The sequence below is a fragment of the Schistocerca gregaria genome, unplaced genomic scaffold, assembly GCF_023897955.1.
Source record: "Schistocerca gregaria isolate iqSchGreg1 unplaced genomic scaffold, iqSchGreg1.2 ptg000327l, whole genome shotgun sequence".
Lineage (NCBI taxonomy): Eukaryota > Metazoa > Arthropoda > Insecta > Orthoptera > Acrididae > Schistocerca > Schistocerca gregaria.
Window position 1 is genome coordinate 4,037,898 of NW_026061797.1, and position 72,089 is coordinate 4,109,986.

Consider the following 72,089-nt stretch of genomic DNA (forward strand, 5'->3'; position numbering starts at 1 on the left):
AATCGATACCAAAAACTGGTATTGTACTAATTCTTACTGGTTATTACATCATCTTAGAAGCTTCATCTGTGTCCTACTATGGTGCTTTTAGTGTCTCCGCATACCGCAGCACGCGACATAGCTTTCAGACGATAAGTACAACCGTTTCAGAGAGAAGAGCGGTCAATGTGACGATCTATCTTTAAGTCGATTCGATAACAAATGACGAAAACGGACGGATTTCTCAGGATTTTATTACATATGAACACTTTTCACATTCTCCCGTGAACTCGGCTGCTAGTCCTCCTTTCATGCAGAATCTTATGGTCCTAGCTATGTCCAAGGCACCAAAGCTAGCTAAAAAGTCAATAATCAATACCTAGAACTTGAGTTGTACTACTTCTTACTGGCTATTACATCAACTTACAAGCATCATCTGTGTTCTACTATGGTGCTTTTAGAGTCTCCACATACCGCAACACGCGACATAGCTTTGCAGACGATATGTACAACCGTTTCAGAGAGAAGAGCGGCCAATGTGAAGATCTGGCTTTAAGTCGATTCGATAACAAAGACGAAAACGGACGGATTTCTCAGGTTTTTACTACATATGAACACTTTTCACATCCTCCCGTGCAACTCGGCTGCTAGTGCTCCTTTCATGCAGAATCTTAAGGTCCTAGCTCATGTCCAAGGCACCAAAGCCAGCTAAAAAGTCAATAACTGATACGTAAAACTGGTATTGTACTAATTCTTACTGGCTATTACATCATCGTAAAAGCTTCATCTGTGTTCTACTATGGTGATTTTAGTGTCTCCGCATACTGCAGCACGCGACATAGCTTTCAGACGATAAGTACAACCGTTTCAGAGAGAAGAGCGGCCAATGCGACGATCTGGCTTTAAGTCGATTCGATAACAAATGACGAAAACGGACGGATTTCTCAGGTTTTTAATACATATGAACACGTTTCACATTCTCCCATGCAACTCGGCTGCTAGTCCTCCTTTCATGCAGAATCTTAAGGTCCTAGCTCACGTCCAATGCACCAAGGCCAGCTAAAAAGTCAATAATCGATACCTAAAACTTGAATTGTACTACTTCTTACTGGCTATTACATCAACTTAGAAGCTTCATCTGTGTTCTACTATGGTGCTTTTAGTGTCTCCACAAACCGCAGCACGCGACATAGCTTTGCAGACGATAATTACAACCGTTTCAGAGAGAACAGCGCCCAATGTGACGATCTGGCTTTAAGTCGATTCCATACCAAATGACGAATACAGACGGATTTCTCAGGTTTTTTCTACATATGAACACTTTTCACAATCTCGCGTGCAATTCGGCTGCTAGTCCTCCTTTCATGCAGAATCTTAAGGTCCTAGCTCATGTCCAAGGCACCAAAGCCTGCTAAAAAGTCAATAATCGATACCTAAAACTGGTATTGTACTAATTCTTACTGGCTATTTCATCATCTTAGAAGCTTCATCTGTGTCCTACTATGGTGCTTTTAGTGTCTCCGCATACCGCAGCACGCGACATAGCTTTCAGACGATAAGTACAACCGTTTCAGAGAGGAGAGCGGCCAATGTGACGATCTGGCTTTAAGTCGATTCGATAACAAATGACAAAAACGGACGGATTTCTCAGGATTTTACTACATATGAACACTTTTCACATTCTCCCGTGCAACTCGGCTGCTAGTCCTCCTTTCATGCAGAATCTTATGGTCCTACCTCATGTCCAAGGCACCAAAGCCAGCTAAAAAGTCAATAATCGATACCTAGAACTTGAGATGTACTACTTTTTACTGGCTATTACATCAACTTAGATGCTTCATCTGTGTTCTACTATGGTGCTTTTAGTGTCTCCGCATACTGCATCACACGACATAGCTTTCAGACGATTAGTACAACCGTTTCAGAGAGAAGAGTGGCCAATGTGACGATCTGGCTTTAAGTCGATTCGATAACAAATGGCGAAAACGGACGGATTTCTCAGGTTTTTACTACATATGAACACTTTTCACATTCTCCCATGCTACTCGGCTGCTAGTCCTCATTTCATGCAGAATCTTATGGTCCTAGCTCATGTCCAAGGCACCAAAGCAAGCTAAAAAGTCAATAATCGATACCTAGAACTTGAGTTGTACTACTTCTTACTGGCTATTACATCATCTTAGAAGCTTCATCTGTGTTCTACTATGGTGCTTTTAGTGTCTCTGCATACCGCAGCACGCGACATAGCTTTCAGACGATAAGTACAACCGTTTCAGAGAGAAGAGTGGCCAATGTGACGATCTGGCTTTAAGTCGATTCGATAACAAATGACGAATACGGACGGATTTCTCAGGTTTTTACTACATATGAAGACTTTTCACATCCTCCCGTTCAACTCGGCTGCTAGTCCTCCTTTCATGCAGAATCTTATGGTCCTAGCTATGTCCAAGGCACCAAAGCTAGCTAAAAAGTCAATAATCGATACCTAGAACTTGAGTTGTACTACTTCTTACTGGCTATTACATCAACTTACAAGCATCATCTGTGTTCTACTATGGTGCTTTTAGAGTCTCCACATACCGCAACACGCGACATAGCTTTGCAGACGATATGTACAACCGTTTCAGAGAGAAGAGCGGCCAATGTGAAGATCTGGCTTTAAGTCGATTGCATACCAAATGACGAATACAGACGGATTTCTCAGGTTTTTACTACATATGAACACTTCTCACAATCTGGCGTGCAATTCGGCTGCTAGTCCTCCTTTCATGCAGAACCTTAAGGTCCTAGCTCATGTCCAAGGCACCAAATCCAGCTAAAAAGTCAATAATCGATACCTAAATCTGGTATTTTACTAATTCTTACTAGCTATTACATCAACTTAGAAGCTTCATCAATGTTCTACTATGGTGATTTTAGTGTCCCCGCATATCGCAGCACGCGACATAGCTTAGCCGACGATATGTACAACCGTTTCAGAGAGAAGAGCGGACAATGTGACGACCTGGCTTTAAATCGATTCCGTAACAAATGAAGAAAACGGACGGATTTCTCAGGTTTTTACTACATATGAACACTTTTCACATTCTCCCGTGCAATTTGGCTGCTAGTCCTCCTTTCATGCAGAATCTTAAGGTCCTAGCTCATGTCCAAGGCACCAAAGCCAGCTAAAAAGTCAATAACCGATACGTAAAACTGGTATTGTACTAATTCTTACTGGCTATTACATCATCGTAAAAGCTTCATCTGTGTTCTACTATGGTGCTTTTAGTGTCTCCGCATACCGCAGCACGCGACATAGCTTTCAGACGATAAGTACAACCGTTTCAGAGAGAAGAGCGGCCAATGCGACGATCTGGCTTTAAGTCGATTCGATAACAAATGACGAAAACGGGCGGATTTCTCAGGTTTTTAATACATATGAACACGTTTCACATTCTCCCATGCAACTCGGCTGCTAGTCCTCCTTTCATGCAGAATCTTAAGGTCCTAGCTCACGTCCAATGCACCAAGGCCAGCTAAAAAGTCAATAATCGATACCTAAAACTTGAATTGTACTACTTCTTACTGGCTATTACATCAGCTTAGAAGCTTCATCTGTGTTCTACTATGGTGCTTTTAGTGTCTCCACAAACCGCAGCACGCGACATAGCTTTGCAGACGATAATTACAACCGTTTCAGAGAGAAGAGCGCCCAATGTGACGATCTGGCTTTAAGTCGATTCCATACCAAATGACGAATACAGACGGATTTCTCAGGTTTTTTCTACATATGAACACTTTTCACAATCTCGCGTGCAATTCGGCTGCTAGTCCTCCTTTCATGCAGAATCTTAAGGTCCTAGCTCATGTCCAAGGCACCAAAGCCTGCTAAAAAGTCAATAATCGATACCTAAAACTGGTATTGTAATAATTCTTACTGGCTATTTCATCATCTTAGAAGCTTCATCTGTGTCCTACTATGGTGCTTTTAGTGTCTCCGCATAACGCAGCACGCGACATAGCTTTCAGACGATAAGTACAACCGTTTCAGAGAGGAGAGCGGCCAATGTGACGATCTGGCTTTAAGTCGATTCGATAACAAATGACGAATACGGACGGATTTCTCAGGTTTTTACTACATATGAAGACTTTTCACATCCTCCCGTTTAACTCGGCTGCTAGTACTCCTTTCATGCAGAAACTTATGGTCCTAGCTCATGTCCAAGGCACCAAAGCCAGCTAAAAAGTCAATAATCGATACCTAGAACTTGAGATGTACTACTTCTTACTGGCTATTACATCAACTTAGAAGCTTCATCTGTGTTCTACTATGGTGCTTTTAGAGTCTCCACATACCGCAACACGCGACATAGCTTTGCAGACGATATGTACAACCGTTTCAGACAGAAGATCGGCCAATGTGACGACCTTTCTTTAAGTCGATTCGATAACAAATGACGAAACCGGACGGATTTCTCAGGTTTTTACTACATATGAACACTTTTCACATCCTCCCATGCAACTCGGCTGCTAGTCCTCCTTTCATGCAGAGTCTTAAGGTCCTAGCTCATGTCCAAGGCACCAAAGCCAGCTAAAAAGTCAATAATCGATACTTAAAACTTGAATTCTACTACTTCTTACTGGCTATTACATCATCTTTGAAGCTTCATCTGTGTTCTACTATGGTGCTTTTAGTGTCTCCACAAACAGCAGCACGCGACATAGCTTTGCAGACGATAAGTACAACCGTTTCAGAGAGAAGAGCGGCCAATGTGACGATCTGGCTTTAAGTCGATTCCATAACAAATGACGTATACGGACGGATTTCTCAGGTTTTTACTACATATGAACACTTTTAACAATCTCGCGTGCAATTCGGCTGCTAGTCCTCCTTTCATGCAGAATCTTAAGGTCCCAGCTCATGTCCAAGGCACCAAATCCAGCTAAAAAGTCAATAATCGATACCTAAATCTGGTATTGTACTAATCTACTAATCTATGTCCTACTATGGTGCTTTGAGTGTCTCCGCATATCGCAGCACGCGACATAGCTCTGCAGACGATATGTACAACCGTTTCAGAGAGAAGAGCGGACAATGTGACGACCTGGCCTTAAATCGATTCCATAACAAATGAAGAAAACGGACGGATTTCTCAGGTTTTTACTACATATGAACACTTTTCACATTCTCCCTTGCTACTCGGCTGCTAGTCCTCCTTTCATGCAGAATCTTAAGGTCCTAGCTCACGTCCAATGCACCAAGGCCAGCTAAAAAGTCAATAATCGATACCTAAAACTTGAATTGTACTACTTCTTACTGGCTATTACATCAACTTAGAAGCTTCATCTGTGTTCTACTATGGTGCTTTTAGTGTCTCCACAAACCGCAGCACGCGACATAGCTTTGCAGACGATAAGTACAACCGTTTCAGAGAGAAGAGCGGCCAATGTGACAATCTGGCTTTAAGTCGATTCCATACCAAATGACGAATACAGACCGATTTCTCAGGTTTTTACTACATATGAACACTTTTCACAATCTCGCGTGCAATTCGGTTGCTAGTCCTCCTTTCATGCAGAATCTTAAGGTCCTAGCTCATGTCCAAGGCACCAAATCAAGCTGAAAATTCAATAATCGATACCTAAATCTGGTATTGTACTAATTCTTACTGGCTATTACATCATCTTAGAAGCTTCATCTGTATTCTACAATGGTGCTTTTAGTGTCTCCGCATACCGCAGCACGCGACATAGCTTTCAGACGATAAGTACAACCGTTTCAGAGAGAAGAGCGGCCAATGCGACGATCTGGCTTTATGTCGATTCGATAACAAATGACGAAAACGGACGAATTTCTCAGGTTTTTACTACATATGAACACGTTTCGTATTCTCGCATGCTGCTCGGCTGCTAGTCCTCCTTTCATGCAGAATCTAATGGTCCTAGCTCATGTCCAAGGCACCAAAGCCAGCTGAAAAGTCAATAATCGATACCTAAAACTTGAGTTGTACTACTTCTTACTGGCTATTACATACACTTAGAAGCTTCATCTGTGTTCGACAATGGTGCTTTTAGTGTCTCCACATACCGCAACACGCGACATAGCTTTGCAGACGATAAGTAAAACCGTTTCAAGGAGAAGAGCGGCCAATGTGACGATCTGGCTTTAAGTCGATTCGATAACAAATGACGAAAACGGACGGATTTCTCAGCTTTTTACTACATATGAACACTTTTCACATTCTCCCGTGACCTCGGCTGCCAGTCCTCCTTTCATGCAGAATCTTATGGTCCTAGCTCATGTCCAAGGCACCAAAGCCAGCTAAAAAGTCAATAACCGATACGTAAAACTGGTATTGTACTAATTCTTACTGGCTATTACATCATCGTAGAAGCTTCATCTGTGTTCTACTATGGTGCTTTTAGTGTCTCCGCATACCGCAGCACGCGACATGGCTTTCAGACGATAAGTACAACCGTTTCAGAGAGAAGAGCGGCCAATGCGACGATCTGGCTTTAAGTCGATTTGATAACAAGTGACGAAAACGGACGGATTTCTCAGGTTTTTAATACATATGAACACGTTTCACATTCTCCCATGCAACTCGGCTGCTAGTCCTCCTTTCATGCAGAATCTTAAGGTCCTAGCTCACGTCCAATGCACCAAGGCCAGCTAAAAAGTCAATAATCGATACCTAAAACTTGAATTGTACTACATCTTACTGGCTACTTCATCATCTTAGAAGCTTCATCTGTGTCCTACTATGGTGCTTTTAGTGTCTCCGCATACCGCAGCACGCGACATAGCTTTCAGACGATAAGTACAACTGTTTCAGAGAGAAGAGCGGCCAATGTGACGATCTGGCTTTAAGTCGATTCGATAACAAATGACGAAAACGGACGGATTTCTCAGGTTTTTACTACATATGAACACTTTTCACATTCTCCCGTGCAACTCGGCTGCTAGTCCTCCTTTCATGCAGAATCTTATGGTGCTAGCTCATGTCCAAGGCACCAAAGCCAGCTAAAAAGTCAATAATCTATACCTAGAACTTGAGTTGTACTACTTCTTACTGGCTATTACATCAACTTACAAGCATCATCTGTGTTCTACTATGGTGCTTTTAGAGTCTCCACATACCGCAACACGTGACATAGCTTTGCAGACGATATGTACAACCGTTTCAGAGAGATGAGCGGCCAATGTGACGACCTGGCTTTAAGTCGATTCGATAACAAATGACGAAAACGGACGGATTTCTCAGGTTTTTACTACATATGAACACTTTTCACATAGTCCCGTGCAACTCGGCTGCTAGTCCTCCTTTCATGCAGAATCTTAAGTTCCTAGCTCATGTCCAAGGCACCAAAGCCTGCTAAAAAGTCAATAATCGATACCTAAAACTGGTATTGTACTAATTCTTACTGGCTATTTCATCATCTTAGAAGCTTCATCTGTGTCCTACTATGGTGCTTTGAGTGTCTCCGCATACCGCAGCACGCGACATAGCTTTCAGACGATAAGTGCAACCGTTTCAGAGAGAAGAGCGGTCAATGTGACGATCTGGCTTTAAGTCGATTCGATAACAAATGACGAAAACGGACGGATTTCTCAGGATTTTACTACATATGAACACTTTTCACATTCTCCCGTGACCTCGGCTGCCAGTCCTCCTTTCATGCAGAATCTTATGGTCCTAGCTATGTCCAAGGCACCAAAGCCAGCTAAAAAGTCAATAATCGATACCTAGAACTTGAGTTGTACTACTTCTTACTGGCTATTACATCAACTTACAAGCATCATCTGTGTTCTAGTATGGGGCTTTTAGAGTCTCCACATACCGCAACACGCGACATAGCTTTGCAGACGATATGTACAACCGTTTCAGAGAGAAGAGCGGCCAATGTGAAGATCTGGCTTTAAGTCGATTGCATACCAAATGACGAATACAGACGCATTTCTCAGGTTTTTACTACATATGAACACTTTTCACAATCTGGCGTGCAATTCGGCTGCTAGTCCTCCTTTCATGCAGAACCTTAAGGTCCTAGCTCATGTCCAAGGCACCAAATCCAGCTAAAAAGTCAATAATCGATACCTAAATCTGGTATTGTACTAATTCTTACTAGCTATTACATCAACTTAGAAGCTTCATCAATGTTCTACTATGGTGATTTTAGTGTCCCCGCATATCGCAGCACGCGACATAGCTTTGCAGACGATATGTAAAACCGTTTCAGAGAGAAGAGCGGACAATGTGACGACCTGGCTTTAAATCGATTCCGTAACAAATGAAGAACACGGACGGATTTCTCAGGTTTTTACTTCATATGAACACTTTTCACATTCTCCCGTGCAATTCGGCTGCTAGTCCTCCTTTCATGCAGAATCTTAAGGTCCTAGCTCATGTCCAAGGCACCAAAGCCAGCTAAAAAGTCAATAACCGATACGTAAAACTGGTATTGTACTAATTCTTACTGGCTATTACATCATCGTAGAAGCTTCATCTGTGTTCTACTATGGTGCTTTTGGTGTCTCCGCATACCGCAGCACGCGACATAGCTTTCAGACGATAAGTACAACCGTTTCAGAGAGAAGAGCGGCCAATGCGACGATCTGGCTTTAAGTCGATTTGATAACAAGTGACGAAAACGGACGGATTTCTCAGGTTTTTAATACATATGAACACGTTTCACATTCTCCCATGCAACTCGGCTGCTAGTCCTCCTTTCATGCAGAATCTTAAGGTCCTAGCTCACGTCCAATGCACCAAGGCCAGCTAAAAAGTCAATAATCGATACCTAAAACTTGAATTGTACTACTTCTTACTGGCTATTACATCAACTTAGAAGCTTCATCTGTGTTCTACTATGGTGCTTTTAGTGTCTCCACAAACCGCAGCACGCGACATAGCTTTGCAGACGATAAGTACAACCGTTTCAGAGAGAAGAGCGGCCAATGTGACGATCTGGCTTTAAGTCGATTCCATACCAAATGACGAATACAGACGAATTTCTCAGGTTTTTACTACATATGAACACTTTTCACAATCTCCCGTGCAACTCGGCTGCTAGTCCTCCTTTCATGCAGAATCTTATGGTCCTAGCTATGTCCAAGGCACCAAAGCCAGCTAAAAAGTCAATAATCGATACCTAAAACTTGAGTTGTACTACTTCTTACTGGCTATTACATCAACTTTGAAGCATCATATGTGTTCTACTATGGTGCTTTTAGTGTCTCCACATACCGCAGCACGCGACATAGCTTTGCAGACGATAAGAACAACCGTTTCAGAGAGAAGAGCGGCCAATGTGACGATCCGGTTTTAAGTCGATTCGATAACAAATGACGAAAATGGGCGGATTTCTCAGGTTTTTACTACATATGAACACTTTTCACATCCTCCCGTGCAACTCGGCTGCTAGTCCTCCTTTCATGCAGAATCTTAAGGTCCTAGCTCATGTCCAAGGCACCAAAGCCAACTAAAAAGTCAATAATCGATACTTAAAACTAGAATTGTACTACATCTTACTGACTACTTCATCATCTTAGAAGCTTCATCTGTGTCCTACTATGGTGCTTTTAGTGTCTCCGCATACCGCAGCACGCGACATAGCTTTCAGACGATAAGTACAACTGTTTCAGAGAGAAGAGCGGCCAATGTGACGATCTGGCTTTAAGTCGATTCGATAACAAATGACGAAAACGGACGGATTTCTCAGGTTTTTACTACATATGAACACTTTTCACATTCTCCCGTGCAACTCGGCTGCTAGTCCTCCTTTCATGCAGAATCTTATGGTCCTAGCTATGTCTAAGGCACCAAAGCCAATTAAAAAGTCAATAATCGATACCTAAAACTTGAGTTGTACTACTTCTTACTGGCTATTACGTCAACTTAGAAGCTTCATCTGTGTTCTACTATGGTGCTTTTAGTGTCTCCACATACCGCAGCACGCGACATAGCTTTGCAGACGATAAGAACAACCGCTTCAGAGAGAAGAGCGGCCAATGTGACGATCCGGTTTTAAGTCGATTCGATAACAAATGACGAAAATGGGCGAATATCTCAGGTTTTTACTACATATGAACACTTTTCACATTCTCCCGTGCAACTCGGCTGCTAGTCCTAATTTCATGCAGAATCTTATGGTCCTAGCTATGTCCAAGGCACCAAAGCCAATTAAAAAGTCAATAATCGATACCTAGAACTTGAGTTGTACTACTTCTTACTGGCTATTACATCAACTTACAAGCATCATCTGTGTTCTACTATGGTGCTTCTAGAGTCTCCACATACCGCAACACACGACATAGCTTTGCAGACGATATGTACAACTGTTTCAGAGAGAAGAGCGGCCAATGTGACGATCTGGCTTTAAGTCGATTCGATAACAAATGACGAAAACGGACGGATTTCTCAGGTTTTTACTACATATGAACACTTTTCACATTCTCCCGTGCAACTCGGCTGCTAGTCCTCCTTTCATGCAGAATCTTATGGTCCTAGCTATGTCCAAGGCACCAAAGCCAGCTAAAAAGTCAATAATCGATACCTAAAACTGGTATTGTAGTAATTCTTACTGGCTATTACATCATCTTAGAAGCTTCATCTGTGTTCTACTATGGTGCTTTTAGTGTCTCCGCATACCGCAGCACGCGACATAGCTTTCAGACGATAAGTATAACCGTTTCTGAGAGAAGAGCGGCCAATGTGACGAACTGGCTTTAAGTCGATTCGATAACAATTGACGAAAACGGACGGATTTCTCAGGTTTTTACTACATATGAACACTTTTCACATTCTCACGTGCAACTCGGCTGCTAGTCCTCATTTCATGCAGAACCTTAAGGTCCTAGCTCAAGTCCAAAGCACCAAATCCAGCTAAAAGTCAATAATCGATACCTAAAACTTGAATTGTACTACATCTTACTGGCTATCAACTCATCTTAGAATCTTCATCTGTGTTCTACTACGGTGCTTTCAGTGACTCCGCATACCGCAGCACGCGACATAGCTTTGCAGGCGATAAGTACAACCGTTTCAGAGAGAAGAGCGGCTAATGTGACGAAGTGGCTTTAAGTCGATTCCGTAACAAATGACGACAACGGACGGATTTCTCAGGTTTTTACTACATATGAACACTTTTCACATTCTCCCTTGCTACTCTACTGCTAGTCCTCCTTTCATGCAGAATCTTAAGGTCCTAGCTCACGTCCAATGCACCAAAGCCAGCTAAAAAGTCAATAATCGATACATAAAACTTGAATTGTACTACTTCTTACTGGCTATTACATCAACTTAAAAGCTTCATCTCTGTTCTACTATGGTGCTATTAGTGTCTCCGCAAACCGCAGCACGCGACATAGCTTAGCAGACGATAAGTACAACCGTTTCAGAGCGAAGAGCGGCCAATGTGACAATCTGGTTTTAAGTCGATTCGATAACAAATGACGAAAATGGGCGAATATCTCAGGTTTTTACTACATATGAACACTTTTCACATTCTCCCGTGCAACTCGGCTGCTAGTCCTCCTTTCATGCAGAATCTTATGGTCCTAGCTATGTCCAAGGCACCAAAGCCAATTAAAAAGTCAATAATCGATACCTAGAACTTGAGTTGTACTACTTCTTACTGGCTATTACATCAACTTACAAGCATCATCTGTGTTCTACTATGGTGCTTTTAGAGTCTCCACATACCGCAACACACGACATAGCTTTGCAGACGATATGTACAACTGTTTCAGAGAGAAGAGCGACCAATGTGACGACCTGGCTTTAAGTCGATTCGATAACAAATGACGAAAACGGACGGATTTCTCAGGTTTTTACTACATATGAACACTTTTCACATCCTCCCATGCAACTCGGCTGCTAGTCCTCCTTTCATGCAGAATCTTAAGGTCCTACCTCATGTCCAAGGCACCAAAGCCTGCTAAAAAGTCAATAATCGATACCTAAAACTGGTATTGTACTAATTCTTACTGGCTATTTCATCATCTTAGAAGCTTCATCTGTGTCCTACTATGGTGCTTTTAGTGTCTCCGCATACCGCAGCACGCGACATAGCTTTGCAGACGATAAGTACAACCGTTTCAGAGAGAAGAGCGGCCAATGTGACGATCTGGCTTTAAGTCGATTCGATAACAAATGACGAAAACGGACGGATTTCTCAGGTTTTTACTACATATGAACACTTTTCACATTCTCCCGTGCAACTCGGCTGCTAGTCCTCCTTTCATGCAGAATCTTATGGTCCTAGCTATGTCCAAGGCACCAAAGCCAGCTAAAAAGTCAATAATCGATACCTAAAACTGGTATTGTATTAATTCTTACTGGCTATTACATCATCTTAGAATCTTCATCTGTGTTCTACTATGGTGCTTTTAGTGTCTCTGCATACCGCAGCACGCGACATAGCTTTCAGACGATAAGTATAACCGTTTCTGAGAGAAGAGCGGCCAATGTGACGACCTGGCTTTAAGTCGATTCGATAACAAATGACGAAAACGGACGGATTTCTCAGGTTTTTACTACATATGAACACTTTTCACATTCTCCCTTGCTACTCGGCTGCTAGTCGTCCTTTCATGCAGAATCTTAAGGTCCTAGCTCGCGTCCAATGCACCAAAGCCAGCTAAAAAGTCAATAATCGATACCTAAAACTTGAATTGTACTACTTCTTACTGGCTATTACATCATTTTAAAAGCTTCATCTCTGTTCTACTATGGTGCTATTAGTGTCTCCGCATACCGCAGCACGCGACATAGCTTTGCAGACGATAAGTACAACCGTTTCAGAGCGAAGAGCGGCCAATGTGACGATCTGGTTTTAAGTCGATTCGATAACAAATGACGAAAACGGACGGATTTCTCAGGTTTTTACTACATATGAACACTTTTCACATCCTCCCGTGCAACTCGGCTGCTAGTCCTCCTTTCATGCAGAATCTTAAGGTCGTAGCTCATGTCCAAGTCACCAAAGCCAGCTAAAAAGTCAATAATCGATACTTAAAAGTTGAATTGTACTACTTCTTACTGGCTATTACATCATCTTAGAAGCTTCATCTGTGTTCTACTATGGTGCTTTTAGTGTCTCCACAAACCGCAGCACGCGACATAGCTTTGCAGACGATAAGTACAACCGTTTCAGAGAGAAGAGCGGCCAATGTGACGATCTGGCTTTAAGTCGATTCCATAACAAATGACGAATACGGACGGATTTCTCAGGTTTTTACTACATATGAACACTTTTCACAATCTCGCGTGCAATTCGGCTGCTAGTCCTCCTTTCATGCAGAATCTTAAGGTCCTACCTCATGTCCAAGGCACCAAAGCCTGCTAAAAAGTCAATAATCGATACCTAAAACTGGTATTGTACTAAATCTTACTGGCTATTTCATCATCTTAGAAGCTTCATCTGTGTCCTACTATGGTGCTTTTAGTGTCTCCGCATACCGCAGCACGCGACATAGCTTTGCAGACGATAAGTACAACCGTTTCAGAGAGAAGAGCGGCCAATGTGACGATCTGGCTTTAAGTCGATTCGATAACAAATGACGAAAACGGACGGATTTCTCAGGTTTTTACTACATATGAACACTTTTCACATTCTCCCGTGCAACTCGGCTGCTAGTCCTCCTTTCATGCAGAATCTTATGGTCCTAGCTATGTCCAAGGCACCAAAGCCAGCTAAAAAGTCAATAATCGATACCTAAAACTTGAGTTGTACTACTTCTTACTGGCTATTACATCAACTCAGAAGCATCATATGTGTTCTACTATGGTGCTTTTAGTGTCTCCACATACCGCAGCACGCGACATAGCTTTGCAGACTATAAGTACAACCGTTTCAGGGAGAAGAGCGGCCAACGTGACGATCCGGCTTTAAGTCGATTCGATAACAAATGACGAAAATGGGCGGATTTCTCAGGTTTTTACTACATATGAACACTTTTCACATCCTCCCGTGCAACTCGGCTGCTAGTCCTCATTTCATGCAGAACCTTAAGGTCCTAGCTCATGTCCAAGGCACCAAATCCAGCTAAAAGTCAATAATCGATACCTAAAACTTGAATTGTACTACATCTTACTGGCTATTAACTCATCTTAGAATCTTCATCTGTGTTCTACTATGGTGCTTTTAGTGACTCCGCATACCGCAGCACGCGACATAGCTTTGCAGGCGATAAGTACAACCGTTTCAGAGAGAAGAGCGGCTAATGTGACGAAGTGGCTTTAAGTCGATTCCGTAACAAATGACGACAACGGACGGATTTCTCAGGTTTTTACTACATATGAACACTTTTCACATTCTCCCTTGCTACTCTACTGCTAGTCCACCTTTCATGCAGAATATTAAGGTCCTAGCTCACGTCCAATGCACCAAAGCCAGCTAAAAAGTCAATAATCGATACCTAAAACTTGAATTGTACTACTTCTTACTGGCTATTACATCAACTTAAAAGCTTCATCTCTGTTCTACTATGGTGCTATTAGTGTCTCCGCAAACCGCAGCACGCGACATAGCTTTGCAGACGATAAGTACAACCGTTTCAGAGCGAAGAGCGGCCAATGTGACGATCTGGTTTTAAGTCGATTCGATAACAAATGACGAAAATGGGCGAATATCTCAGGTTTTTACTACATATGAACACTTTTCACATTCTACCGTGCAACTCGGCTGCTAGTCCTCCTTTCATGCAGAATCTTATGGTCCTAGCTATGTCCAAGGCACCAAAGCCAATTAAAAAGTCAATAATCGATACCTAGAACTTGAGTTGTACTACTTCTTACTGGCTATTACATCAACTTACAAGCATCATCTGTGTTCTACTATGGTGCTTTTAGAGTCTCCACATACCGCAACACACGACATAGCTTTGCAGACGATATGTACAACTGTTTCAGAGAGAAGAGCGACCAATGTGACGACCTGGCTTTAAGTCGATTCGATAACAAATGACGAAAACGGACGGATTTCTCAGGTTTTTACTACATATGAACACTTTTCACATCCTCCCATGCAACTCGGCTGCTAGTCCTCCTTTCATGCAGAATCTTAAGGTCCTACCTCATGTCCAAGGCACCAAAGCCTGCTAAAAAGTCAATAATCGATACCTAAAACTGGTATTGTACTAATTCTTACTGGCTATTTCATCATCTTAGAAGCTTCATCTGTGTCCTACTATGGTGCTTTTAGTGTCTCCGCATACCGCAGCACGCGACATAGCTTTGCAGACGATAAGTACAACCGTTTCAGAGAGAAGAGCGGCCAATGTGACGATCTGGCTTTAAGTCGATTCGATAACAAATGACGAAAACGGACGGATTTCTCAGGTTTTTACTACATATGAACACTTTTCACATTCTCCCGTGCAACTCGGCTGCTAGTCCTCCTTTCATGCAGAATCTTATGGTCCTAGCTATGTCCAAGGCACCAAAGCCAGCTAAAAAGTCAATAATCGATACCTAAAACTTGAGTTGTACTACTTCTTACTGGCTATTACATCAACTCAGAAGCATCATATGTGTTCTACTATGGTGATTTTAGTGTCTCCACATACCGCAGCACGCGACATAGCTTTGCAGACTATAAGTACAACCGTTTCAGGGAGAAGAGCGGCCAACGTGACGATCCGGCTTTAAGTCGATTCGATAACAAATGACGAAAATGGGCGGATTTCTCAGGTTTTTACTACATATGAACACTTTTCACATCCTCCCGTGCAACTCGGCTGCTAGTCCTCATTTCATGCAGAACCTTAAGGTCCTAGCTCATGTCCAAGGCACCAAATCCAGCTAAAAGTCAATAATCGATACCTAAAACTTGAATTGTACTACATCTTACTGGCTATTAACTCATCTTAGAATCTTCATCTGTGTTCTACTATGGTGCTTTTAGTGACTCCGCATACCGCAGCACGCGACATAGCTTTGCAGGCGATAAGTACAACCGTTTCAGAGAGAAGAGCGGCTAATGTGACGAAGTGGCTTTAAGTCGATTCCGTAACAAATGACGACAACGGACGGATTTCTCAGGTTTTTACTACATATGAACACTTTTCACATTCTCCCTTGCTACTCTACTGCTAGTCCACCTTTCATGCAGAATATTAAGGTCCTAGCTCACGTCCAATGCACCAAAGCCAGCTAAAAAGTCAATAATCGATACCTAAAACTTGAATTGTACTACTTCTTACTGGCTATTACATCAACTTAAAAGCTTCATCTCTGTTCTACTATGGTGCTATTAGTGTCTCCGCAAACCGCAGCACGCGACATAGCTTTGCAGACGATAAGTACAACCGTTTCAGAGCGAAGAGCGGCCAATGTGACGATCTGGTTTTAAGTCGATTCGATAACAAATGACGAAAATGGGCGAATATCTCAGGTTTTTACTACATATGAACACTTTTCACATTCTACCGTGCAACTCGGCTGCTAGTCCTCCTTTCATGCAGAATCTTATGGTCCTAGCTATGTCCAAGGCACCAAAGCCAATTAAAAAGTCAATAATCGATACCTAGAACTTGAGTTGTACTACTTCTTACTGGCTATTACATCAACTTACAAGCATCATCTGTGTTCTACTATGGTGCTTTTAGAGTCTCCACATACCGCAACACACGACATAGCTTTGCAGACGATATGTACAACTGTTTCAGAGAGAAGAGCGACCAATGTGACGACCTGGCTTTAAGTCGATTCGATAACAAATGACGAAAACGGACGGATTTCTCAGGTTTTTACTACATATGAACACTTTTCACATCCTCCCATGCAACTCGGCTGCTAGTCCTCCTTTCATGCAGAATCTTAAGGTCCTACCTCATGTCCAAGGCACCAAAGCCTGCTAAAAAGTCAATAATCGATACCTAAAACTGGTATTGTACTAATTCTTACTGGCTATTTCATCATCTTAGAAGCTTCATCTGTGTCCTACTATGGTGCTTTTAGTGTCTCCGCATACCGCAGCACGCGACATAGCTTTGCAGACGATAAGTACAACCGTTTCAGAGAGAAGAGCGGCCAATGTGACGATCTGGCTTTAAGTCGATTCGATAACAAATGACGAAAACGGACGGATTTCTCAGGTTTTTACTACATATGAACACTTTTCACATTCTCCCGTGCAACTCGGCTGCTAGTCCTCCTTTCATGCAGAATCTTATGGTCCTAGCTATGTCCAAGGCACCAAAGCCAGCTAAAAAGTCAATAATCGATACCTAAAACTTGTATTGTATTAATTCTTACTGGCTATTACATCATCTTAGAAGCTTCATCTGTGTTCTACTATGGTGCTTTTAGTGTCTCCGCATACCGCAGCACGCGACATAGCTTTCAGACGATAAGTATAACCGTTTCTGAGAGAAGAGCGGCCAATGTGACGACCTGGCTTTAAGTCGATTCGATAACAAATGACGAAAACGGACGGATTTCTCAGGTTTTTACTACATATGAACACTTTTCACATTCTCACGTGCAACTCGGCTGCTAGTCCTCATTTCATGCAGAACCTTAAGGTCCTAGCTCATGTCCAAGGCACCAAATCCAGCTAAAAGTCAATAATCGATACCTAAAACTTGAATTGTACTACATCTTACTGGCTATTAACTCATCTTAGAATCTTCATCTGTGTTCTACTATGGTGCTTTTAGTGACTCCGCATACCGCAGCACGCGACATAGCTTTGCAGGCGATAAGTACAACCGTTTCAGAGAGAAGAGCGGCTAATGTGACGAAGTGGCTTTAAGTCGATTCCGTAACAAATGACGACAACGGACGGATTTCTCAGGTTTTTACTACATATGAACACTTTTCACATTCTCCCTTGCTACTCTACTGCTAGTCCTCCTTTCATGCAGAATCTTAAGGTCGTAGCTCATGTCCAAGTCACCAAAGCCAGCTAAAAAGTCAATAATCGATACTTAAAAGTTGAATTGTACTACTTCTTACTGGCTATTACATCATCTTAGAAGCTTCATCTGTGTTCTACTATGGTGCTTTTAGTGTCTCCACAAACCGCAGCACGCAACATAGCTTTGCAGACGATAAGTACAACCGTTTCAGAGAGAAGAGCGGCCAATGTGACGATCTGGCTTTAAGTCGATTCCATAACAAATGTCGAATACGGACGGATTTCTCAGGTTTTTACTACATATGAACACTTTTCACAATCTCGCGTGCAATTCGGCTGCTAGTCCTCCTTTCATGCAGAATCTTATGGTCCTAGCTCATGTCCAAGGCACCAAAGCCAGCTAAAAAGGCAATAATCGATACCTAGAACTTGAGATGTACTACTTCTTACTGGCTATTACATCATCTTAGAAGCTTCATCTGTGTTCTACTATGGTGCTTTTAGTGTCTCCGCATACCGCAGCACGCGACATAGCATTCAGACGATACGTACAACCGTTTCAGAGAGAAGAGCGGCGAATGTGATGATCTGGCTTTAAGTCGATTCGATAAAAAATGACGAAAACGGACGGATTTCTCAGGTTTTTCCTACATACGAACACTTTTCACATTCTCCCTTGCAACTCGGCTGCTAGTCCTCCTTTCATGCGGAATCTTAAGGTCCTAGCTCATGTCCAAGGCACCAAAGCCAGCTAAAAAGTCAATAATCGATACCTAAAACTTGAATTGTACTACTTCTTACTGGCTATTACATCAACTTAGAAGCTTCATCTGTGTTCTACTATGGTGATTTTAGTGTCTCCGCATATCGCAGCACGCGACATAGCTTTGCAGAAGATATGTACAACCGTTTCAGAGAGAAGAGCGGCCAATGTGACGACCTGGCTTTAAGTCGATTCCATAACAAATAACGAAAACGGACGGATTTCTCAGGTTTTTACTACATATGAACAATTTTCACACTATCCCATGCAATTCGGCTGCTAGTCCTATTTTCATGCAGAATCTTAAGGTCCTAGCTCATGTCTAAGGCACCTAAGCCAGCTAACAATTCAGTAATCGATACCTAAAACTTGAATTGTGCTACTTCTTACTATTTATTACATCAACTTAGAAGCTTCATCTGTGTTCTACTATGGTGCTTTTAGTGTCTCCACATACCGCAGCACACAACATAGCTTTGCAGACGATAAGTACAACCGTTTGAGAGAGAAGAGCGGCCAATGTGACGATCTGTCTTTAAGTCGATTCCATAACAAATGACGAATACGGACGGATTTCTCAGGTTTTTACTACATATGAACACTTTTCACAATCTCCCGTGCAATTCGGCTGCTAGTCCTCCTTTCATGCAGAATCTTAAGGTCCTAGCTGATGTAAAAGGCAACAAAGCCAGCTAAAAATTCAATAATCGATACCTAAAACTTGTGTTGTACTACTTCTTACTGGCTATTACATCAACTTAGAAGCTTCATCTGTGTTCTACTATGGTGCTTTTAGAGGCTTCACATACCGCAGCACGCGACATAGCTTTGCAGACGATATGTACAACTGTTTCAGAGAGAAGAGCGACCAATGTGACGACCTGGCTTTAAGTCGATTCGATAACAAATGACGAAAACGGACGGATTTCTCAGGTTTTTACTACATATGAACACTTTTCACATCCTCCCGTGCAACTCGGCTGCTAGTCCCCCGTTAATGCAGAATCTTAAGGTCCTAGCTCATGTCCAAGGCATCAAAGCCAGCTAAAAGGTCAATAATCGATATCTAAAATTTCAATTGTACTACTTCTTACTAGCTGTTACATCAACTTAGAAGCTTCATCTGTGTTCTACTATGGTACTTTTAGTGTCTCCACATACCGCAGCACGCGACATAGCTTTGCAGACGAATTGTACAACCGTTTCAGAGAGAAGAACGGCCAATGTGACGACCTGGCTTTAAATCGATTCGATAACAAATGACGAAAACGGACGGATTTCTCAGGTTTTTACTACATATGAACACTTTTCACATTCTCCCGTGCAACTCGGCTGCTAGTCCTCCTTTCATGCAGAATCTTATGGTCCTAGCTATGTCCAAGGCACCAAAGCCAGCTAAAAAGTCAATAATCGATACCTAAAACTTGTATTGTATTAATTCTTACTGGCTATTACATCATCTTAGAAGCTTCATCTGTGTTCTACTATGGTGCTTTTAGTGTCTCCGCATACCGCAGCACGCGACATAGCTTTCAGACGATAAGTATAACCGTTTCTGAGAGAAGAGCGGCCAATGTGACGACCTGGCTTTAAGTCGATTCGATAACAAATGACGAAAACGGACGGATTTCTCAGGTTTTTACTACATGTGAACACTTTTCACATTCTCCCGTGCAACTCGGCTGCTAGTCCTCCTTTCATGCAGAATCTTAAGGTCCTAGCTCATGTCCAAGGCACCAAATCCAGCTAAAAGTCAATAATCGATACCTAAAACTTGAATTGTACTACATCTTACTGGCTATTAACTCATCTTAGAATCTTCATCTGTGTTCTACTATGGTGCTTTTAGTGACTCCGCATACCGCAGCACGCGACATAGCTTTGTAGGCGATAAGTACAACCGTTTCAGAGAGAAGAGCGGCTAATGTGACGAAGTGGCTTTAAGTCGATTCCGTAACAAATGACGACAACGGACGGATTTCTCAGGTTTTTACTACATATGAACACTTTTCACATTCTCCCTTGCTACTCTACTGCTAGTCCTCCTTTCATGCAGAATCTTAAGGTCGTAGCTCATGTCCAAGTCACCAAAGCCAGCTAAAAAGTCAATAATCGATACTTAAAAGTTGAATTGTACTACTTCTTACTGGCTATTACATCATCTTAGAAGCTTCATCTGTGTTCTACTATGGTGCTTTTAGTGTCTCCACAAACCGCAGCACGCAACATAGCTTTGCAGACGATAAGTACAACCGTTTCAGAGAGAAGAGCGGCCAATGTGACGATCTGGCTTTAAGTCGATTCCATAACAAATGTCGAATACGGACGGATTTCTCAGGTTTTTACTACATATGAACACTTTTCACAATCTCGCGTGCAATTCGGCTGCTAGTCCTCCTTTCATGCAGAATCTTATGGTCCTAGCTCATGTCCAAGGCACCAAAGCCAGCTAAAAAGGCAATAATCGATACCTAGAACTTGAGATGTACTACTTCTTACTGGCTATTACATCATCTTAGAAGCTTCATCTGTGTTCTACTATGGTGCTTTTAGTGTCTCCGCATACCGCAGCACGCGACATAGCATTCAGACGATACGTACAACCGTTTCAGAGAGAAGAGCGGCGAATGTGATGATCTGGCTTTAAGTCGATTCGATAAAAAATGACGAAAACGGACGGATTTCTCAGGTTTTTCCTACATACGAACACTTTTCACATTCTCCCTTGCAACTCGGCTGCTAGTCCTCCTTTCATGCGGAATCTTAAGGTCCTAGCTCATGTCCAAGGCACCAAAGCCAGCTAAAAAGTCAATAATCGATACCTAAAACTTGAATTGTACTACTTCTTACTGGCTATTACATCAACTTAGAAGCTTCATCTGTGTTCTACTGTGGTGATTTTAGTGTCTCCGCATATCGCAGCACGCGACATAGCTTTGCAGAAGATATGTACAACCGTTTCAGAGAGAAGAGCGGCCAATGTGACGACCTGGCTTTAAGTCGATTCCATAACAAATAACGAAAACGGACGGATTTCTCAGGTTTTTACTACATATGAACAATTTTCACACTATCCCATGCAATTCGGCTGCTAGTCCTATTTTCATGCAGAATCTTAAGGTCCTAGCTCATGTCTAAGGCACCTAAGCCAGCTAACAATTCAATAATCGATACCTAAAACTTGAATTGTGCTACTTCTTACTATTTATTACATCAACTTAGAAGCTTCATCTGTGTTCTACTATGGTGCTTTTAGTGTCTCCACATACCGCAGCACACAACATAGCTTTGCAGACGATAAGTACAACCGTTTGAGAGAGAAGAGCGGCCAATGTGACGATCTGTCTTTAAGTCGATTCCATAACAAATGACGAATACGGACGGATTTCTCAGGTTTTTACTACATATGAACACTTTTCACAATCTCCCGTGCAATTCGGCTGCTAGTCCTCCTTTCATGCAGAATCTTAAGGTCCTAGCTGATGTAAAAGGCAACAAAGCCAGCTAAAAATTCAATAATCGATACCTAAAACTTGTGTTGTACTACTTCTTACTGGCTATTACATCAACTTAGAAGCTTCATCTGTGTTCTACTATGGTGCTTTTAGAGGCTTCACATACCGCAGCACGCGACATAGCTTTGCAGACGATATGTACAACTGTTTCAGAGAGAAGAGCGACCAATGTGACGACCTGGCTTTAAGTCGATTCGATAACAAATGACGAAAACGGACGGATTTCTCAGGTTTTTACTACATATGAACACTTTTCACATCCTCCCGTGCAACTCGGCTGCTAGTCCTCCGTTAATGCAGAATCTTAAGGTCCTAGCTCATGTCCAAGGCATCAAAGCCAGCTAAAAGGTCAATAATCGATATCTAAAATTTCAATTGTACTACTTCTTACTAGCTGTTACATCAACTTAGAAGCTTCATCTGTGTTCTACTATGGTACTTTTAGTGTCTCCACATACCGCAGCACGCGACATAGCTTTGCAAACGAATTGTACAACCGTTTCAGAGAGAAGAACGGCCAATGTGAGGACCTGGCTTTAAGTCGTTTCGATAACAAATGACGAAAACGGACGGATTTCTCAGGTTTTTACTACATATGAACACTTTTCACATTCTAACATGCAACTCGGCTGCTAGTCCTCCTTTCGTGCAGAATCTTAAGGTCCTAGCTCATGTCCAAGGCACCAAAGCCAGCTAAAAAGTCAATAATCGATACCTAAAACTGGTATTGTATTAATTCTTACTGGCTATTACATCATTTTTGAAGCTTCATCTGTGTTGTACTATGGTGCTTTTAGTGTCTCCGCATACCGCAGCACGCGACATAGCTTTCAGACGATAAGTATAACCGTTTCTGAGAGAAGAGCGGCCAATGTGACAACCTGGCTTTAAGTCGATTCGATAACAAATGACGAAAACGGACGGATTTCTCAGGTTTTTACTACATATGAACACTTTTCACATTCTCCCGTGCAACTCGGCTGCTAGTCCTCCTTTCATGCAGAATCTTAAGGTCCTAGCTCATGTCCAAGGCACCAAATCCAGCTAAAAGTCAATAATCGATACCTAAAACTTGAATTGTATTACTTCTTACTGGTTATTACATCAACTTAGAAGCTTCATCTGTGTTCTACTATGGTATTTTTAGTGTCTCCACATACCGCAGCTCGCGACATAGCTTTGCAGACGATAAGTACAACCGTTTCAGAGAGAAGAGCGGCCAATGTGACGATCTGGCTTTAAGTCGATTCCATAACAAATGACGAAAACGGACGGATTTCTCAGGTTTTTACTACATATGAACACTTTTCACATTATCCCATGCAATTCGGCTGCTAGTCCTCCTTTCATGCAGAATCTTAAGGTCCTAGCTCATGTCCAAGGCACCAAATCCAACTAAAAGTCAATAATCGATACCTAAAACTTGAATTGTACTACTTCTTACTGGCTATTACATCAACTTAGAAGCTTCATCTCTGTCCTACTATGGTGATTTTAGTGTCTCCGCATATCACAGCAAGCTACATAGCTTTGCAGACGATAAGTACAACCGTTTCAGAGAGAAGAGTGGCCAATGTGACGATCTGGCTTGAAGTCGATTCGAAGACAAATGACGATAAAGTACGGATTTCTCAGGTTTTTACTACATATGAACACATTTCACATTCTCCCGTGCAAGTCGGCTGCTAGTCCTCCTTTCATGCAGAATCTTAAGGTCCTAGCTCATGTCCAAGGCACCAAAGCCAGCTAAAAAGTCAATAATCGATACCTAAAACTTGAGTTGTACTACTTCTTACGGGCTATTACATCAACTTAGAAGCTTCTTCTGTGTTCTACTATGGTGCTTTTAGAGTCTTCACATTCTCCAGCACGCGACTAGGTTTGCAGACGATAAGTACAACCGTTTCAGAGAGAAGTGCGGCCAATGTGACGATCTGGCTTTAAGTCGATTCGATAACAAATGACGAAAACGGACGGATTTCACAGGTTTTTACTACATATGAACACTTTTCACATTCTCCCATGCAACTCGGCTGCTAGTCCTCCTTTTATGCAGAATCTTAAGGTCGTAGCTCATGTCCAAGGCACCAAAGCCAGCTAAAAGTCAATAATCGATGCCTAAAACTTGAATTGTACTACTTCTTACTGGCTATTACATCTACTTAGAAGCTTCATCTGTGTTCTACTATGGTGATTTTAGTGTCTCCGCATACCGCAGCACGCGACATAGCTTTGCAGACGATATGTACAACCGTTTCAGAGAGAAGAACGGCCAATGTGACGACCTGGCTTTAAGTCGATTCGATAACAAATGACGAAAACGGACGGATTTCTCAGGTTTTTACTACATATGAACACTTTTCATATTCTAACATGCAACTCGGCTGCTAGTCCTCCTTTCATGCAGAATCTTATGGTCCTAGCTCATGTCCAAGGCACCAAAGCCAGCTAAAAAGTCAATAATCGATACCTAAAACTGGTATTGCATTAATTCTTACTGGCTATTACATCATCTTAGAAGCTTCATCTGTGTTCTACTATGGTGCTTTTAGTGTCCCCACATACCGCAGCACGCGACATAGCTTTCAGACGATAAGTACAACCGTTTCTGAGAGAAGAGCGGCCAATGTGACGACCTGGCTTTAAGTCGATTCGATAACAAATGACGAAAACGGACGGGTTTCTCAGGTTTTCACTACATATGAACACTTTTCACATTCTCCCGTGCAACTCGGCTGCTAGTCCCCCTTTCATGCAGGATCTTAAGGTCCTAGCTCACATCCAAGGCACCAAAGCCAGCTAAAAAGTCAATAATGGATACCTAAAACTTGAAATGTACTACTTCTTACTGGCTATTACATATATTTAGAAGCTTCATCTGTGTTCCACTATGGTGCTTTTTGTGTCTCCGCATACCGCAGCACGCGACATAGCTTTGCAGACGATAAGTACAACCGTTTCAGAGAGAAGAGCGGCCAATGTGACGATCTGGCTTTAAGTCGATACGAAAACAAATGATGAAAACGGACGGATTTCTCAGGTTTTTACTACATATGAACACTTTTCACATTCTTCCGTTCAACTCGGCTGCTAATCCTCCTTTCATGCAGAATCTTAAGGTCCTAGCTCATGTCCAAGGCACCAAAGCCAGCTAAAAAGTCAATAATCGATACCTATAACTTGAATTGTACTACTTCTTACTGGTTATTACATCAACTTAGAAGCTTCATCTGTGTTCTACTATGGTGGTTTTTGTGTCTCCGCATACCGCAGCACGCGACATAGTTTTGCAGACGATAAGTACAACCGTTTCAGAGAGAAGAGCGGCAATGTGACGATCTGGCATTAAGTCGATTCCATAACAAATGACGAAAACGGACGGATTTCTCAGGTTTTTACTACATATGAACACTTTTCACATTCTCCCGTGCAACTCGGCTGCTAGTCCTCCTTTCATGCAGAATCTTAAGGTTCTAGCTCACGTCCAAGGCACCAAAGCCAGCTAAAAAGTCAATAATCGATACCTAAAACTTGAATTGTACAACTTCTTACTGGCTATTACACAACTTAGAATCTTCATCTGTGTTCCACTATGGTGACTTTAGTGTCTCCGCATAACGCAGCACGCGGTATAGCTTTGCAGACGATAAGTACAACCGTTTCAGAGAGAAGAGCGGACAATGTGACGATCTGGCTTTAAGTCGATTCGATAACAAATGACGAAAACGGACGTATTTCTCAGATTTTTACTACATATGAACACCTTTCACATTCTTTCGTGCAACTCGGCTGCTAGTCATCCTTTCATGCAGAATCTTAAGGTCCTAGCTCATGTCCAAGGCACCAAAGCCAGCTAAAATGTCAATAATCGATACCTAAAACTTGAATTGTACTACTTGTTACTGGCTATTACATCAACTTAGAAGCTTCATCTGTGTTCTACTATGGTGCTTTTAGTGTCTCCGCATACCGCAGCACGCGACATAGCTTTGCAGACGATAAGTACAACCGTTTCAGAGAGAAGAGTGGCCAATGTGACGATCTGGCCTTAATTCGATTCGATAACAAATGACGAAAACGGACGGATTTCTCAGGTTTTTACTACATATGAACACTTCTCACTTTCTCCCGTACAACTCGCCTGCTAGTCCTCCTTTCATGCAGAATCTTAAGGTCCCAGCTCATGTCCAAGGCACCGAAGCCAGCTAAAAAGTAAATAATCAGAACCTAAAACTTGAAATGTACTACTTCTTACTGGCTATTACATCAACTTAGAATCTTCATCTGTGTTCTACTATGGTGCTTTTAGTGTCTCCGCATAACGCAGCACGCGCCATAGCTTTGCAGACGATAAGTACAACCGTTTCAGAGAGAAGAGCGGCAATGTGACGATCTGGCTTTAAGTCGATTCCATAACAAATGACGAAAACGGACGGATTTCTCAGGTTTTTACTACATATGAAGACTTTTCGCATTCTCCCGTACAACTCGGCTGCTTCCTCCTTTCATGCAGAATCTTAAGGTCCTAGCTTATGTCCAAGGCACCAAAGCCAGCTAAAATGTCAATAATCGATACCTAAAATTTGAATCGTACTAATTCTTACTGGCTATTACATCAACTTAGAAGCTTCATCTGTGTTCTACTATGGTGCTTCTAGTGTCTCCACATACCGCAGCACGCGACATAGGTTTGCAGACGATAAGTACAACCGTTTCAGAGAGAAGATCGGCCAATATGACGATCTGGCTTTAAGATGATTCCATACCAAATGACGAAAACGGACGGATTTCTCAGGTTTTTACTACATATGAACACTTTTCACATTCTCCCATGCAACGCGACTGCTAGTCCTCCTTTCATACTGAATCTTAAGGTCATAGCTCATGTCCAAGGCATCAAAGCCAGCTAACAAGTCAATAGTCGGTACCTAAAACTTGAATTGTACTACTTCTTACTGGCTATTACATCAACTTAGAAGCTTCATCTGTGTTCCACTGTGGTGATTTTAGTGTCTCCGCGTAACGCAGCACGCGACATAGCTTTGCAGACGATAAGTACAACCGTTTCAGAGAGAAGAGCGGCCAATGTGACGATCATGCTTTAAGTTGATTCCATAACAAATGACGAAAACGGACGGATTTCTCAGGTTTTTACTACATTTGAACACTTTTCACATTCCCCCATGCAACTCGGCTGCTAGTCCTCCTTTCATACTGAATCTTAAGATCCTAGCTCATGTCCAAGGCATCAAAGCCACCTAAAAAGTCAATAAACGATACCTAAAATTTGAATTGTACCACTTCTTACTGGCTATTACATCAACTTAGAAGCTTCATCTGTGTTCCACTGTGGTGATTTTAGTGTCTCCGCATAACGCAGCACGCGACATAGCTTTGCAGACGATAAGTACAACCGTTTCAGAGAGGTGAGCGGCAATGTGACGATCTGGCTTTAAGTCGATTCCATAACAAATGACGAAAACGGACGGATTTCTCAGGTTTTTACTACATTTGAACACTTTTCACATTCTCCCATGCTACTCGGCTGCTAGTGCTCCTTTCATACTGAATCTTAAGATCCTAGCTCATGTCCAAGGCATCAAAGCCACCTAAAAAGTCAATAATCGATACCTAAAATTTGAATTGTACCACTTCTTACTGGCTATTACATCAACTTAGAAGCTTCATCTGTGTTCCACTGTGCTGATTTTATTGTCTCCGCATAACGCAGCACGCGACATAGCTTTGCAGACGATAAGTACAACCGTTTCAGAGAGAAGAGCGGATAATGTGACGATCTGGCTTTAAGTCGATTCGATAACAAATGTCGAAAACGAACGGATTTCTCAGGTTTTTCCTACATATGAACGCTTTTCACATTCTACCGTGGAACTCCGCTGCTGGTCCTCGTTTTATGCAGAATCTTAAGGTCGTAGCTCATGTCCAAGGCACCAAAACCAGCTAAAAAGTCAATAATCGATACCTAAAACGTAAATTGTACAACTTCTTACTGGCTATTACACAACTTAGAAGCTTCATCTGTGTTCCACTATGGTGACTTTAGTGTCTCCGCATAACGCAGCACACGGCATAGCTTTGCAGACGATAAGTAGAACCGTGTCAGAGAGAAGAGCGGCCAATGTGACGATCTGGCTTTAAGTCGATTCGGAACAAATGACGAAAACGGACGTTTTTCTCAGATTTTTGCTATATATGAACACCTTTCACTTTCTTTCGTGCAACTCGGCTGCTAGTCATCCTTTCATGCAGAATCTTAAGGTTCTAGCACATGTCCAAGGCATCAATGCCAGCAAAAAGGCAATAATCGATACGTAAAACTTGAATTGTTCTACATCTTACTGGTTATTACATCAACTTAGAAGCTTCATCTGTGTTCTTTTATGGTGGTTTTTGTGTCTCCGCATACCGCAGCACGCGACATAGTTTTGCAGACGATAATTACATCCGTTTCAGAGAGAAGAGCGGCCAATGTGACGATCTGGCTTTAAGTCGATTCGATAACAAATTGACGAAAACGGACGAATTTCTAAGGTTTTTACTACATATGAACACTTTTCACATTCTCCCGTGCAACTCGGCTGCTAGTCCTCCTTTCATGCAGAATCTTAAGGTTCTAGCTCACGTCCAAGACATCAAAGACAGCAAAAACGCAATAATTGATACCTAAAACTTGAATTGTACTACTTCTTATTGGCTATTACATCAACTTAGAAGCTTCATCTGTGTTATACTATGGTGATTTTAGTGACTCCGGATAACGCAACACGCGACATAGCTTTGCAGACGATAAGTACAACCGTTTCAGAGAGAAGAGCGGCAATGTGACGATCTGTCTTTAAGTCGATTCCATAACAAATGACGAAAACGGACGGATTTCTCAGGTTTTTACTACATTTGAACACTTTTCACATTCTCCCATGCTACTCGGCTGCTAGTGCTCCTTTCATACTGAATCTTAAGATCCTAGCTCATGTCCAAGGCATCAAAGCCACCTAAAAAGTCAATAATCGATACCTAAAATTTGAATTGTACCACTTCTTACTGGCTATTACATCAACTTAGAAGCTTCATCTGTGTTCCACTGTGCTGATTTTATTGTCTCCGCATAACGCAGCACGCGACATAGCTTTGCAGACGATAAGTACAACCGTTTCAGAGAGAAGAGCGGATAATGTGACGATCTGGCTTTAAGTCGATTCGATAACAAATGTCGAAAACGAACGGATTTCTCAGGTTTTTCCTACATATGAACGCTTTTCACATTCTACCGTGGAACTCCGCTGCTGGTCCTCGTTTCATGCAGAATCTTAAGGTCGTAGCTCATGTCCAAGGCACCAAACCCAGCTAAAAAGTCAATAATCGATACCTAAAACGTAAATTGTACAACTTCTTACTGGCTATTACACAACTTAGAAGCTTCATCTGTGCTCCACTATGGTGACTTTAGTGTCTCCGCATAACGCAGCACGCGGCATAGCTTTGCAGACGATAAGTACAACCGTTTCAGAGAGAAGAGCGGCCAATGTGACGATCTGGCTTTAAGTCGATTCGGAACAAATGACGAAAACGGACGTTTTTCTCAGATTTTTGCTACATATGTACACCTTTCACATTCTTTCGTGCAACTCGGCTGCTAGTCATCCTTTCATGCAGAATCTTAAGGTCCTAGCTCATGTCCAAGGCACCAAAGCCAGCTAAAATGTTAATAATCGATACCTAAAACTTGAATTGTACTACTTCTTACTGGCTATTACATCAACTTAGAAGCTTCATCTGTGTTCTACTATGGTGCTTTTAGTGTCTCCGCATACCGCAGCACGCGACATAGCTTTGCAGACGATAAGTACAACCGTTTCAGAGAGAAGAGTGGCCAATGTGACGATCTGGCCTTAAGTCGATTCGATAACAAATGACGAAAACGGACGGATTTCTCAGGTTTTTACTACATATGAACACTTCTCACTTTCTCCCGTACAACTCGCCTGCTAGTCCTCCTTTCATGCAGAATCTTAAGGTCCCAGCTCATGTCCAAGGCACCAAAGCCAGCTAAAAAGTCAATAATCGATACCTAAAACTTGAATCGTACTAATTCTTACTGGCTATTACATCAACTTAGAAGCTTCATCTGTGTTCTACTATGGTGCTTTTAGTGTCTCCACATACCGCAGCACGCGACATAGGTTTGCAGACGATAAGTACAACCGTTTCAGAGAGAAGAGCGGCCAATATGACGATCTGGCTTTAAGTTGATTCCATACCAAATGACGAAAACGGACGGATTTCTCAGGTTTTTACTACATATGAACACTTTTCACATTCTCCCATGCAACGCGGCTGCTAGTCCTCCTTTCATACTGAATCGTAAGGTCCTAGCTCATGTCCAAGGCATCAAAGCCAGCTAAAAAGTCAATAATCGATACCTAAAATTTGAATTGTACTACTTCTTACTGGCTATTACATCAACTTAGAAGCTTCATCTGTGTTCCACTGTGCTGATTTTAGTGTCTCCGTATAACGCAGCACGCGACATAGCTGTGCAGACGATAAGTACAACCGTTTCAGAGAGAAGAGCGGCCAATGTGCCGATCTGGCTTTAAGTCGATTCGATAACAAATGACGAAAACGGACGTATTTCTCAGGTTTATACTACATATGAACACTTTTCACATTCTCCCGTGCAACTCGGCTGCTAGTCCTCCTTTCATGCAGAATCTTAAGGTCCTAGCTAATGTCCAAGGCACCAAAGCCAGCTAAAAAGTCAATAATCGATACCTAAAACGTGAATTGTATTACTTCTTACTGGCTATTACATCAACTTAGATTCTTCATCTGTGTTCTACTATGGTGCTTTTAGTGTCTCCGCATACCGCAGCACGCGACATAGCTTTCCAGACGTTAAGTACAACCGTTTCAGGAAAAAGAGCGGAAAATGTGACGATCTGGCTTTACGTCGATTCGATAACAAATGACGAAAACGGACGGATTTCTCAGGTTTTTACTACATATAAACACTTCTCACATTCTCCCGTTCAACTCGCCCGCTAGTCCTCCTTTCATGCAGAATCTTAAGGTCCTAGCTCATGTCCAAGGCACCAAAGCCAGCTAAAAAGTAAATAATCAGTACCCAAAACTTAAATTGTACTACTTCTTACTGGCTATTACATTAACTTAGAAGTTTGATCTATGTTCTACTATGGTGCTTTTAGTGGTTCCGCATACCGCAGCACGCGACATAGCTTTGCAGACGATAAGTACAACCGTTTCAGAGAGAAGAGCGGCAATGTGACGATCAGGCTTTAAATCGATTCGATAACAAATGACGAAAACGGACGTATTTCTCAGCTTTTTACTACATATGAACACTTTTCGCATTCTCCCATGCCACTCGGCTGCTAGTCCTCCTTTAATGCAGAATCTTAAGGTCCTAGCTCATGTCCAAGGCACCACAGCCAGCTAACAAGTCAATAATCGATACCTAAAACGTGAATTGTATTACTTCTTACTGGCTATTACATCAACTTAGAAGCTTCATCTGTGTTCTACTATGGTGCTTTTAGTGTATCCGCATACAGCAGCACGCGACATAGCTTTGCAGACGTTAAGTACAACCGTTTCAGGGAGAAGAGCGGCCAATGTGACGATCTATCTTTAAGTTGATAAGATAACAAATGACGAAAACGGACGGATTTTTCAGGTTTTTACTACATATGAACACTTCTCACATTCTCCCGTTCAACTCGCCCGCTAGTCCTCCTTTCATGCAGAATCTTAAGGTCCTAGCTCATGTCCAAGGCACCAAAGCCAGCTAAAAAGTTAATAATCAGTACCTAAAACTTGAATTGTACCACTTCTTACTGGCTATTACATCAACATAGAAGCTTGATCTGTGTTTTACTATGGTGCTTTTAGTGTCTCCGCATACCGCAGCACGCGACATAGCTTTGCAGAAGATAAGTACAACAGTTTCAGAGAGAAGAGCGGCCAATGTGACGATCTGGCTTTAAGTTGATTCCATAACAAATGACGAAAACGGACGGATTTCTCAGTTTTTTACTACATATGAACACTTTTCATATTCTCCCGTGCAACTCGGCTGCTAGTCCTCCTTTCATGCAGAATCTTAAGGTCCTAGCTCATGTCCAAGGCACCAAAGATGGCTAAAAAGTCAATAATCGATACCTAAAACTTGAATTGTACTACTTCTTGCTTGCTATTACATCAACTTAGTAGCTTCATCTGTGTTCAATCATGGTGCTTTTAGAGTCTCCGCATACCGCAGCACGCGACATAGCTTTGCAGACGATAAGTACAACCGTTTCAGAGAGGAGAGCCGCCAATGTGACGATCTGGCTTTAAATCGATTCGATAACAAATGACGAAAACGGACGGATTTCTCAGGTTTTTACTACATATGAACACTTGTCACATTCTCCCGGGCAACTCGGCAACTAGTCCTCCTTTCATGCAGAATCTTAAGGTCCTAGCTCATGTCCAATGCATCAAAGCCAGCTAAAAAGTCAATAATCGATACCTAAAACTTGAATTGTACTACTTCTTACTGGCTATTACATCAACTTAGAAGCTTCATATGTGATCCACTGTGGTGATTTTAGTGTCTCCGCATAACGCAGCACGCGACATAGCTTTGCAGACGATAAGTACAACCGTTTCAGAGAGAAGAGCGGCCAATGTGACGATCTGGCTTTAAGTTGATTCCATAACAAATGACGAAAACGGACGGATTTCTCAGGTTTTTACTACATATGAACACTTTTCACATTCTCCCATGCAACTCGGCTGCTAGTCCTCCTTTCATACTGAATCTTAAGGTCCTACCTCATGTCCAAGGCATCAAAGCCACCTAAAAAGTCAATAATCGATACCTAAAACTTGAATTGTACTACTTATACTGGCTATTACATCAACTTAGAAGCTTCATCTGTGTTCCACTGTGGTGATTTTAGTGTCTCCGCATAACGCAGCACGCGACATAGTTTTGCAGACGGTAAGTACAACCGTTTCAGAGAGAAGAGCGGCAATGTGACGATCTGGCTTTAAGTCGATTCCATAACAAATGACGAAAACGGACGGATTTCTCAGTTTTTTACTACATATGAACACTTTTCACATTCTCCCGTGCAACTCGGCTGCTAGTCCTCCTTTCATGCAGAATCTTAAGGTCCTAGCTCATGTCCAAGGCACGAAAGCCGGCTAAAAAGTCAATAATCGATACCTAAAACTTGAATTGTACTACTTCTTGCTTGCTATTACATCAACTTAGAAGCTTGATCTGTGTTCAATCATGGTGCTTTTAGTGTCTCCGCATACCGCAGCACGCGACATAGCTTTGCAGACGATAAGTACAACCGTTTCAGAGAGAAGAGCGGCCAATGTGACGATCTGGCTTTAAATCGATTCGATAACAAATGACGAAAACGGACGGATATCTCAGGTTTTTACTACATATGAACACTTTTCGCATTCTCCCATGCAACTCGGCTGCTAGTCCTCCTTTAATGCAGAATCTTAAGGTCCTAGCTCATGTCTAAGGCACCAAAGCCAGCTAACAAGTCAATAATCGATACCTAAAACGTGAATTGTATTACTTCTTACTGGCTATTACATCAACTTAGAAGCTTCATCTGTGTTCTACTATGGTGCTTTTAGTGTATCCGCATACCGCAGCACGCGACATAGCTTTGCAGACGTTAAGTACAACCGTTTCAGGGAGAAGAACGGCCAATGTGACGATCTATCTTTGGGTCGATTCGATAACAAATGACGAAAACGGACGGATTTCTCAGGTTTTTACTACATATGAACACTTGTCACATTCTCCCGTGCAACTCGGCTGCTAGTCCTCCTTTCATGCAGAATCTTAAGGTCCTAGCTCATGTCCAAGGCATCAAAGCCAGCTAAAAAGTCAATAATCGATACCTAAAACTTGAATTGTACTACTTCTTACTGGCTATTACATCAACTTAGAAGCTTCATCTGTGTTCCACTGTGGTGATTTTAGTGTCTCCGCATAACGCAGCACGCGACATAGCTTTGCAGACGATAAGTACAACCGTTTCAGAGAGAAGAGCGGCCAATGTGCCGATCTGGCTTTAAGTTGATTCCATAACAAATGACGAAAACGGACGGATTTCTCAGGCTTTTACTACATATGAACACTTTTCACATTCTCCCGTGCAACTCGGCTGCTAGTCCTCCTTTCATGCAGAATCTTAAGGTCCTAGCTCATGTCCAAGGCACCAAAGCCAGCTAAAAAGTCAATAATCGATACCTAAAACGTGAATTGTATTACTTCTTACTGGCTATTACATCAACTTAGAAGCTTCATCTGTGTTCTACTATGGTGCTTTTAGTGTCTCCGCATACCGCAGCACGCGACATAGCTTTCCAGACGTTAAGTACAACCGTTTCAGGAAAAAGAGCGGAAAATGTGACGATCTGGCTTTAAGTCGATTCGATAACAAATGACGAAAACGGACGGATTTCTCAGGTTTTTACTACATATGAACACTTCTCACATTCTCCCGTTCAACTCGCCCGCTAGTCCTCCTTTCATGCAGAATCCTAAGGTCCTAGCTCATGTCCAAGGCACCAAAGCCAGCTAAAAAGGCAATAATCTATACCTATAACTTGAATTGTACTACTTCTTACAGGTTATTACATCAATTTAGAAGCTTCATCTGTGTTCTACTATGGTGCTTTTAGTGTCTCCGCATAACGCAGCACGCGACATAGCTTTGCAGACGATAAGTACAACCGTTTCAGAGAAGAGGGGCCAATGTGACGATCTGGCTTTAAGTCGATTCGATAACAAACGACGAAAACGGACGGATTTCTTTAGGTTTTTACTACATATGAACACTTTACACATTCTCCCATGCAACTCGACTGCTAGTCCTCCTTTCATGCAAAATCTTAAGGTCCTATCTCATATCCAAGGCACCAAAGCCAGCTAAAAAGTCAATAATCGATACATAAAACTTGAATTGTACTACTTCTTACTGGCTATTACATCAACTTAGAAGCTTCATCTGTGTTCTACTATGGTGCTTTTAGTGTCTCCGCATACCGCAGCACGCGACATACCTTTGCAGACGATAAGTACAACCGTTTCAGAGAGAAGAGCGGCCAATGTGACGATCTGGCTTTAAGTCGATTCGATAACAAATGACGAAAACGGACGGATTTCTTTAGGTTTTTACTACATATGAACATTTTTCACATTCTCCCGTGCAACTCGACTGCTAGTCCTCCTTTCATGCAGAATCTTAAGGTCCTAGCGCATGTCCAAGGCTCCAAAGATAGCTAAAAAGTCAATAATCGATACCTAAAAGTTGAACTGTACTACTTGTTACTGGCTATTACATTACTTAGAAGCTTCATCTGTGTTCTACTATGGTGCTTTTAGTGTCTCCGCATACCGCAGCACGCGACATAGCTTTGCAGACGATAAGTACAACCGTTCATAGAGAAGAGCGGCCAATGTGACGATCTGGCTTTCAGTCGATTCGATAACAAATGACGAAAACGGACGGATTTCTCAGGTTTTTACTACATATGAACACTTTTCACATACTCCCGTGCAACGCGGCTGCTAGTCCTCCTTTCATGCAGAATCTTAAGCTCCTAGCTAATGTCCAAGGCACCAAAGCCATCTAAATAGTCAATAATCGATACCTAAAACTTGAACTGTACTACTTCTTACTAGCTATTACATCAACTTAGAAGCTTCATCTGTGTTCTACTATGGTGCTTTTAGTGTCTCCGCATACCGCAGCACCCGACATAGCTTTGCAGACGATAAGTACAACCTTTACAGTGAGAAGAGCGGCCAATGTGACGATCTGGCTTTAAGTCGATTCCATAACAAATGACGAGAACGGACGGATTTCTTTAGGTTTTTACTACATATGAACACTTTTCACATTCTCCCTTGCAACTCGGCTGCTAGTCCTCCTTTCATGCAGAATCTTAATTCCTAGCTCATGTCCAAGGCTCCAAAGCCAGCTAAAAAGTCAGAAATCGATACCTAAAACGTAAATTGTACTACTTCTTACTGGCTATTACATCAACTTAGAAGCTTCATCTATGTTCTACTATGGTGGTTTAGTGTCTCCGCATACCGCAGCACGTGACATAGCTTTGCAGACGATAAGTACAACCGTTTCAGAGAGAAGAGCGGCCAATGGGACGACCTGGCTTTAAGTCGATTCCATAACAAATGACGAAAACGGACGGATTTCTCAGGTTTTTACTACATATGAACACTTTTCACATACTCCCGTGCAACGCGGCTGCTAGTCCTCCTTTCATGCAGAATCTTAAGCTCCTAGCTCATGTCCAAGGCACCAAAGCCAGCTAAATAGTCAATATTCGATACCTAAAACTTGAACTGTACTACTTCTTACTAGCTATTACATCAACTTAGAAGCTTCATCTGTGTTCTACTATGGTGCTTTTAGTGTCTCCGCATACCGCAGCACGCGACATAGCTTTGCAGACGATAAGTACAACCTTTACAGCGAGAAGAGCGGCCAATGTGACGATCTGGCTTTAAGTCGATTCCATAACAAATGACGAAAACGGACGGATTACTTTAGGTTTTTACTACATATGAACACTTTTCACATTCTCCCATGCAACTCGGCTGCTAGTCCTCCTTTCAAGCAGAATCTTAAGGTCCTAGCTCATGTCAAAGGCTCCAAAGCCAGCTAAAAAGTCAAAAATCGATACCTAAAACGTAAATTGTACTATTTCTTACTGGCTATTACATCAACTTAGAAGCTTCATCTATGTTCTACTATGATGGTTTAGTGTCTCCGCATACCGCAGCACGCGAGATAGCTTTGCAGACGATAAGTACAACCGTTTCAGAGAAGAGGGGCCAATGTGACAATCTGGGTTTAAGTCGATTCGATAACAAATGACGAAAACGGACGGATTTCTCAGGTTTTTACTACATATGAACACTTTTCACATTCTCCCATGCAACTCGGCTGCTAGTCCTCCTTTCATGCAGAATCTTAAGGTCCTAGCTCATGTCCAAGGCACCAAAGAATGGTAAAAAGTCAATAAACGAACCTAAGTCTTGAATTGTACTACTTCTCACTGGATATTACTTCAACTTAGAAGCTTCATCTGTGTTCTACAATGGTGATTTAAGTGTCTCCGCATACCGCAGCAAGCGACATAGCTTTGCAGACGATAAGTACACCCGTTTCAGAGAGAAGAGCGGCCAATGTGACGATCTGGCTTTCAGTCGATTCGATAACAAATGACGAAAACGGACGGATTTCTCTGGTTTTTACTACATATGAACACTTTTCACATACTCCCGTGCAACGCGGCTGCTAGTCCTCCTTTCATGCAGAATCTTAAGCTCCTAGCTCATGTACAAGGCACCAAAGCCAGCAAAATAGTCAATAATCGATACCTAAATCTTGAACTGTACTACTTCTTACTAGCTATTACATAAACTTATAAGCTTCATCTGTGTTCTACTATGGTGCTTTTAGTGTCTCCGCATACCGCAGCACGCGACATAGCTTTGCAGACGATAAGTACAACCGTTTCAGAGAGAAGAGCGGCCAATGTGACGATCTGGCTTTAAGTCGATTCGATAACAAATGACGAAAACGGACGGATTTCTTTAGGTTTTTACTACATATGAACATTTTTCACATTCTCCCGTGCAACTCGACTGCTAGTCCTCCTTTCATGCAGAATCTTAAGGTCCTAGCGCATGTCCAAGGCACCAAAGATAGCTAAAAAGTCAGTAATCGATACCTAAAAGTTGAACTGTACTACTTGTTACTGGCTATTACATTACTTAGAAGCTTCATCTGTGTTCTACTATGGTGCTTTTAGTGTCTCCGCATACCGCAGCACGCGACATAGCTTTGCAGACGATAAGTACAACCGTTCATAGAGAAGAGCGGCCAATGTGACGATCTGGCTTTCAGTCGATTCGATAACAAATGACGAAAACGGACGGATTTCTCAGGTTTTTACTACATATGAACACTTTTCACATACTCCCGTGCAACGCGGCTGCTAGTCCTCCTTTCATGCAGAATCTTAAGCTCCTAGCTCATGTCCAAGGCACCAAAGCCAGCTAAATAGTCAATAATCGATACCTAAAAGTTGAACTGTACTACTTGTTACTGGCTATTACATTACTTAGAAGCTATATCTGTGTTCTACTATGGTGCTTTTAGTGTCTCCGCATACCGCAGCACGCGACATAGCTTTGCAGACGATAAGTACAACCGTTCATAGAGAAGAGCGGCCAATGTGACGATCTGGCTTTCAGTCGATTCGATAACAAATGACGAAAACGGACGGATTTCTCAGGTTTTTACTACATATGAACACTTTTCACATACTCCCGTGCAACGCGGCTGCTAGTCCTCCTTTCATGCAGAATCTTAAGCTCCTAGCTAATGTCCAAGGCACCAAAGCCATCTAAATAGTCAATAATCGATACCTAAAACTTGAACTGTACTACTTCTTACTAGCTATTACATCAACTTAGAAGCTTCATCTGTGTTCTACTATGGTGCTTTTAGTGTCTCCGCATACCGCAGCACCCGACATAGCTTTGCAGACGATAAGTACAACCTTTACAGTGAGAAGAGCGGCCAATGGGACGACCTGGCTTTAAGTCGATTCCATAACAAATGACGAAAACAGACGGATTTCTCAGGTTTTTACTACATATGAACACTTTTCACATACTCCCGTGCAACGCGGCTGCTAGTCCTCCTTTCATGCAGAATCTTAAGCTCCTAGCTCATGTCCAAGGCACCAAAGCCAGCTAAATAGTCAATAATCGATACCTAAAACTTGAACTGTACTACTTCTTACTAGCTATTACATCAACTAAGAAGCTTCATCTGTGTTCTACTATGGTGCTTTTAGTGTCTCCGCATACCGCAGCACGCGACATAGCTTTGCAGACGATAAGTACAACCTTTACAGTGAGAAGAGCGGCCAATGTGACGATCTGGCTTTAAGTCGATTCGATAACAAATGACGAAAACGGACGGATTTCTCAGGTTGTTACTACATATGAACACTTTTCACATACTCCTGTGCAACGCGGCTGCTAGTCCTCATTTCATGCAGATTCTTAAGCTCCTAGCTCATGTACAAAGGCACAAAAGCCAGCAAAATAGTCAATAATCGATACCTAAAACTTGAACTGAACTGTACTACTTCTTACTGGCTATTACATCAACTTAGAAGCTTCATCTGTGTTCTACTATGGTGCTTTTAGTGTCTCCGTATACCGCAGCACGCGACTTAGCTTTGCAGACGATAAGTACAACCGTTTCAGAGAAGAGGGGCCAAAGTGACAATCTGGGTTTAAGTCGATTCGATAACAAATGACGAAAACGGACGGATTTCTCAGGTTTTTACTACATATGAACACTTTTCACATTCTCCCATGCAACTCGGCTGCTAGTCCTCCTTTCATGCAGAATCTTAAGGTCCTAGCTCATGTCCAAGGCACCAGAGAATGGTAAAAAGTCAATAAACGAACCTAAGTCTTGAATTGAACTACATTTAACTGGATATTACTTCAACTTAGAAGCTTCATCTGTGTTCTACATAGGTGATTTAAGTGTCTCCGCATACCGCAGCAAGCGACATAGCTTTGCAGACGATAAGTACAACCGTTTCAGAGAGAAGAGCGGCCAATGTGACGATCTGGCTTTCAGTCGATTTGATAACAAATGACGAAAACGGACGGATTTCTCTGGTTTTTACTACATATGAACACTTTTCACATACTCCCGTGCAACGCGGCTGCTAGTCCTCCTTTCATACAGAATCTTAAGCTCCTAGCTCATGTCCAAGGCACCAAAGCCAGCTAAATAGTCAATAATCGATACCTAAATCTTGAACTGTACTACTTCTTACTAGCTGTTACATCAACTTAGAAGCTTCATCTGTGTTCATTTATGGTGCTTTTAGTGTCTCCGCATACTGCAGCACGCGACATAACTTTGCAGACGATAAGTACAACCGTTTCAGAGAGAAGAACGGCCAATGTGACGACCTGGCTTTAAGTCGATTCGGTAACAAATGACGAAAACGGACGGATTTCTCAGGTTTTTACTACATATGAACACTTTTAACATTCTCCCTTGCAACTCGGCTGCTAGTCCTCCTTTCATGCAGAATCTTAAGGTCCTACATCATGTCCATGGCTCCAAAGCCAGGTAAAAAGTCAAAAATCGATTCCTAAAACGTAAATTGTACTACTTCTTACTGGCTATTACATCAACTTAGAAGCTTCATCTATGTTCTACTATGGTGCTTTTAGTGTCTCCGCATACCGCAGCACGCGACATAGCTTTGCAGACGATAAGTACAGCCGTTTCAGACAGAACTGCGGCCAATGTGACGATCTGGATTTAAGTCGATTCTGTAAGAAATGATGAAAACGGACGGATTTCTCAGGTTTTTACTACATATGAACACTTTTCACATTTTCCCGTGCAACTCGGCTGCTAGTCCTCCTTTCATGCAGAATCTTAAGGTCCTAGCTCATGTTCAAGGCACCAAAGCCGGCTAAAAAGTCAATAATCGATACCTAAAACTTGAATTGTACTACTTCTTACTTGCTATTACATCAACTTAGAAGCTTCATGTGTGTTCTACTATGGTGCTTTTAGTGTCTCCGCATACTGCAGCACGCGACATAGCTTTGCAGACGATAAGTACAACCGTTTCAGAGAGAAGACCGGCCAATCTGACGATCTGGCTTTAAGTCGATTCGATAACAAATGACGAAAACGGACGGGTTTCTCAGGTTTTTACTACATATGAACACTTTTCGCATTCACCCTTGCAACTCGGCTGCTAGTCCTCCTTTCATGCAGAATCTTAAGGTCCTAGCTCATGTCCAATGTACCAAAGCCAGCAAAATAGTCAGTAATCGATACCTAAAACGTAAATTGTACTACTTCTTACTGGCTATTACATCAACTTAGAAGCTTCATCTATGTTCTACTATGGTGGTTTAGTGTCTCCGCATACCTCAGCACGCGACATAGCTTTGCAGACGATAAGTACAACCGTTTCAGAGAAGAGGGGCCAATGTGACAATCTGGGTTTAAGTCGATTCGATAACAAATGACGAAAACGGACGGATTTCTCAGGTTTTTACTACATATGAACACTTTTCACATTCTCCCATGCAACTCGGCTGCTAGTCCTCCTTTCATGCAGAATCTTAAGGTCCTAGCTCATGTCCAAGGCACCAAAGAATGGTAAAAAGTCAATAATTGAACCTAAGTCTTGAATTGTACTACATTTAACAGGATATTACTTCAACTTAGAAGCTTCATCTGTGTTCTACAATGGTGATTTAAGTGTCTCCGCATACCGCAGCACGCGACATAGCTTTGCAGACGATAAGTACAACTGTTTCAGAAAGAAGAGCGGCAATGTGACGATCTGGCTTTCAGTCGATTCGATAACAAATGACGAAATCGGACGGATTTCTCTGGTTTTTACTACATATGAACACTTTTCACATACTCCCGTGCAACGCGGCTGCTAGTCCTCCTTTCATGCAGAATCTTAAGCTCCTAGCTCATGTCCAAGGCACCAAAGCCAGCTAAATAGTCAATAATCGATACCTAAATCTTGAACTGTACTACTTCTTACTAGCTATTACATCAACTTAGAAGCTTCATCTGTGTTCTACTATGGTGCTTTTAGTGTCTCCGTATACCGCAGCACGCGACATAGCTTTGCAGACGATAAGTACTACCGTTTCAGAGAGAAGAGCGGCCAATGTGAAAATCTGGCTTTAAGTCGATTCGATAACAAATGACGAAAACGGACGGATTTCTCTGGTTTTTACTACATATGAACACTTTTCACATACTCCCGTGCAACGCGGCTGCTAGTCCTCCTTTCATGCAGAATCGTAAGCTCCTAGCTCATTTACAAAGGCACAAAAGCCAGCAAAATAGTCAATAATCGATAACTAAAACTTGAACTGTACTACTTCTTACTAGCTGTTACATCAACTTAGAAGCTTCATCTGTGTTCTACTATGGTGCTTTTAGTGTCTCCGTATACCGCAGCACGCGACATAGCTTTGCAGACGATAAGTACAACCGTTTCAGAGAAGAGGGGCCAATGTGACAATCTGGGTTTAAGTCGATTCGATAACAAATGACGAAAACGGACGGATTTCTCAGGTTTTTACTACATATGAACACTTTTCACATACTCCCGTGCAACGCGGCTGCTAGTCCTCCTTTCATGCAGAATCTTAAGCTCCTAGCTCATGTCCAAGGCACCAAAGCCAGCTAAATAGTCAATAATCGATACCTAAATCTTGAACTGTACTACTTCTTACTAGCTATTACATCAACTTAGAAGCTTCATCTGTGTTCTACTATGGTGCTTTTAGTGTCTCCGTATACCGCAGCACGCGACATAGCTTTGCAGACGATAAGTACTACCGTTTCAGAGAGAAGAGCGGCCAATGTGAAAATCTGGCTTTAAGTCGATTCGATAACAAATGACGAAAACGGACGGATTTCTCTGGTTTTTACTACATATGAACACTTTTCACATACTCCCGTGCAACGCGGCTGCTAGTCCTCCTTTCATGCAGAATCGTAAGCTCCTAGCTCATTTACAAAGGCACAAAAGCCAGCAAAATAGTCAATAATCGATAACTAAAACTTGAACTGTACTACTTCTTACTAGCTATTACATCAACTTAGAAGCTTCATCTGTGTTCTACTATGGTGCTTTTAGTGTCTCCGCATACCGGAGCACCCGACATAGCTTTGCAGACGATAAGTACAACCTTTACAGTGAGAAGAGCGGCCAATGTGACGATCTGGCTTTAAGTCGATTCCATAACAAATGACGAGAACGGACGGATTTCTTTAGGTTTTTACTACATATGAACACTTTCCACATTCTCCCATGCAACTCGGCTGCTAGTCCTCCTTTCATGCAGAATCGTAATTCCTAGCTCATGTCCAAGGCTCCAAAGCCAGCTAAAAAGTTAAAAATCGATACCTAAAACGTAAATTGTACTACTTCTTACTGGCTATTACATCAACTTAGAAGCTTCATCTATGTTCTACTATGGTGGTTTAGTGTCTCCGCATACCGCAGCACACGACATAGCTTTGCAGACGATAAGTACAACCGTTTCAGAGAGAAGAGCGGACAATGTGACGATCTGGCTTTAAGTCGATTCGATAACAAATGACGAAAACGGACGGATTTCTCAGGTTGTTACTACATATGAACACTTTTCACATACTCCCGTGCAACGCGGCTGCTAGTCCTCTTTTCATGCAGATTCTTAAGCTCCTAGCTCATGTACAAAGGCACAAAAGCCAGCAAAATAGTCAATAATCGATACCTAAAACTTGAACTGTACTACTTCTTACTGGCTATTACATCAACTTAGAAGCTTCATCTGTGTTCTACTATGGTGCTTTTAGTGTCTCCGTATACCGCAGCACGCGACATAGCTTTGCAGACGATAAGTACAACCGTTTCAGAGAAGAGGGGCCAATGTGACAATCTGGGTTTAAGTCGATTCGATAACAAATGACGAAAACGGACGGATTTCTCAGGTTTTTACTAGATATGAACACTTTTCACATTCTCCCATGCAACTCGGCTTCTAGTCCTCCTTTCATGCAGAATCTTAAGGTCCTAGCTCATGTCCAAGGCACCTAAGAATGGTAAAAAGTCAATAATCGAACCTAAGTCTTGAATTGTACTACATTTAACAGGATATTACTTCAACTTAGAAGCTTCATCTGTGTTCTACAATGGTGATTTAAGTGTCTCCGCATACCGCAGCACGCGACATAGCTTTGCAGACGATAAGTACAACCGTTTCAGAGAGAAGAGCGGCAATGTGACGATCTGGCTTTCAGTCGATTCGATAACATATGACGAAATCGGACGGATTTCTCTGGTTTTTACTACATATGAACACTTTTCACATACTCCCGTGCAACGCGGCTGCTAGTCCTCCTTTCATGCAGAATCTTAAGCTCCTAGCTCATGTCCAAGGCACCAAAGCCAGCTAAATAGTCAATAATCGATACCTAAATCTTGAACTGTACTACTTCTTACTAGCTATTACATCAACTTAGAAGCTTCATCTGTGTTCTACTATGGTGCTTTTAGTGTCTCCGTATACCGCAGCACGCGACATAGCTTTGCAGACGATAAGTACTACCGTTTCAGAGAGAAGAGCGGCCAATGTGAAAATCTGGCTTTAAGTCGATTCGATAACAAATGACGAAAACGGACGGATTTCTCTGGTTTTTACTACATATGAACACTTTTCACATACTCCCGTGCAACGCGGCTGCTAGTCCTCCTTTCATGCAGAATCGTAAGCTCCTAGCTCATTTACAAAGGCACAAAAGCCAGCAAAATAGTCAATAATCGATAACTAAAACCTGAACTGTACTACTTCTTACTAGCTATTACATCAACTTAGAAGCTTCATATGTGTTCTACTATGGTGCTTTTAGTGTCTCCGCATACCGGAGCACCCGACATAGCTTTGCAGACGATAAGTACAACCTTTACAGTGAGAAGAGCGGCCAATGTGACGATCTGGCTTTAAGTCGATTCCATAACAAATGACGAGAACGGACGGATTTCTTTAGGTTTTTACTACATATGAACACTTTCCACATTCTCCCATGCAACTCGGCTGCTAGTCCTCCTTTCATGCAGAATCGTAATTCCTAGCTCATGTCCAAGGCTCCAAAGCCAGCTAAAAAGTTAAAAATCGATACCTAAAACGTAAACTGTACTACTTCTTACTGGCTATTACATCAACTTAGAAGCTTCATCTATGTTCTACTATGGTGGTTTAGTGTCTCCGCATACCGCAGCACACGACATAGCTTTGCAGACGATAAGTACAACCGTTTCAGAGAGAAGAGCGGACAATGTGACGATCTGGCTTTAAGTCGATTCGATAACAAATGACGAAAACGGACGGATTTCTCAGGTTGTTACTACATATGAACACTTTTCACATACTCCCGTGCAACGCGGCTGCTAGTCCTCTTTTCATGCAGATTCTTAAGCTCCTAGCTCATGTACAAAGGCACAAAAGCCAGCAAAATAGTCAATAATCGATACCTAAAACTTGAACTGTACTACTTCTTACTGGCTATTACATCAACTTAGAAGCTTCATCTGTGTTCTACTATGGTGCTTTTAGTGTCTCCGTATACCGCAGCACGCGACATAGCTTTGCAGACGATAAGTACAACCGTTTCAGAGAAGAGGGGCCAATGTGACAATCTGGGTTTAAGTCGATTCGATAACAAATGACGAAAACGGACGGATTTCTCAGGTTTTTACTAGATATGAACACTTTTCACATTCTCCCATGCAACACGGCTGCTAGTCCTCCTTTCATGCAGAATCTTAAGGTCCTAGCTCATGTCCAAGGCACCAAAGAATGGTAAAAAGTCAATAATCGAACCTAAGTCTTGAATTGTACTACATTTAACAGGATATTACTTCAACTTAGAAGCTTCATCTGTGTTCTACAATGGTGATTTAAGTGTCTCCGCATACCGCAGCACGCGACATAGCTTTGCAGACGATAAGTACAACCGTTTCAGAGAGAAGAGCGGCAATGTGACGATCTGGCTTTCAGTCGATTCGATAACAAATGACGAAATCGGACGGATTTCTCTGGTTTTTACTACATATGAACACTTTTCACATACTCCCGTGCAACGCGGCTGCTAGTCCTCCTTTCATGCAGAATCTTAAGCTCCTAGCTCATGTCCAAGGCACCAAAGCCAGCTAAATAGTCAATAATCGATACCTAAATCTTGAACTGTGCTACTTCTTACTAGCTATTACACCAACTTAGAAGCTTCATCTGTGTTCTACTATGGTGCTTTTAGTGTCTCCGTATACCGCAGCACGCGACATAGCTTTGCAGACGATAAGTACTACCGTTTCAGAGAGAAGAGCGGCCAATGTGAAAATCTGGCTTTAAGTCGATTCGATAACAAATGACGAAAACGGACGGATTTCTCTGGTTTTTACTACATATGAACACTTTTCACATACTCCCGTGCAACGCGGCTGCTAGTCCTCCTTTCATGCAGAATCGTAAGCTCCTAGCTCATTTACAAAGGCACAAAAGCCAGCAAAATAGTCAATAATCGATAACTAAAACTTGAACTGTACTACTTCTTACTAGCTATTACATCAACTTAGAAGCTTCATCTGTGTTCTACTATGGTGCTTTTAGTGTCTCCGCATACCGGAGCACCCGACATAGCTTTGCAGACGATAAGTACAACCTTTACAGTGAGAAGAGCGGCCAATGTGACGATCTGGCTTTAAGTCGATTCCATAACAAATGACGAGAACGGACGGATTTCTTTAGGTTTTTACTACATATGAACACTTTCCACATTCTCCCATGCAACTCGGCTGCTAGTCCTCCTTTCATGCAGAATCGTAATTCCTAGCTCATGTCCAAGGCTCCAAAGCCAGCTAAAAAGTTAAAAATCGATGCCTAAAACGTAAATTGTACTACTTCTTACTGGCTATTACATCAACTTAGAAGCTTCATCTATGTTCTACTATGGTGGTTTAGTGTCTCCGCATACCGCAGCACACGACATAGCTTTGCAGACGATAAGTACAACCGTTTCAGAGAGAAGAGAGGACAATGTGACGATCTGGCTTTAAGTCGATTCGATAACAAATGACGAAAACGGACGGATTTCTCAGGTTGTTACTACATATGAACACTTTTCACATACTCCCGTGCAACGCGGCTGCTAGTCCTCTTTTCATGCAGATTCTTAAGCTCCTAGCTCATGTACAAAGGCACAAAAGCCAGCAAAATAGTCAATAATCGATACCTAAAACTTGAACTGTACTACTTCTTACTTGCTATTACATCAACTTAGAAGCTTCATCTGTGTTCTACTATGGTGCTTTTAGTGTCTCCGTATACCGCAGCACGCGACATAGCTTTGCAGACGATAAGTACAACCGTTTCAGAGAAGAGGGGCCAATGTGACAATCTGGGTTTAAGTCGATTCGATAACAAATGACGAAAACGGACGGATTTCTCAGGTTTTTACTACATATGAACACTTTTCACATTCTCCCATGCAACTCGGCTGCTAGTCCTCCTTTCATGCAGAATCTTAAGGTCCTAGCTCATGTCCAAGGCACCAAAGAATGGTATAAAGTCAATAATCGAACCTAAGTCTTGAATTGTACTACATGTAACTGGATATTACTTCAACTTAGAAGCTTCCCCTGTGTTCTACAATGGTGATTTAAGTGTCTCCGCATACCGCAGCACGCGACATAGCTTTGCAGACAATAAGTACAACCGTTTCAGAGAGAAGAGCGGCCAATGTGACGATCTGGCTTTCAGTCGATTCGATAACAAATGACGAAAACGGACGGATTTCTCTGGTTTTTACTACATATGAACACTTTTCACATACTCCCGTGCAACGCGGCTGCTAGTCCTCCTTTCATGCAGAATCTTAAGCTCCTAGCTCATGTCCAAGGCACCAAAGCCATCTAAATAGTCAATAATCGATACCTAAATCTTGAACTGTACTACTTCTTACTAGCTATTACATCAACTTAGAAGCTTCATCTGTGTTCTATTATGGTGCTTTTAGTGTCTCCGTATACCGCAGCACGCGACATAGCTTTGAAGACGATAAGTACTACCGTTTCAGAGAGAAGAGCGGCCAATGTGAAAATCTGGCTTTAAGTCGATTCGATAACAAATGACGAAAACGGACGGATTTCTCTCGTTTTTACTACATATGAACACTTTTCACATACTCCCGTGCAACGCAGCTGCTAGTCCTCCTTTCATGCAGAATCGTAAGCTCCTAGCTCATGTACAAAGGCACAAAAGCCAGCAAAATAGTCAATAATCGATAACTAAAACTTGAACTGTACTACTTCTTACTAGCTATTACATCAACTTAGAAGTTTCATCTGTGTTCTACTATGGTGCTTTTAGTGTCTCCGCATACCGCAGCACCCGACATAGCTTTGCAGACGATAAGTACAACCTTTACAGTGAGAAGAGCGGCCAATGTGACGATCTGGCTTTAAGTCGATTCCATAACAAATGACGAAAACGGACGGATTTCTTTAGGTTTTTACTACATATGAACACTTTTCACTTTCTCCCATGCAACTCGGCTGCTAGTCCTTCTTTCATGCAGAATCTTAATTCCTAGCTCATGTCCAAGGCTCCAAAGCCAGCTAAAAAGTCAAAAATCGATACCTAAAACGTAAATTGTACTACTTCTTACTGGCTATTACATCAACTTAGAAGCTTCATCTATGTTCTACTATGGTGGTTTAGTGTCTCCGCATACCGCAGCACGCGACATAGCTTTGCAGACGATAAGTACAACCGTTTCAGAGAGAAGAGCGGACAATGTGACGATCTGGCTTTAAGTCGATTCGATAACAAATGACGAAAACGGACGGATTTCTCAGGTTGTTACTACATATGAACACTTTTCACATACTCCCGTGCAACGCGGCTGCTAGTCCTCTTTTCATGCAGATTCTTAAGCTCCTAGCTCATGTACAAAGGCACAAAAGCCAGCAAAATAGTCAATAATCGATACCTAAAACTTGAACTGTACTACTTCTTACTGGCTATTACATCAACTTAGAAGCTTCATCTGTGTTCATTTATGGTGGTTTTAGTGTCTCCGCATACCGCAGCACGCGACATAGCTTTGCAGACGATAAGTACAACCGTTTCAGAGAGAAGAACGGCCAATGTGACGATCTGGCTTTAAGTCGATTCGATAACAAATGACGAAAACGAACGGATTTCTCAGGTTTTTACTACATATGTACACTTTTAACATTCTCCCTTGCAACTCGGCTACTAGTCCTCCTTTCATGCAGAATCTTAAGGTCCTACATCATGTCCATGGCTCCAAAGCCAGGTAAAATGTCAAAAATCGATTCCTAAAACGTAAATTGTACTACTTCTTACTGGCTATTACATCAACTTAGAAGCTTCATCTATGTTCTACTATGGTGCTTTTAGTGTCTCCGCATACCGCAGCACGCGACATAGCTTTGCAGACGATAAGTACAGCCGTTTCAGACAGAACTGCGGCCAATGTGACGATCTGGATTTAAGTCGATTCTGTAACAAATGATGAAAACGGACGGATTTCTCAGGTTTTTACTACATATGAACACTTTTCACATTTTCCCGTGCAACTCGGCTGCTACTCCTCCTTTCATGCAGAATCTTAAGGTCCTAGCTCATGTTCAAGGCTCCAAAGCCAGCTAAAAAGTCAATAATCGATACCTAAAACTTGAATTGTTCTACTTCTCACTCGCTATTACATCAACTTAGAAGCTTCACCTGTGTTCTACTATGGTGCTTTTAGTGTCTCCGTATACCGCAGCACGCGACATAGCTTTGCAGACGATAAGTACAACCGTTTCAGAGAAGAGGGGCCAATGTGACAATCTGGGTTTAAGTCGATTCGATAACAAATGACGAAAACGGACTGATTTCTCAGGTTTTTACTACATATGAACACTTTTCACATTCTTCCATGCAACTCGGCTGCTAGTCTTCCTTTCATGCAGAATCGTAAGGTCCTAGCTCATGTCCAAGGCACCAAAGAATGGTAAAAAGTCAATAATCGAACCTAAGTCTTGAATTGTACTACATTTAACTGGATATTACTTCAACTTAGAAGCTTCATCTGTGTTCTACAATGGTGATTTAAGTGTCTCCGCATACCGCAGCACGCGACATAGCTTTGCAGACGATAAGTACAACCGTTTCAGAGAGAAGAACGGCCAATGTGACGATCTGGCTTTAAGTCGATTCGATAACAAATGACGAAAACGAACGGATTTCTCAGGTTTTTACTACATATGTACACTTTTAACATTCTCCCTTGCAACTCGGCTGCTAGTCCTCCTTTCATGCAGAATCTTAAGGTCCTACATCATGTCCATGGCTCCAAAGCCAGGTAAAATGTCAAAAATCGATTCCTAAAACGTAAATTGTACTACTTCTTACTGGCTATTACATCAACTTAGAAGCTTCATCTGTGTTCATTTATGGTGCTTTTAGTGTCTCCGCATACCGCAGCACGCGACATAGCTTTGCAGACGATAAGTACAACCGTTTCAGAGAGAAGAACGGCCAATGTGACGATCTGGCTTTAAGTCGATACGATAACAAATGACGAAAACGAACGGATTTCTCAGGTTTTTACTACATATGTACACTTTTAACATTCTCCCTTGCAACTCGGCTGCTAGTCCTCCTTTCATGCAGAATCTTAAGGTCCTACATCATGTCCATGGCTCCAAAGCCAGGTAAAATGTCAAAAATCGATTCCTAAAACGTAAATTGTACTACTTCTTACTGGCTATTACATCAACTTAGAAGCTTCATCTATGTTCTACTATGGTGCTTTTAGTGTCTCCGCATACCGCAGCACGCGACATAGCTTTGCAGACGATAAGTACAGCCGTTTCAGACAGAACTGCGGCCAATGTGACGATCTGGATTTAAGTCGATTCTGTAACAAATGATGAAAACGGACGGATTTCTCAGGTTTTTACTACATATGAACACTTTTCACATTTTCCCGTGCAACTCGGCTGCTACTCCTCCTTTCATGCAGAATCTTAAGGTCCTAGCTCATGTTCAAGGCTCCAAAGCCAGCTAAAAAGTCAATAATCGATACCTAAAACTTGAATTGTTCTACTTCTCACTCGCTATTACATCAACTTAGAAGCTTCACCTGTGTTCTACTATGGTGCTTTTAGTGTCTCCGTATACCGCAGCACGCGACATAGCTTTGCAGACGATAAGTACAACCGTTTGAGAGAAGAGGGGCCAATATGTCAATCTGGGTTTAAGTCGATTCGTTAACAAATGACGAAAACGGACGGATTTCTCAGGTTTTTACTACATATGAACACTTTTCACATTCTCCCATGCAACTCGGCTGCTAGTCCTCCTTTCATGCAGAATCTTAAGGTCCTACCTCATGTCCAAGGCACCAAAGCCAGCAAAAAAGTCAATAATCGATACCTAAAACTTGAATTGTACTACTTCTTACTGGCTATTACATCAACTTAGAAGCTTCATCTGTGTTCATTTATGGTGCTTTTAGTGTCTCCGCATACCGCAGCACGCGACATAGCTTTGCAGACGATAAGTACAGCCGTTTCAGACAGAACTGCGGCTAATGTGACGATCTGGATTTAAGTCGATTCTGTAACAAATGATGAAAACGGACGGATTTCTCAGGTTTTTACTACATATGAACACTTTTCACATTTTCCCGTGCAACTCGGCTGCTAGTCCTCCTTTCATGCAGAATCTTAAGGTCCTAGCTCATGTTCAAGGCACCAAAGCCGGCTAAAAAGTCAATAATCGATACTTAAAACTTGAATTGTACTACTTCTTACTTGCTATTAAATCAACTTAGAAGCTTCATCTGTGTTCTACTATGGTGCTTTTAGTGTCTCCACATACCGCAGCACTCGAAATACCTTTGCAGACGATAAGTACAACCGTTTCAGAGAGAAGAGCGGCCAATGTGACGATCTGGCTTTAAGTCGTTTCGATAACAAATGACGAAAACGGACGGATTTCTCAGGTTTTTACTACATATGAACACTTTTCACATACTCCCGTGCAACGCGGCTGCTAGTTCTCCTTTCATGCATAATCTTAAGCTCCTAGCTCATGTCCAAGGCACAAAAGCCAGCAAAATAGTCAATAATCGATACCTAAAACTTGAACTGTACTACTTCTTACTGGCTATTACATCAACTTAGAAGCCTCATCTGTGTTCCACTATGGTGCTTTTAGTGTCTCCGCATACCGCAGCACGCGACATAGCTTTGCAGACGATAAGTACACCCGTTTCAGAGAGAAGAGCGGCCAATATGACGATCTGGCTTTAAGTCGATTCGATAACAAATGACGAAAACGGACGGATTTCTCAGGTTTTTACTACATATGAACACTTTTCACATACTCCCGTGCAACGCGGCTGCTAGTTCTCCTTTCATGCACAATCTTAAGGTCCTAGCTCATGTCCAAGGCACCAAAGCCAGCAAAATAGTCAGTAATCGATACCTAAAACTTGAATTTTACTACTTCTTACTGGCTATTACATCAACTTAGAAGCTTCATCTGTGTTCTACTATGGTGCTTTTAGTGTCTCCGCATACCGCATCACGCGACATAGCTTTGCAGACGATAAGTACAACCGTTTCAGAGAGAAGAGCGGCCAATGTGACAATCTGGCTTCAAGTTGATTCGATAACAAATGACGAAAACGGACGGATTTCGCAGGTTTTTACTACATATGAACACTTTTCACAATACTCCCGTGCAACGCGGCTGCTAGTCCTCCTTTCATGCAGAATCTTAAGGTCCTACCTCATGTCCAAGGCTCCAAAGCCAGCTAAAAAGTCAAAAATCGATACCTAAAACGTAAATTGTACTACTTCTTACTGGCTATTACATCAACTTAGAAGCTTCATCTATGTTCTACTATGGTGGTTTTAGTGTCTCCGCATACCGCAGCACGCGACATAGCTTTGCAGAGGATAAGTACAGCCGCTTCAGACAGAACTGCGGCCAATGTGACGATCTGGATTTAAGTCGATTCTATAACAAATGATGAAAACGGACGGATTTCTCAGGTTTTTACTACATATGAACACTTTTCACATTCTCCCTTGCCACTCGGCTGCTAGTCCTCCTTTCGTGCAGAATCTTAAGATCCTAGCTCATGTTCAAGGCACCAAAGCCGGCTAAAAAGTCAATAATCGATACTTAAAACTTGAATTGTACTACTTCTTACTTGCTATTAAATCAACTTAGAAGCTTCATCTGTGTTCTACTATGGTGCTTTTAGTGTCTCCACATACCGCAGCACTCGAAATACCTTTGCAGACGATAAGTACAACCGTTTCAGAGAGAAGAGCGGCCAATGTGACGATCTGGCTTTAAGTCGTTTCGATAACAAATGACGAAAACGGACGGATTTCTCAGGTTTTTACTACATATGAACACTTTTCACATTTTCCCGTGCAACTCGGCTGCTAGTCCTCCTTTCATGCAGAATCTTAAGGTCCTAGCTCATGTTCAAGGCACCAAAGCCGGCTAAAAAGTCAATAATCGATACTTAAAACTTGAATTGTACTACTTCTTACTTGCTATTAAATCAACTTAGAAGCTTCATCTGTGTTCTACTATGGTGCTTTTAGTGTCTCCACATACCGCAGCACTCGAAATACCTTTGCAGACGATAAGTACAACCGTTTCAGAGAGAAGAGCGGCCAATGTGACGATCTGGCTTTAAGTCGTTTCGATAACAAATGACGAAAACGGACGGATTTCTCAGGTTTTTACTACATATGAACACTTTTCACATACTCCCGTGCAACGCGGCTGCTAGTTCTCCTTTCATGCATAATCTTAAGCTCCTAGCTCATGTCCAAGGCACAAAAGCCAGCAAAATAGTCAATAATCGATACCTAAAACTTGAACTGTACTACTTCTTACTGGCTATTACATCAACTTAGAAGCCTCATCTGTGTTCCACTATGGTGCTTTTAGTGTCTCCGCATACCGCAGCACGCGACATAGCTTTGCAGACGATAAGTACACCCGTTTCAGAGAGAAGAGCGGCCAATATGACGATCTGGCTTTAAGTCGATTCGATAACAAATGACGAAAACGGACGGATTTCTCAGGTTTTTACTACATATGAACACTTTTCACATACTCCCGTGCAACGCGGCTGCTAGTTCTCCTTTCATGCACAATCTTAAGGTCCTAGCTCATGTCCAAGGCACCAAAGCCAGCAAAATAGTCAGTAATCGATACCTAAAACTTGAATTTTACTACTTCTTACTGGCTATTACATCAACTTAGAAGCTTCATCTGTGTTCTACTATGGTGCTTTTAGTGTCTCCGCATACCGCATCACGCGACATAGCTTTGCAGACGATAAGTACAACCGTTTCAGAGAGAAGAGCGGCCAATGTGACAATCTGGCTTCAAGTTGATTCGATAACAAATGACGAAAACGGACGGATTTCGCAGGTTTTTACTACATATGAACACTTTTCACAATACTCCCGTGCAACGCGGCTGCTAGTCCTCCTTTCATGCAGAATCTTAAGGTCCTACCTCATGTCCAAGGCTCCAAAGCCAGCTAAAAAGTCAAAAATCGATACCTAAAACGTAAATTGTACTACTTCTTACTGGCTATTACATCAACTTAGAAGCTTCATCTATGTTCTACTATGGTGGTTTTAGTGTCTCCGCATACCGCAGCACGCGACATAGCTTTGCAGAGGATAAGTACAGCCGCTTCAGACAGAACTGCGGCCAATGTGACGATCTGGATTTAAGTCGATTCTATAACAAATGATGAAAACGGACGGATTTCTCAGGTTTTTACTACATATGAACACTTTTCACATTCTCCCTTGCCACTCGGCTGCTAGTCCTCCTTTCGTGCAGAATCTTAAGATCCTAGCTCATGTTCAAGGCACCAAAGCCGGCTAAAATGTCAATAATCGATACCTAAAACTTGAATTGTACTACTCCTTACTGGCTATTACATCAACTTAGAAGCTTCATCTATGTTCTACTATGGTGCTTTTAGTGTCTCCGCATACCGCAGCACGCGACATAGCTTTGCAGACGATAAGTACAGCCGTTTCAGACAGAACTGCGGCCAATGTGACAATCTGGATTTAAGTCGATTCTGTAACAAATGATTAAAACGGACGGATTTCTCAGGTTTTTACTACATATGAACACTTTTCACATTTTCCCGTGCAACTCGGCTGCTACTCCTCCTTTCATGCAGAATCTTAAGGTCCTAGCTCATGTTCAAGGCTCCAAAGCCAGCTAAAAAGTCAATAATCGATACCTAAAACTTGAATTGTTCTACTTCTCACTCGCTATTACATCAACTTAGAAGCTTCACCTGTGTTCTACTATGGTGCTTTTAGTGTCTCCGTATACCGCAGCACGCGACATAGCTTTGCAGACGATAAGTACAACCGTTTGAGAGAAGAGGGGCCAATATGTCAATCTGGGTTTAAGTCGATTCGTTAACAAATGACGAAAACGGACGGATTTCTCAGGTTTTTACTACATATGAACACTTTTCACATTCTCCCATGCAACTCGGCTGCTAGTCCTCCTTTCATGCAGAATCTTAAGGTCCTACCTCATGTCCAAGGCACCAAAGCCAGCAAAAAAGTCAATAATCGATACCTAAAACTTGAATTGTACTACTTCTTACTGGCTATTACATCAACTTAGAAGCTTCATCTGTGTTCATTTATGGTGCTTTTAGTGTCTCCGCATACCGCAGCACGCGACATAGCTTTGCAGACGATAAGTACAGCCGTTTCAGACAGAACTGCGGCTAATGTGACGATCTGGATTTAAGTCGATTCTGTAACAAATGATGAAAACGGACGGATTTCTCAGGTTTTTACTACATATGAACACTTTTCACATTTTCCCGTGCAACTCGGCTGCTAGTCCTCCTTTCATGCAGAATCTTAAGGTCCTAGCTCATGTTCAAGGCACCAAAGCCGGCTAAAAAGTCAATAATCGATACTTAAAACTTGAATTGTACTACTTCTTACTTGCTATTAAATCAACTTAGAAGCTTCATCTGTGTTCTACTATGGTGCTTTTAGTGTCTCCACATACCGCAGCACTCGAAATACCTTTGCAGACGATAAGTACAACCGTTTCAGAGAGAAGAGCGGCCAATGTGACGATCTGGCTTTAAGTCGTTTCGATAACAAATGACGAAAACGGACGGATTTCTCAGGTTTTTACTACATATGAACACTTTTCACATACTCCCGTGCAACGCGGCTGCTAGTTCTCCTTTCATGCATAATCTTAAGCTCCTAGCTCATGTCCAAGGCACAAAAGCCAGCAAAATAGTCAATAATCGATACCTAAAACTTGAACTGTACTACTTCTTACTGGCTATTACATCAACTTAGAAGACTCATCTGTGTTCCACTATGGTGCTTTTAGTGTCTCCGCATACCGCAGCACGCGACATAGCTTTGCAGACGATAAGTACACCCGTTTCAGAGAGAAGAGCGGCCAATATGACGATCTGGCTTTAAGTCGATTCGATAACAAATGACGAAAACGGACGGATTTCTCAGGTTTTTACTACATATGAACACTTTTCACATACTCCCGTGCAACGCGGCTGCTAGTTCTCCTTTCATGCACAATCTTAAGGTCCTAGCTCATGTCCAAGGCACCAAAGCCAGCAAAATAGTCAGTAATCGATACCTAAAACTTGAATTTTACTACTTCTTACTGGCTATTACATCAACTTAGAAGCTTCATCTGTGTTCTACTATGGTGCTTTTAGTGTCTCCGCATACCGCATCACGCGACATAGCTTTGCAGACGATAAGTACAACCGTTTCAGAGAGAAGAGCGGCCAATGTGACAATCTGGCTTCAAGTTGATTCGATAACAAATGACGAAAACGGACGGATTTCGCAGGTTTTTACTACATATGAACACTTTTCACAATACTCCCGTGCAACGCGGCTGCTAGTCCTCCTTTCATGCAGAATCTTAAGGTCCTACCTCATGTCCAAGGCTCCAAAGCCAGCTAAAAAGTCAAAAATCGATACCTAAAACGTAAATTGTACTACTTCTTACTGGCTATTACATCAACTTAGAAGCTTCATCTATGTTCTACTATGGTGGTTTTAGTGTCTCCGCATACCGCAGCACGCGACATAGCTTTGCAGAGGATAAGTACAGCCGCTTCAGACAGAACTGCGGCCAATGTGACGATCTGGATTTAAGTCGATTCTATAACAAATGATGAAAACGGACGGATTTCTCAGGTTTTTACTACATATGAACACTTTTCACATTCTCCCTTGCCACTCGGCTGCTAGTCCTCCTTTCATGCAGAATCTTAAGATCCTAGCTCATGTTCAAGGCACCAAAGCCGGCTAAAATGTCAATAATCGATACCTAAAACTTGAATTGTACTACTCCTTACTGGCTATTACATCAACTTAGAAGCATCATCTGTGTTCTACTATGGTGCTTTTAGTGTCTCCGCATACCGCAGCACGCGACATAGCTTTGCAGACGATAAGTACAACCGTTTCAGAGAGAAGAGCGTCCAATGTGACGATCTGGCTTTAAGTCGATTCGATAACAAATGACGAAAACGAACGGATATCTCAGGTTTTTTCTACATATGAACACTTTTCACATACTCCCGATCAACTCGGCTGCTAGTCCTCCTTTCATGCAGAATCTTAAGGTCCTAGCTCAGGTCCAAGGCACCAAAGCAAGCTAAAAAGGCAATAATCGATACCTAAAACTTGAATTGTACTACTTCTTACTGGCTATTACATCAACTTAGAAGCTTCATCTGTGTTCTACTATGGTGCTTTTAGTGTCTCCGCATACCGCAGCGCGCGACATAGCTTCGCAGACGATAAGTACAACCGTTTCTGTAAGAAGAGCGGCCAATGTGACGGTCTGGCTTATGTCGATTCGATAATAAATTACGAAAACGAACGGATTTCTCAGGTTTTTACTACACATGAACACTTTTCGCATTCTCCCGTTCAACTCGGCTGCTTGTCCTCTTTTCATGCAGAATCTTAAGGTCCTAGCTCATGTCCAAGGCACCAAAGCCAGCTACAAAGTCAATAATCGTTACCTAAAACTTGAATTGTACTACTTATTACTGGCTATTACATCAACTTAGAAGCTTCATCTGTGTTCTACTATGGTGCTTTTAGTGTCTCCGCATACCGCAGCGCGCGACATAGCTTCGCAGACGATAAGTACAACCGTTTCTGTGAGAAGAGCGGCCAATGTGACGGTCTGGCTTATGTCGATTCGATAATAAATTACGAAAACGAACGGATTTCTCAGGTTTTTACTACACATGAACACTTTTCGCATTCTCCCGTTCAACTCGACTGCTAGTCCTCCTTTCATGCAGAATCTTAAGGTTCTAGCTCATGTCCAAGGCACCAAAGCCAGCTAAAATGTCAATAATCGATACCTAAAACTTGAATTGTACTACTTCTTACTGGCTATTACATCAACTTAGAAGCTTAATCTGTGTTCTACTATGGTGCTTTTAGTGTCTCCGCATACCGCAGCATGCGACATAACTTTGCAGACGATAAGTACAACCATTTCAGAGAGAAGAGCGGCCAATGTGACGCACCGCTTGAAGTCGATTCGATAATAAATCACGAAAACGGACGGATTCCTCACGTTTTTACTACATATGAACACTTTTCACATTCTCCCTTGCAACTCGGCTGCTAGTCCTCCTTTCATGCAGAATCTTAAGGTAATAGCTCGTGTCCAAGGCACCAAAGCCAGCAAAAAGTCCATAATCGATACCTAAAACTTGAATTGTACTACTTCTTATTGGCTATTACATCAACTTAAAAGCTTAATCCGTGTTTTACTATAGTGCTTTTAGTGTCTCCGCATACCGCAGCACGCGACATAGCTTTGCAGACGATAAGTACAACCGTTTCAGAGAGTAGAGCGGCCAATGTGACGCACTGCTTTAAGTCGATTCGATAAGAAATTACGAAAACGGTCGGATTTCTCAGGTTTTTACTACATATGAACACTTTTAACATTGTCCCTTGCAACTCGGCTGCTAGTCCTCCTTTCATGCAGAATCTTAAGGTCCTACATCATGTCCATGGCTCCAAAGCCAGGTAAAATGTCAAAAATCGATTCCTAAAACGTAAATTGTACTACTTCTTACTGGCTATTACATCAACTTAGAAGCTTCATCTATGTTCTACTATGGTGCTTTTAGTGTCTCCGCATACCGCAGCACGCGACATAGCTTTGCAGACGATAAGTACAGCCGTTTCAGACAGAACTGCGGCCAATGTGACGATCTGGATTTAAGTCGATTCGATAACAAATGACGAAAACGAACGGATTTCTCAGGTTTTTACTACATATGAACACTTTTAACATTCTCCCTTGCAACCCGGCTGCTAGTTCTCCTTTCATGCAGAATCTTAAGGTCCTACATCATGTCCATGGCTCCAAAGCCAGGTAAAAAGTCAAAAATCGATTCCTAAAACGTAAATTGTACTACTTCTTACTGGCTATTACATCAACTTAGAAGCTTCATCTATGTTCTACTATGGTGCTTTTAGTGTCTCCGCATACCGCAGCACGCGACATAGCTTTGCAGACGATAAGTACAGCCGTTTCAGACAGAACTGCGGCTAATGTGACGATCTGGATTTAATTCGATTCTGTAACAAATGATGAAAACGGACGGATTTCTCAGGTTTTTACCACATATGAACACTTTTCACATTTTCCCGTGCAACTCGGCTGCTAGTCCTCCTTTCATGCAGAATCTTAAGGTCCTAGCTAATGTTCAAGGCACCAAAGCCGGCTAAAAAGTCAATAATCGATACTTAAACCTTGAATTGTACTACTTCTTACTTGCTATTAAATCAACTTAGAAGCTTCATCTGTGTTCTACTATGGTGCTTTTAGTGTCTCCACATACCGCAGCACTCGAAATACCTTTGCAGACGATAAGTACAACCGTTTCAGAGAGAAGACCGGCCTATGTGACGATCTGGCTTTAAGTCGATTCGATAACAAATGACGAAAACGGACGGGTTTCTCAGGTTTTTACTACATATGAACACTTTTCGCATTCACCCGTGCAACTCGGCTGCTAGTCCTCCTTTCATGCAGAATCTTAAGCTCCTAGCTCATGTCCAATGTACCAAAGCCAGCTAAAAAGTCAATAATCGATACCTAAAACTTGAATTGTACTTCTTCTTACTTGCTATTACATCAACTTAGAAGCTTCATGTGTGTTCTACTAAGGTGCTTTTAGTGTCTCCGCATACTGCAGCATGCGACATAGCTTTGCAGACGATAAGTACAACCGTTTCAGAGAGAAGAGCGGCCAATGTGACGATCTGGCTTTAAGTCGTTTCGATAACAAATGACGAAAACGGACGGATTTCTCAGGTTTTTACTACATATGAACACTTTTCACATACTCCCGTGCAACGCGGCTGCTAGTCCTCCTTTCATGCATAATCTTAAGCTCCTAGCTCATGTCCAAGGCACAAAAGCCAGCAAAATAGTCAATAATCGATACCTAAAACTTGAACTGTACTACTTCTTACTGGCTATTACATCAACTTAGAAGCTTCATCTGTGTTCCACTATGGTGATTTTAGTGTCTCCGCATACCGCAGCACACGACATAGCTTTGCAGACGATAAGTACAACCGTTTCAGAGAGAAGAGGGGCCAATGTGACGACCTGGCTTTAAGTCGATTCGATAACAAATGACGAAAATGGACGGTTTTCTCAGGTTTTTACTACATATGAACACTTTTCACATACTCCCGTGCAACGCGGCTGCTAGTCCTGATTTCATGCAGAATCGTAAGGTCCTAGCTCATGTCCAAGGCACCAAAGCCAGCTAAAAAGTCAATATTCGATACCTAAAACTTGAATTGTATTACTTCTTACTGGCTATTACTTCAACTTAGAAGCTTCATCTGTGTTCTACTATGGTGCTTTTAGTGTCTCCGCATACCGCAAGCACGCGACATTGCTTTGCAGACGATAAGTACAACCGTTTCAGAGAGAAGAGCGGCCAATGTGACGCACTGCTTTAAGTCGATTCGATAATATATTCCGAAAACGGACGGATTTCTCAGCTTTTTACTACATATGAAAACTTTTCGCATTATCCCGTGCAAATCAGCTGCTAGTCCACCTTTCATGCAGAATCTTAAGGTCCTAGCTCAAGTCCAGTGCACCAAAGCCAGCTAAAAATTCAATATTCGATACTTAAAATTTGAATTGTACTAGTCCTTACTGGCTATTACATCAACTTAGAAGCTTCATCTGTGTTCTACTATGGTGCTTTTAGTGTCTCCACATACCGCAGCACGCGACATAGCTTTGCAGACGATAAGTACAACCGTTTCAGAGAGAAGAGCGGCCAATGTGGCGATCTGGCTTTAAGTCGATTCGATAACAAATGAATAAAAGGGGACGGATTTCTCAGGTTTTTACTACATATGAACACTTTTCACATACTCCCGTGCAACGCGGCTGCTAGTCCTCCTTTCATGCACAATCTTAAGGTCCTACCTCTCGTCCAAGGCACCAAAGCCAGGTAAAAAGTCAATAATCGATACCTAAAACTTGAATTGTACTACTTCTTACTGGCTATTACATCAACTTAGAAGCTTCATCTGTGTTCTACTATGGTGCTTTTAGTGTCTCCGCATACCGCAGCACGCGACATAGCTTTGCAGACGATAAGTACAACCGTTTCAGAGAGAAAAGCAGCAAATGTGACGATCACGCTTTAAGTCGATTCGATAACAAATGACGAAAACGGACGGATTTCTCAGGTTTTTACTACATATGAACACTTTTCACATACTCCCGTGCAACGCGGCTGCTAGTCCTCCTTTCATGCACAATCTTAAGGTCCTACCTCATGTCCAAGGCACCAAAGCCAGCTAAAAAGTCAATAATCGATACCTAAAACTTGAATTGTACTACTTCTCACTGGCTATCACATCAACTTAGGAGCTTCATCTGTGTTCTACAATGGTGCTTTTAGTGACTCCGCATACCGCAGCACGCGACATAGCTTTGCAGACGATAAGTACAACCGTTTCAGAGAGAAGAGGGGCCAATGTGACGATCTGGCTTTAAGTCGATTCGATAACAAATTACGAAAACGGACGGATTTCTCAGGTTTTTACTACATATGAAAACTTTTCGCATTCTCCCGTGCAACTCGGCTGCTAGTCCTCCTTTCATACAGAATCGTAAGGTCCTAGCTCATGTCCAAGGCACCAAAGCCAGCTAAAAAGTCAATAATCGATACCTAAAACTTGAATTGTACTACTTCTTACTGGCTATTACATCAACTTAGAAGCTTCATCTGTGTTCCACTATGGTGATTTTAGTGTCTCCGCATACCGCAGCACACGACATAGCTTTGCAGACGATAAGTACAACCGTTTCTGAGATAAGAATGGCCAATGTGACGATCTGGCTTTCAGTCGATTCGATAACAAATGACGAAAATGGACGGATTTCTCAGGTTTTTACTACATATGAACACTTTTCACATACTCCCGTGCAACGTGGCTGCTAGTCCTGATTTCATGCAGAATCGTAAGGTCCTAGCTCATTTCCAAGGCACCAAAGCCAGCTAAAAATTCAATATTCAATACCTAAAACTTGAATTGTACTACTCCTTACTGGCTATTACATCAACTTAGAAGCTTCATCTGTGTTCTACTATGGTGCTTTTAGTGTCTCCGCATACCGCAGCACGCGACATAGCTTTGCAGACGATAAGTACAACCGTTTCAGAGAGAAGAGCGGCCAATGTGACGATCTGGCTTTAAGTCGATTCGATAAAAAATGACGAAAACGGACGGATTTCTCAGGTTTTTACTACATATGAACACTTTTCACATTCTCCCATGCAACTCGGCTGCTAGTCCTCCTTTCATGCAGAATCATAAGGTCCTAGCTCATGTCCAAGGCAGAAAAGCCAGCTAAAAAGTCAATAATCGATACCTAAAACTTGAATTGTACTACTTCTTACTGGCTATTACATCAACTTAGATCCTTCATCAGTGTTCTACTATGGTGCTTTTAGTGTCGCCGCATACCGCAGCACGCGACATAGCTTTGCAGACGATAAGTACAACCGTTTCAGAGAGAAGAGCGGCCAATGTGACGCACTGCTTTAAGTCGATTCGATAATAAATTACGAAAACGGACGGATTTCTCAGGTTTTTACTACATATGAACACTTTTCACATACTCCCGTGCAACGCTGCTGCTAGTCCTCCTTTCATGCAGAATCGTAAGGTCCTAGCCCATGTCCAAGGCACCAAAGCCAGCAAAAAAGTCAATAATCGATACCTAAACCTGGAATTTTACTACTTCTTACTGGTTATTACATCAACTTTGAAGCTTCATCTGTGTTCTACTATGGTGCTTTTAGTGTCTCCGCATACCGCAGCACGCGACATAGCTTTGAAGACTATAAGTACAACCGTTTCAGAGGGAAGAGCGGCCAATGTGACGATCTGGCTTTAAGTCGATTCGATAACAAATGACGAAAATGGACGGATTTCTCATTTTTTTTCTACATATGAACACTATTCACATTCTCCCATGCATCTCGGCTGCTAGTCCTCCTTTCATGCAGAATCATAAGGTCCTAGCTCATGTCCAAGGCATAAAAGCCAGCTAAAAAGTCAATAATCGATACCTAAAACTTGAATTGTACTACTTCTCACTGGCAATCACATCAACTTAGAAGCTTCATCTGTGTTCTACTATGGTGCTTTTAGTGTCTCCGCATACCGCAGCGCGCGACATAGCTTTGCAGACGATAAGTACAACCGTTTCAGAGAGAAGAGCGGCCAATGTGACGCACTGCTTTAAGTCGAGTCGATAATAAATTAAGAAAACGGACGGATTTCTCAGGTTTTTATAACATATGAACACTTTTCGCATCCTCCCGTGCAACTCGGCTGCTAGTCCTCCTTTCATGCAGAATCTTAATGTCCTAGCTCATGTCCAAGGCACCAAAGCCAGCTAAAAGGTCAATAATCGATACCTAAAACTTGAATTGTACTACTCCTTACTGGCTATTACATCAACTTAGATCCTTCATCTGTGTTCTACTATGGTGCTTTTAGTGTCTCCGCATACCGCAGCACGCGACATAGCTTTGCAGACGATAAGTACAACCGTTTCAGAGAAAAGAGCAGCCAATGTGACGATCTGGCTTTAAGTCGATTCGATAACAAATGACGAAAACGGACGGATTTCTCAGGTTTTTACTACATATGAACACTTTTCACATTCTCCCATGCAACTCGGCTGCTAGTCCTACTTTCATGCAGAATCATAAGGTCCTAGCTCATGTCCAAGGCAGAAAAGCCAGCTAAAAAGTCAATAATCGATACCTAAAACTTGAATTGTACTACTTCTTAATGGCTATTACATCAACTTAGAAGCTTAATCTGTGTTCTACTATGGTGCTTTTAGTGTCTCCGCATACCGCAGCACGCGACATAGCTTTGCAGACGATAAGTACAACCGTTTCAGAGAGAAGAGCGGCCAATGTGACGCACTGCTTTAAGTCGATTCGATAATAAATTAAGAAAACGGACGGATTTCTCAGGTTTTTACTACATATGAACACTATTCACATTCTCCCATGCATCTCGGCTGCTAGTCCTCCTTTCATGCAGAATCATAAGGTCCTAGCTCATGTCCAAGTCATAAAAGCCAGCTAAAAAGTCAATAATCGATTCATAAAACTTGAATTGTACTACTTCTCACTGGCTATCACATCAACTTAGAAGCTTCATCCGTGTTCTACTATGGTGCTTTTAGTGTCTCCGCATACTGCAGCACGCGACATAGCTTTGCAGACGATAAGTACAACCGTTTCAGAGAGAAGAGCGGCCAATGTGACGCACTGCTTTAAGTCGAATCGATAATATATTCGGAAAACGGACGGATTTCTCAGGTTTTTACTACATATGAACACTTTTCGCATCCTCCCGTGCCACTCGGCTGCTAGTAATCCTTTCATGCACAATCATAAGGTCCTACCTAATGTCCAAGGCACCAAAGCCAGCTAAAAAGTCAATTTTCGATACCTAAAACTTGAATTGTACTACTCCTTACTGGCTATTACATCAACTTAGAAGCTTCATCTGTGTTCTACTATGGTGCTTTTAGTGACTCCGCATACCGCAGCACGCGACATAGCGTTGCAGACGATAAGTACAACCGTTTCAGAGAGAAGAGCGGGCAATATGACGATCTGGCTTCAAGTTGATTCGATAACAACTGACGAAAAAGGATGGATTTCTCAGATTTTTACTACATATGAACACTTTTCACATTCTCCCATTCAACTCGGCAGCTAGTCATCCTTTCATGCAGAATCTTAAGGACATAGCTCAAGTCCAAGGCACCAAAGCCAGCTAAAAAGTCAATAATCGATACCTGAATTGACTACATCTTACTAGCTGTTACATCAACTTAGAAGCTTCATCTGTGTTCCACTATGGTGATTTTAGTGTCTCCGCAAACCGCACCACGCGACATAGCTTTGCAGACGATAAGTACAACCGTTTCAGAGAGAAGAGAGGCCAATGTGACGATCTGGCTTTAAGTCGATTCGATAACAAATGATGAAAATGGACGGATTTCTCAGGTTTTTACTACATATGAACACTTGTCACATAGTCCCGTGCAACGCGGCTGCTAGTCCTCCTTTCATGCAGAATCTTAAGGTCCTAGCTCATGTCCAAGGCGCCAAAGCCAGCTAAAAAGTCAATATTTGATACCTAAAACTTGAATTGTACTACTCCTTACTGGCTATTACATCAACTTAGTAGCTTAATCTGTGTTCCACTAAGGTGCTTTTAGTGTCTCCGCATACCGCAGCACGCGACATAGCTTTGCAGACGATAAGTACAACCGTTTCAGAGAGAAGAGCGGCCAATGTGACGCACTGCTTTAAGTCGATTCCATAATAAATTACGAAAACGGACGGATTTCTCAGGTTTTTACTACATATGAACACTTTTCGCATCCTCCCGTGCAACTCGGCTGCTAGTCCTCCTTTCATGCAGAATCTTAAGGTCCTAGCTCATGTCCAAGGCGCCAAAGCCAGCTAAAAAGTCAATATTCGATACCTAAAACTTGAATTGTACTACTCCTTACTGGCTATTACATCAACTTAGAAGCTTCATCTGTGTTCTACTATGGTGCTTTTAGTGTCTCCGCATACCGCAGCACGCGACATAGCTTTGCAGACGATAAGTACAACCTTTTCAGAGAGAAGAGGGGCCAATGTGACGAACTGGCTTTAAGTCGATTCGATAACAAATGACGAAAATGGACGGATTTCTCAGGTTTTTACTACATATGAACACTTTTCACATACTCCCGTGCAACGCGGCTGCTAGTCCTCCTTTCATGCAGAATCTTAAGGTCCTAGCTCATGTCCAAGGCACAAAAGCCAGCTAAAAAGTCAATAATCGATACCTAAAACTTGAATTGTACTACTTCTCACTGGCTATCACATCAACTTAGAAGCATCATCTGCGTTCTACTATGGTGCTTTTAGTGTCTCCGCATACTGCAGCAAGCGACTTAGCTTTGCAGACGATAAGTACAACCGTGTCAGAGAGAAAAGCGGGCAATGTGACGATCTGGCTTCAAGTTGATTCGATAACAAATGGCTAAATCGGACGGATTTCTCAGGTTTTTACTACATATGAACACTTTCCACATTCTCCAATGCAACTCGGCAGCTAGTCCTCCATTCATGCAGAATCATAAGGACATAGCTCATGTCCAAGGCACCAAAGCCAGCTAAAAAGTCAATAATCGATACCTAAATTGACTACATCTTACTAGCTATTACATCAACTTAGAAGCTTCATCTGTGTTCCACTATGGTGATTTTAGTGTCTCCGCATACCGCAGCACGCGACATAGCTTTGCAGACGATAAGTACAACCGTTTCAGAGAGAAGAGCGGCCAATGTGACGCACTGATTTAAGACGATTCCATACTAATTATGAAAACGGACGGATTTCTCAGGTTTTTACTACATATGAACACTTTTCACATTCTCCCATTCAACTCGGCTGCTAGTCCTCCTTCCGTGCGGAATCATAAGGTCCTAGCTCATGTCCAAGGCACAAAAGCCAGCTAAAAGGTCAATAATCGATACCTAAAACTTGAATTTTACTACTTCTTACTGGCTATTACATCAACTTAGAAGCTTAATCTGTGTTCTACTATGGTGCTTTTAGTGTCTCCGCATACCGCAGCACGCGACATAGCTTTGCAGACGATAAGTACAACCGTTTCAGAGAGAAGAGGGGCCCATGTGACGATCTGGCTTTAAGTCGATTCGATAACAAATGACGAAAACGGACGGATTTCTCAGGTTTTTACTACATATGAACACTTTTTACATCCTCCCGTGCAACGCGGCTGCTAGTCCTCCTTTCATGCAGAATCTTTAGGTCCTAGCTCATGTCCAAGGCACCAAAGCCAGCTAAAAAGTCAATAATCGATACCTAAAACTTGAATTGTACTACTTCTCACTGGCTATCACATCAACTTAGATGCTTCATCTGTGTTCTACTATGGTGCTTTTAGTGTCTCCGCATACTGCAGCACGCGACATAGCTTTGCAGACGATAAGTACAACCGTTTCAGAGAGAAGAGGGGCCCATGTGACGATCTGGCTTTAAGTCGATTCGATAACAAATGACGAAAACCGACGGATTTCTCAGGTTTTTACTACATATGAACACTTTTCACATTCTCCCATTCAACTCGGCTGCTAGTCCTCATTTCATGCAGAATCTTAAGGACATAGCTCATGTCTAAGGCAACAAAGCCAGCTAAAAAGTCAATAATCGATACCTAAATTGACTACATCTTACTAGCTATTACATCAACTTAGAAGCTTCATCTGTGTTCCACTATGGTGATTTTAGTGTCTCCGCATACCGCAGCACGCGACATAGCTTTGCAGACGATAAGTACAACCGTTTCAGAGATAAGAGCGGCCAATGTGACGCACTGCTTTAAGTCGATTCGATTATAAATTACGAAAACGGACGGATTTCTCAGGTTTTTACTACAGATGAACACTTTTCGCATCCTCCCGTGCAACTCGGCTGCTAGTCCTCCTTTCATGCAGAATCTTAAGGTCCTAGCTCATGTCCAAGGCGCCAAAGCCAGCTAAAAAGTCAATATTCGATACCTAAAACTTGAATTGTACTACTCCTTACTGGCTATTACATCAACTTAGAAGCTTCATCTGTGTTCTACTATGGTGCTTTTAGTGTCTCCGCATACCGCAGCACGTGACATAGCTTTGCAGACGATAAGTACAACCGTTTCAGAGAGAAGAGGGGCCAATGTGACGAACTGGCTTTAAGTCGATTCGATAACAAATGAGGAAAATGGACGGATTTCTCAGGTTTTTACTACATATGAACACTTTTCACATACTCCCGTGCAACACGGCTGCTAGTCCTCCTTTCATGCAGAATCTTAAGGTCCTAGCTCATGTCCAAGGCACCTAAGCCAGCTAAAAAGTCAATAATCGATACCTAAAACTTGAATTGTACTACTTCTCACTGGCTATCACATCAACTTAGAACCTTCATCTGTGTTCTACTATGGTGCTTTTACTGTCTCCGCATACCGCAGTACGCGACATAGCTTTGCAGACGATAAGTACAACCGTTTCAGAGAGAAGAGGGGCCAATGTGACGATCTGGCTTTAAGTCGATTCGATAACAAGTGACGAAAACGGACGGATTTCTCAGGTTTATACTACTTATGAACACTTTTTACATTCTCCCGTGCAACTCGGCTGCTAGTCCTCCTTTCATGCAGGATCTTAAGGTCCTAGCTCATGTCCAAGGCACCAAAGCCAGCAAAAAAGACAATAATCGATACCTAAATCTTGAATTGTACTGCTTCTTACTGGCTATTACATCAACTTTGAAGCTTCATCTGTGTTCTACTATGGTGCTTTTAGTGTCTCCGCATACCGCAGCACGCGACATAGCTTTGCAGACGATAAGTACAACCGTTTCAGAGAGAAGAGCGGCCAATGTGACGCACTGCTTTAAGTCGATTCCATAATAAATTACGAAAACGGACGGATTTCTCAGGTTTTTACTACATATGAACACTTTTCGCATCCTCGCGTGCAATTCGGCTGCTAGTCCTCCTTTCATGCAGAATCTTAAGGTCCTATCTCATGTCCAAGGCGCCAAAGCCAGCTAAAAAGTCAATATTCGATACCTAAAACTTGAATTGTACTACTCCTTACTGGCTATTACATCAACTTAGAAGCTTCATCTGTGTTCTACTATGGTGCTTTTAGTGTCTCCGCATACCGCAGCACGCGACATAGCTTTGCAGATGATAAGTACAACCGTTTCAGAGAGAAGAGGGGCCAATGTGACGAACTGGCCTCAAGTCGATTAGATAACAAATGACGAAGATGGACGGATTTCATAGGTTTTTACTACATATGAACACTTTTCACATACTCCCGTGCAACGCGGCTGATAGTCCTCCTTCCATGCAGAATCTTAAGGTCCTAGCTCATGTTCAAGGCACCAAAGCCAGCTAAAAAGTCAATATTCGATACCTAAAACTTGAATTGTACTGCTCCTTACTGGCTATTACATCAACTTAGAAGCTTCATCTGTATTCTACTATGGTGCTTTTAGTGTCTCCGCATACCGCAGCACGCGACATAGCTTTGCAGACGATAAGTACAACCGTTTCGAGAGAAGAGCGGCCAATGTGGCAATCTGGCTTTAAGTCGATTCGATAACAAATGACGAAAACGGACGCATTTTTCAGGTTTTTACTACATATGAACACTTTTCACATTCTCCCAAGTAACTCGGCTGCTAGTCCTCCTTCCGTGCGGAATCATAAGGTCCTAGCTCATGTCCAATGCATAAAAGCCAGCTAAAAGGTCAATAATCGATACCTAAAACTTGAATTGTACTACTTCTTACTGGCTATTACATCAACTTAGAAGCTTAATCTGTGTTCTACTATGGTGCTTTTAGTGTCTCCGCATACCGCAGCACGCGACATAGCTTTGCAGACGATAAGTACAACCGTTTCAGAGAGAAGAGGGGCCCATGTGACGATCTGGCTTTAAGTCGATTCGATAACAAATGACGAAAACTGACGGATTTCTCAGGTTTTTACTACATATGAACACTTTTTACATCCTCCCGTGCAACTCGGCTGCTAGTCCTCCTTTCATGCGGAATCATAAGGTCCTAGCTCATGTCCAAGGCACCAAAGCAAGCTAAAAAGTCAATAATCGATACCTAAAACTTGAATGGTACTACTTCTCACTGGCTATCACATCAACTTAGAAGCTTCGTCTGTGTTCTACTATGGTGCTTTTAGTGTCTCCGCATACTGCAGCACGCGACATAGCTTTGCAGACGATAAGTACAACCGTTTCAGAGAGAAGAGCGGCCAATGTGACGATCTGGCTTTAAGTCGATTCGATAACAAATGACGAAAACGGACAGATTTCTCAGGTTTTTACTACATATGAACACTTTTTACATTCTCCCGTGCAACTCGGCTGCTAGTCCTCCTTTCATGCAGAATCTTAAGGTCCTAGCTCATGTCCAAGGCACCAAAGCCAGCAAAAAAGTCAATAATCGATACCTAAATCTTGTATTGTACTACATCTTACTGGCTATTACATCAACTTTGAAGCTTCATCTGTGTTCTACTATGGTGCTTTTAGTGTCTCCGCATACCGCAGGACGCGATATAGCTTTGCAGACGATAAGTACAACCGTTTCAGAGAGAAGAGCGGCCAATGTAACGATCTGGCTTTAAGTCGATTCGATAACAAATGACGAAAACGGACGGATTTCTCATTTTTTTTCTACATATGAACACTATTCACAATCTCCCATGCATCTCGGCTGCTAGTCCTCCTTTCATGCAGAGTCATAAGGTCCTAGCTCATGTCCAAGGCACAAAAGCCAGCTAAAAAGTCAATAATCGATACCTAAAACTCCAATTGTACTACTTCTTACTGGCTATTACATCAACCTAGAAGCTTAATCTGTGTTCTACTGTGGTGCTTTTAGTGTCTCCGCATACTGCAGCACGCGACATAGATTTGCAGACGATAAGTACAACCGTTTCAGAGAGAAGAGCGGCCAATGTGACGCACTGCTTTAAGTCAATTCGATAATAAATTACGAAAACGGACGGATTTCTCAGGTTTCTACTACATATGAACACTTTTCGCATCCTCCGTGCAACTCGGCTGCTAGTCCTCCTTTCATGCAGAATCTTAAGGTCCTAGCTCATGTCCAAGTCACAAAGCCAGCTAAAAAGTCAATATTCGATACCTAAAACTTGATTGTACTACTCCTTACTGGCTATTACATCAACTTAAGAAGCTTCATCTGTGTTCTACTATTGTGCTTTTAGTGTCTCCGCATACCGCAGCACGCGACATAGCTTTGCAGATGATAAGTACAACCGTTTCAGAGAGAAGAGGGGCCAATGTGACGAACTGGCCTCAAGTCGATTAGATAACAAATGACGAAAATGGACGGATTTTACAGGTTTTTACTACATATGAACACTTTTCACATACTCCCGTGCAACGCGGCTGATAGTCCTTCTTTCATGCACAATCTTAAGGTCCTAGCTCATGTCCAAGGCACCAAAGCCAGCTAAAAAGTCAATTTTCGATACCTAAAACTTGAATTGTACTACTCCTTACTGGCTATTACATCAACTTAGAAGCTTCATCTGTGTTCTACTATGGTGCTTTTAGTGTCTCCGCATACCGCAGCACGCGACATAGCTTTGCAGACGATAAGTACAACCATTTCAGAGAGAAGAGGGGCCATTGTGACGAACTGGCTTTAAGTCGATTCGATAACAAATGACGAAAATGGAAGGATTTATCAGGTTTTTACTACATATGAACACTTTTCACATACTCCTGTGCAACGCGGCTGCTAGTCCTCCTTTCATGCAGAATCTTAAGGTCCTAGCTCATGTCCAAGGCACCAAAGCCTGCAAAACAGTCAATAATCGATACCTAAATCTTGAATTGTACTACTTCTTACTGGCTATTACATCAACTTTGAAGCTTCATCTGTATTCTACTATGGTG